The sequence below is a fragment of the Calliphora vicina genome, chromosome 4 (assembly GCF_958450345.1).
Source record: "Calliphora vicina chromosome 4, idCalVici1.1, whole genome shotgun sequence".
In the NCBI taxonomy this organism is placed as follows: Eukaryota; Metazoa; Arthropoda; class Insecta; order Diptera; family Calliphoridae; genus Calliphora; species Calliphora vicina.
In genome coordinates, this window is record NC_088783.1 from 107790348 (window position 1) to 107862436 (window position 72089).

Sequence of the window (72089 nt, forward strand, 5' to 3'; positions counted from 1 at the left end):
TTTTGTACAAAAAAAACTAGTTCAGTTAAAGTTCAGTTCTTATATCAGGTTCTAGTTCGGATTCCAGTTCAGGTTCTAGTTCAGTTCTAGTTCTGTTCTAGTTCTGTTCTAGTTCTGTTCTAGTTCTGTTCTAGTTCTGTTCTAGTTCTGTTCTAGTTCTGTTCTAGTTCTGTTCTAGTTCTGTTCTAGTTCTGTTCTAGTTCTGTTCTAGTTCTGTTCTAGTTCTGTTCTAGTTCTGTTCTAGTTCTGTTCTAGTTCTGTTCTAGTTCTGTTCTAGTTCTGTTCTAGTTCTGTTCTAGTTCTGTTCTAGTTCTGTTCTAGTTCTGTTCTAGTTCTGTTCTAGTTCTGTTCTAGTTCTGTTCTAGTTCTGTTCTAGTTCTGTTCTAGTTCTGTTCTAGTTCTGTTCTAGTTCTGTTCTAGTTCTGTTCTAGTTCTGTTCTAGTTCTGTTCTAGTTCTGTTCTAGTTCTGTTCTAGTTCTGTTCTAGTTCTGTTCTAGTTCTGTTCTAGTTCTGTTCTAGTTCTGTTCTAGTTCTGTTCTAGTTCTGTTCTAGTTCTGTTCTAGTTCTGTTCTAGTTCTGTTCTAGTTCTGTTCTAGTTCTGTTCTAGTTCTGTTCTAGTTCTGTTCTAGTTCTGTTCTAGTTCTGTTCTAGTTCTGTTCTAGTTCTGTTCTAGTTCTGTTCTAGTTCTGTTCTAGTTCTGTTCTAGTTCTGTTCTAGTTCTGTTCTAGTTCTGTTCTAGTTCTGTTCTAGTTCTGTTCTAGTTCTGTTCTAGTTCTGTTCTAGTTCTGTTCTAGTTCTGTTCTAGTTCTGTTCTAGTTCTGTTCTAGTTCTGTTCTAGTTCTGTTCTAGTTCTGTTCTAGTTCTGTTCTAGTTCTGTTCTAGTTCTGTTCTAGTTCTGTTCTAGTTCTGTTCTAGTTCTGTTCTAGTTCTGTTCTAGTTCTGTTCTAGTTCTGTTCTAGTTCTGTTCTAGTTCTGTTCTAGTTCTGTTCTAGTTCTGTTCTAGTTCTGTTCTAGTTCTGTTCTAGTTCTGTTCTAGTTCTGTTCTAGTTCTGTTCTAGTTCTGTTCTAGTTCTGTTCTAGTTCTGTTCTAGTTCTGTTCTAGTTCTGTTCTAGTTCTGTTCTAGTTCTGTTCTAGTTCTGTTCTAGTTCTGTTCTAGTTCTGTTCTAGTTCTGTTCTAGTTCTGTTCTAGTTCTGTTCTAGTTCTGTTCTAGTTCTGTTCTAGTTCTGTTCTAGTTCTGTTCTAGTTCTGTTCTAGTTCTGTTCTAGTTCTGTTCTAGTTCTGTTCTAGTTCTGTTCTAGTTCTGTTCTAGTTCAGTTCTAGTTCTATTCTAGTTCAGTTCTAGTTCAGTTCTAGTTCAGTTCTAGTTCAGTTCTAGTTCAGTTCTAGTTCAGTTCTAGTTCAGTTCTAGTTCAGTTCTAGTTCAGTTCTAGTTCAGTTCTAGTTCAGTTCTAGTTCAGTTCTAGTTCAGTTCTAGTTCAGTTCTAGTTCAGTTCTAGTTCAGTTCTAGTTCAGTTCTAGTTCAGTTCTAGTTCAGTTCTAGTTCAGTTCTAGTTCAGTTCTAGTTCAGTTCTAGTTCAGTTCTAGTTCAGTTCTAGTTCAGTTCTAGTTCAGTTCTAGTTCAGTTCTAGTTCAGTTCTAGTTCAGTTCTAGTTCAGTTCTAGTTCAGTTCTAGTTCAGTTCTAGTTCAGTTCTAGTTCAGTTCTAGTTCAGTTCTAGTTCAGTTCTAGTTCAGTTCTAGTTCAGTTCTAGTTCAGTTCTAGTTCAGTTCTAGTTCAGTTCTAGTTCAGTTCTAGTTCAGTTCTAGTTCAGTTCTAGTTCAGTTCTAGTTCAGTTCTAGTTCAGTTCTAGTTCAGTTCTAGTTCAGTTCTAGTTCAGTTCTAGTTCAGTTCTAGTTCAGTTCTAGTTCAGTTCTAGTTCAGTTCTAGTTCAGTTCTAGTTCAGTTCTAGTTCAGTTCTAGTTCAGTTCTAGTTCAGTTCTAGTTCAGTTCTAGTTCAGTTCTAGTTCAGTTCTAGTTCAGTTCTAGTTCAGTTCTAGTTCAGTTCTAGTTCAGTTCTAGTTCAGTTCTAGTTCAGTTCTAGTTCAGTTCTAGTTCAGTTCTAGTTCAGTTCTAGTTCAGTTCTAGTTCAGTTCTAGTTCAGTTCTAGTTCAGTTCTAGTTCAGTTCTAGTTCAGTTCTAGTTCAGTTCTAGTTCAGTTCTAGTTCAGTTCTAGTTCAGTTCTAGTTCAGTTCTAGTTCAGTTCTAGTTCAGTTCTAGTTCAGTTCTAGTTCAGTTCTAGTTCAGTTCTAGTTCAGTTCTAGTTCAGTTCTAGTTCAGTTCTAGTTCAGTTCTAGTTCAGTTCTAGTTCAGTTCTAGTTCAGTTCTAGTTCAGTTCTAGTTCAGTTCTAGTTCAGTTCTAGTTCAGTTCTAGTTCAGTTCTAGTTCAGTTCTAGTTCAGTTCTAGTTCAGTTCTAGTTCAGTTCTAGTTCAGTTCTAGTTCAGTTCTAGTTCAGTTCTAGTTCAGTTCTAGTTCAGTTCTAGTTCAGTTCTAGTTCAGTTCTAGTTCAGTTCTAGTTCAGTTCTAGTTCAGTTCTAGTTCAGTTCTAGTTCAGTTCTAGTTCAGTTCTAGTTCAGTTCTAGTTCAGTTCTAGTTCAGTTCTAGTTCAGTTCTAGTTCAGTTCTAGTTCAGTTCTAGTTCAGTTCTAGTTCAGTTCTAGTTCAGTTCTAGTTCAGTTCTAGTTCAGTTCTAGTTCAGTTCTAGTTCAGTTCTAGTTCAGTTCTAGTTCAGTTCTAGTTCAGTTCTAGTTCAGTTCTAGTTCAGTTCTAGTTCAGTTCTAGTTCAGTTCTAGTTCAGTTCTAGTTCAGTTCTAGTTCAGTTCTAGTTCAGTTCTAGTTCAGTTCTAGTTCAGTTCTAGTTCAGTTCTAGTTCAGTTCTAGTTCAGTTCTAGTTCAGTTCTAGTTCAGTTCTAGTTCAGTTCTAGTTCAGTTCTAGTTCAGTTCTAGTTCAGTTCTAGTTCAGTTCTAGTTCAGTTCTAGTTCAGTTCTAGTTCAGTTCTAGTTCAGTTCTAGTTCAGTTCTAGTTCAGTTCTAGTTCAGTTCTAGTTCAGTTCTAGTTCAGTTCTAGTTCAGTTCTAGTTCAGTTCTAGTTCAGTTCTAGTTCAGTTCTAGTTCAGTTCTAGTTCAGTTCTAGTTCAGTTCTAGTTCAGTTCTAGTTCAGTTCTAGTTCAGTTCTAGTTCAGTTCTAGTTCAGTTCTAGTTCAGTTCTAGTTCAGTTCTAGTTCAGTTCTAGTTCAGTTCTAGTTCAGTTCTAGTTCAGTTCTAGTTCAGTTCTAGTTCAGTTCTAGTTCAGTTCTAGTTCAGTTCTAGTTCAGTTCTAGTTCAGTTCTAGTTCAGTTCTAGTTCAGTTCTAGTTCAGTTCTAGTTCAGTTCTAGTTCAGTTCTAGTTCAGTTCTAGTTCAGTTCTAGTTCAGTTCTAGTTCAGTTCTAGTTCAGTTCTAGTTCAGTTCTAGTTCAGTTCTAGTTCAGTTCTAGTTCAGTTCTAGTTCAGTTCTAGTTCAGTTCTAGTTCAGTTCTAGTTCAGTTCTAGTTCAGTTCTAGTTCAGTTCTAGTTCAGTTCTAGTTCAGTTCTAGTTCAGTTCTAGTTCAGTTCTAGTTCAGTTCTAGTTCAGTTCTAGTTCAGTTCTAGTTCAGTTCTAGTTCAGTTCTAGTTCAGTTCTAGTTCAGTTCTAGTTCAGTTCTAGTTCAGTTCTAGTTCAGTTCTAGTTCAGTTCTAGTTCAGTTCTAGTTCAGTTCTAGTTCAGTTCTAGTTCAGTTCTAGTTCAGTTCTAGTTCAGTTCTAGTTCAGTTCTAGTTCAGTTCTAGTTCAGTTCTAGTTCAGTTCTAGTTCAGTTCTAGTTCAGTTCTAGTTCAGTTCTAGTTCAGTTCTAGTTCAGTTCTAGTTCAGTTCTAGTTCAGTTCTAGTTCAGTTCTAGTTCAGTTCTAGTTCAGTTCTAGTTCAGTTCTAGTTCAGTTCTAGTTCAGTTCTAGTTCAGTTCTAGTTCAGTTCTAGTTCAGTTCTAGTTCAGTTCTAGTTCAGTTCTAGTTCAGTTCTAGTTCAGTTCTAGTTCAGTTCTAGTTCAGTTCTAGTTCAGTTCTAGTTCAGTTCTAGTTCAGTTCTAGTTCAGTTCTAGTTCAGTTCTAGTTCAGTTCTAGTTCAGTTCTAGTTCAGTTCTAGTTCAGTTCTAGTTCAGTTCTAGTTCAGTTCTAGTTCAGTTCTAGTTCAGTTCTAGTTCAGTTCTAGTTCAGTTCTAGTTCAGTTCTAGTTCAGTTCTAGTTCAGTTCTAGTTCAGTTCTAGTTCAGTTCTAGTTCAGTTCTAGTTCAGTTCTAGTTCAGTTCTAGTTCAGTTCTAGTTCAGTTCTAGTTCAGTTCTAGTTCAGTTCTAGTTCAGTTCTAGTTCAGTTCTAGTTCAGTTCTAGTTCAGTTCTAGTTCAGTTCTAGTTCAGTTCTAGTTCAGTTCTAGTTCAGTTCTAGTTCAGTTCTAGTTCAGTTCTAGTTCAGTTCTAGTTCAGTTCTAGTTCAGTTCTAGTTCAGTTCTAGTTCAGTTCTAGTTCAGTTCTAGTTCAGTTCTAGTTCAGTTCTAGTTCAGTTCTAGTTCAGTTCTAGTTCAGTTCTAGTTCAGTTCTAGTTCAGTTCTAGTTCAGTTCTAGTTCAGTTCTAGTTCAGTTCTAGTTCAGTTCTAGTTCAGTTCTAGTTCAGTTCTAGTTCAGTTCTAGTTCAGTTCTAGTTCAGTTCTAGTTCAGTTCTAGTTCAGTTCTAGTTCAGTTCTAGTTCAGTTCTAGTTCAGTTCTAGTTCAGTTCTAGTTCAGTTCTAGTTCAGTTCTAGTTCAGTTCTAGTTCAGTTCTAGTTCAGTTCTAGTTCAGTTCTAGTTCAGTTCTAGTTCAGTTCTAGTTCAGTTCTAGTTCAGTTCTAGTTCAGTTCTAGTTCAGTTCTAGTTCAGTTCTAGTTCAGTTCTAGTTCAGTTCTAGTTCAGTTCTAGTTCAGTTCTAGTTCAGTTCTAGTTCAGTTCTAGTTCAGTTCTAGTTCAGTTCTAGTTCAGTTCTAGTTCAGTTCTAGTTCAGTTCTAGTTCAGTTCTAGTTCAGTTCTAGTTCAGTTCTAGTTCAGTTCTAGTTCAGTTCTAGTTCAGTTCTAGTTCAGTTCTAGTTCAGTTCTAGTTCAGTTCTAGTTCAGTTCTAGTTCAGTTCTAGTTCAGTTCTAGTTCAGTTCTAGTTCAGTTCTAGTTCAGTTCTAGTTCAGTTCTAGTTCAGTTCTAGTTCAGTTCTAGTTCAGTTCTAGTTCAGTTCTAGTTCAGTTCTAGTTCAGTTCTAGTTCAGTTCTAGTTCAGTTCTAGTTCAGTTCTAGTTCAGTTCTAGTTCAGTTCTAGTTCAGTTCTAGTTCAGTTCTAGTTCAGTTCTAGTTCAGTTCTAGTTCAGTTCTAGTTCAGTTCTAGTTCAGTTCTAGTTCAGTTCTAGTTCAGTTCTAGTTCAGTTCTAGTTCAGTTCTAGTTCAGTTCTAGTTCAGTTCTAGTTCAGTTCTAGTTCAGTTCTAGTTCAGTTCTAGTTCAGTTCTAGTTCAGTTCTAGTTCAGTTCTAGTTCAGTTCTAGTTCAGTTCTAGTTCAGTTCTAGTTCAGTTCTAGTTCAGTTCTAGTTCAGTTCTAGTTCAGTTCTAGTTCAGTTCTAGTTCAGTTCTAGTTCAGTTCTAGTTCAGTTCTAGTTCAGTTCTAGTTCAGTTCTAGTTCAGTTCTAGTTCAGTTCTAGTTCAGTTCTAGTTCAGTTCTAGTTCAGTTCTAGTTCAGTTCTAGTTCAGTTCTAGTTCAGTTCTAGTTCAGTTCTAGTTCAGTTCTAGTTCAGTTCTAGTTCAGTTCTAGTTCAGTTCTAGTTCAGTTCTAGTTCAGTTCTAGTTCAGTTCTAGTTCAGTTCTAGTTCAGTTCTAGTTCAGTTCTAGTTCAGTTCTAGTTCAGTTCTAGTTCAGTTCTAGTTCAGTTCTAGTTCAGTTCTAGTTCAGTTCTAGTTCAGTTCTAGTTCAGTTCTAGTTCAGTTCTAGTTCAGTTCTAGTTCAGTTCTAGTTCAGTTCTAGTTCAGTTCTAGTTCAGTTCTAGTTCAGTTCTAGTTCAGTTCTAGTTCAGTTCTAGTTCAGTTCTAGTTCAGTTCTAGTTCAGTTCTAGTTCAGTTCTAGTTCAGTTCTAGTTCAGTTCTAGTTCAGTTCTAGTTCAGTTCTAGTTCAGTTCTAGTTCAGTTCTAGTTCAGTTCTAGTTCAGTTCTAGTTCAGTTCTAGTTCAGTTCTAGTTCAGTTCTAGTTCAGTTCTAGTTCAGTTCTAGTTCAGTTCTAGTTCAGTTCTAGTTCAGTTCTAGTTCAGTTCTAGTTCAGTTCTAGTTCAGTTCTAGTTCAGTTCTAGTTCAGTTCTAGTTCAGTTCTAGTTCAGTTCTAGTTCAGTTCTAGTTCAGTTCTAGTTCAGTTCTAGTTCAGTTCTAGTTCAGTTCTAGTTCAGTTCTAGTTCAGTTCTAGTTCAGTTCTAGTTCAGTTCTAGTTCAAGTTCAGTTCTAGTTCAGTTCTAGTTCAGTTCTGTTCTAGTTCAATTCTAGTTCAGTTCTAGTTCAGTTCTAGTTCAATTCAGGTTCTAGCTCAGCTTCTGAAAAAGTTTTGCACTTGTAAATGGTGTATTACTATTAACAAAACAAACACCTACCAACACATTATTTTGTGCATATATACTGCAACATTAATACAAACATTCAGGAAAAAAAACTTTATTAATTATAATGTTAAACTAGTTACAGAGTTAATTTATTTAAGCATCATCTCTTTGTTCAACTTTTATAGAAAATACACGAAAACGATATGATTTAGTTAATATTCGGTCCCAATACGAGTAGTACAGGCTAATTAATTTCAAACAAAAGAATGTGAATTACACTAGCTATTCATTGCAAATAAGTTTTTATTCACAATTAATTTGAATAAAAATATTGCTAAAGGCTAATTTGCTGAAATAAAAAAATTAATTTGTTTAAAATAAAGTGATTGCATAATACAAATAACTAATTTATTATATTTAAATTGGGTATATTTTCTCAAAAATTATAGCATAGCTTTAGGGTTTTTTAAACTTGTAGAAACTACTGCATACTTTTAAGCGAAAACATATCTACTGCAGTGATTTTCTGTTGTGATTTAAACAAATGAAGGAAGATGAAAATGTCTGTTATATATTCCTTATTTACAGTACTTTATGTGCTATTTCCCAGAGTGTCAAGATATGTGAAAAAGCAATTAAGTTAAAATGTTTACTTATGAAATGTGCTCACATACGAATACGACTGTAACACAGTTTAGATTAGAAGATTGCGGGAAAAAGCAGCAGTAAAGAAAAATGTTTTTAAAATTACTTTTTAAAAATATTAACGAGGGATATTAGGTTGAAGGACATTATAATAATGCATTTTTTTATACATATTTTTTGAATTATAATCCGATAGATGTCTAGGTTGTATTCTCCACCCAAAATTTGCTTATTTCTAGGGTCTTGATAATTCGACCTATTATTATAATCCTCAGTGCATGTATCTTAAGTTGTAAATAAAATGTTGTTAAAGCTTTAGTTTTGTTCCTTATTTATTTAGTAAAAGTTGTGTTTTTGTTTTATGAAAAACTTTGCAATATTTCTGTTGTTGTTTTTACTTGGAGTCATAATAGAAAAGTTTGTTTTAGTTGTTATTGTTGGTGCTGCTGTGTTTATGCTTTACAAAACTAAGTAGTAGCAACTGCAACAATCAACTAAAAACTTAAATATTAAGTGCAAAAGTAACAACAACTATTTATGTGTTGTTGGTAGCTGTGGAACAACAGAGACAACAAAACAAAATTATTACACTACTAGCAACAAACATGGCAATTAGTTTATAGCTGCAGGACAAGAGGCCAAATAACAAAAGTAATAAAGTATAACAGCAGCAACAGAAAAAGGAAAAAATTGTATTTTCAACAGCAACAAAAAAAATTTGTATAAAACATTTATGTTGGGTTTTGTTTTTCTATTTCAACAAACAAACACATTATGGAAATAACTTAATAAAGGGTGAGTGTTAGAAGAAGGCCTGCGAAGAGTTATGGGAGGAGCTGTTTAAAGGAAATAAAGTTTGAGAACAAATTTCCAAAGTATAGTGATTTATATAAGCTTAGTTAAGATTCAATCGAAGGTGTTTATACCGACTTTGTTAAGTTCCAATTGCTGTCTTGGTTAAGCTTTAGTCGAAATCTTTATATTTTTACGAATTTGAATTAGCGATTTGAATTTAACGGTCTGTAACGCCGTTTTCAACATTCATCAGGTTTATAAACATTTCCATTGAAGCTGCTAAAAGCTCTAGAAGTAGAACATTCCAGTTTTGTCGCTAAGTTTTCTACAGAAAAGTCAAGTAATCGTTAACTTTTCCATAAAAAAGTCAGGGTTTCTATAGAAATTTCATGTTATCGATAAATTTTCTATAGAAATTTCATGTTATCGATAAATTTTCTATAGAAATTTCATGTTCTCGATAAATTTTCTATAGAAATTTCATGTTCTCGATAAATTTTCTATAGAAATTTCATGTTCTCGATAAATTTTCTATAGAAATTTCATGTTATCGATAAATTTTCTATAGAAAAATTTATGTTATCGATAAATTTTCTATAGAAAAATTTATGTTATCGATAAATTTTCTATAGAAAAATTTATGTTATCGATAAATTCTCTATAGCAAAATTTATGTTATCGATAAATTTTCTATAGATTTCTTCTAGAGCTTTTAGCAGCTTCAATGTTGGTGTTACCGTAATTTTCTACTAATGGAAATGTTTATATATACATTTCCATTAGTAGAAAATTACGGTAACACCAACATTGAAGCTGCTAAAAGCTCTAGAAGTAGATCATTCTAGTTTTGTCAGTTAAGATAATTCATGAAGCTACTGGAAGGAAGATGGCGCTGTATGTAAATAGTGGCAGGGGTTGTTAGAGTTAACATTATAAAGTGTAATTTAAGTGTGTGTATTATTGTGAATTGTATTTGTATAAAATCACAGAGTGACTTTTTAAACTGTTGTTGAGTAAATTTTAATAAAGAGTTGTTACCATTTTAAAACAACTAAACTGTTTTTATTTGCAATCAAAAGAATTCGGTTTATTTCGATGAAATAAACAACAGTTTTTAAAAGCTAATTTAAACTTAAATCGAAGTATCAGTTAATTTTAGTTAAGCTTCAATCGCTGTTTTAGTTTATCTTCAATCGAAGGCCTTTATACTGTCTCTATTAAACTTCAATTGAATGTCTTTATACAGACCTTCAATCAAAGTCTTAGTTACTATTTAATCAAATCCCTTTTATAGTCTTAGTTTTGCTTCAATCGCAGAGTATATAAAGTCTTAGTTAATATCCAATTGAATGTCTTTATTAAGACCACGTATAACTTCAGTTACAGGTTTAGTTATGCATTATCCGTTGGAGTTAAGTTAAGCTTTAAGCTCTTTATATAGTCATAGTTTAGCATAAATCGCAGTCTCAGTTAATCACGAACGTCATTATAGTCAATCGCTGCTTTATTTAATGTTTAATTGAAGGTCTTTATACAGTCTTAATTAAGCTTGAGTATCAGTCTAAATTCAGCTTTAATTGAAACTCTTCATATAGTCCTAGTTTAGCTTTAATTGCAGTCTTAGTTAATATTCAAACGACGGTCATTATATAGTCTTAGTTAAGCTTCAATCACTGTCTTTGTTAAGTCTCAAACAAAGGTCTTTACACATCCTTACTTAAGCCTCAATCGAAAGTCTTGTAAGACTTAGTTAAGCTTTAATCGCTTGCTTGTTTAAGTCTCAAACGAAGGTTAAATACTTAATTAAGCTTCAGCTGCAGTCCTAGTTAAGCCTCCATCTAAAGTCTTTAGATAGTCTTACGTAAGCCTCAGTCCAAGGTTTTTATATAATCTTAGCTAACCTTCAATTGCAATCTTGGTTAAGCTTCAACTGAACTTTAGTTAAGATTGAAACGCAGTTTTCGTCAGGCGTCAATCGAAGATCTTTAGATAGTTTTAAATAAGAAACTAAGTTTCATTCTAAATAAAAGTTCAATCTTAGAACTATATTAGGCGTCAATCGTCTTTATATTGTCTTTGTTAAGCTTGAAAAATTCATGTTAATGATAACTTTTTTATGAAATGATCTATATAACGATATGTTTTCTATAGGAAAGTCAAGTAATCGTTAACTTTTCTTTAGTAAAGTCAGAATTTCTATAGAAATTTCATGTTTTCGATACATTTTCTTTAGAAAAATTTATGTTATTGATAAGTTTTTTATAGAAAATAATGTTATCGATAAATTTTTATAGGATTGACACGTTATCGACTTTGCTGTGAAAAATTTAAGTTATCGATATATTTTCTATAAAAAATTCATGCTAATGAGAACTTTTCTATGAAAAAGGGAAAAACTGCAACTTGAAAACAAGAACGCGTCAAATTTATTCAATAATGTTCATTGTAATAGAAAACCCATGTAAAAATCATATTGAAATACGATAAATCAATCATTTTCAACTTTAAATGTTCAAAAATTCAATATTACTAGACTTTCGTTAATGTTTCTTATTGATTCAATATGGTTTTTATTGATTTAAGTTGTTTTTCTTTGGGTGAAGATATAGATATGTTTTATATAGGAAAGTCAAATAATCGCTTAATTTTCTATAGAAAAGTCAGGATTTCTATAGAGACTTCATGTTATCGATAAATTTTCTGTGGAAAAATGTATGTTATCGATAAATTTTTTATATGAAATCGATAAATTTTCTATAGAAAATGTATGTTATCGATAAATTTTTATAGAAATGACCAGTTGTCGATATTTTTTCTATGGAAAAGTAAAGTTATCGATATCTTTCTTGTGACAAATTTAAGTTGTCGATATATTTTTTATGAAAAATTCATGTTAATGATAACTTTTCTATGAAAGGACTACATATCGATAAGTTTTCTACAGAAAACTCAAGTAATCGATAACTTTTCCATAAAAAAGACATGATTTCTATAGAAATTTCATGTTATCGATAAATTTTCTATAGAAATTTCATGTTATCGATAAATTTTCTATAGAAAAATTTATGTTATCGATAAATTTTCTATAGAAAAATTTATGTTATCGATAAATTTTCTATAGAAAAATTTATGTTATCGATAAATTTTCTATAGAAAAATTTATGTTATCGATAAATTTTCTATAGAAAAATTTATGTTATCGATAAATTTTCTATAGAAAAATTTATGTTATCGATAAATTTTCTATAGAAAAATGTATGTTATCGATAAATTTTCTATAGAAAAATGTATGTTATCGATAAATTTTCTATAGAAAAATGTATGTTATCGATAAATTTTCTATAGAAAAATGTATGTTATCGATAAATTTTCTATAGAAAAATGTATGTTATCGATAAATTTTCTATAGAAAAATTTATGTTATCGATAAATTTTCTATAGAAAAATTTATGTTATCGATAAATTTTCTATAGAAAAATTTATGTTATCGATAAATTTTCTATAGAAAAATTTATGTTATCGATAAATTTTCTATAGAAAAATTTATGTTATCGATAAATTTTCTATAGAAAAATTTATGTTATCGATAAATTTTCTATAGAAAAATTTATGTTATCGATAAATTTTCTATAGAAAAATTTATGTTATCGATAAATTTTCTATAGAAAAATTTATGTTATCGATAAATTTTCTATAGAAATTTCATGTTATCCATAAATTTTCTATAGAAATTTCATGTTATCCATAAATTTTCTATAGAAAAATTTATGTTATCGATAAATTTTCTATAGAAAAATTTATGTTATCGATAAATTTTCTATAGAAAAATTTATGTTATCGATAAATTTTCTATAGAAAATGTATGTGATCGATAAGAATTTAATAGAAAATAATGTTAATGATAAATTTGTATAAGAATAACAATTTATCGATATCTTTCCTGTGAAAATTTTAAGTTATCGATATATTTTCTTTATATATATCGATAAAATTTCATAATATCGATAAATTTTCTGTAGAAAATTTAAGCTTTCTATAAATTAACTATTGAAAATTGAACATATCTTTATCATTATATAGAAAATTTAAGTTATCGATAGGGTTTCGTTAGAAAATTGAAGTATCCGATATGAATGTTATGTGAATTTAAACTTTTTTTTATACAAAAACTTCAAGTTATCGAAAACTTTTCTGTAGAGAAGTTAGTTATCGATAAGAGAATTGTGGAATCGATAAATTTTCTATATAAAATTATTGTTATCTTAAATTTTTATAGGAATGACAACCTATCGATATAGTTTCTGTAGAACATTAAAGTTATCGTTATATTTTCTATGGATAATTCTAGTTATTGATAACTTATCTTTGGCAAAGTAAAGTTATCTATAATATTTTTTTGAAAAACTCAAGTTATCGATAACTTATCTTTGGAAAAGCCAAGTTATCTATAATTTGTTTTTTGAAAATTTAAATGAGAGATTATTTTTCTATAGAAAATTTTCATATAAATTTGTTTAGTTCCAATTAGATTTCAAAGAAATTTCTTTTTTTATTTCATATTAAAATAAAAGATTTATTTCGATTGTGTTACAATTGAATTGTTTAGATTTATATTAATAGTTTTAGTCAAATTCTTATCATTTCTAGTGGTAAATTTAGGTGTGCTGAAAAGAGCCGATGCATACAGCAAATGATAAACTGTGTAATTTAATGTTTTTTATATGGTTTGAGATAAAACAAATACAAATAGATACAAGCAAGAGTGTTATATTCGGCTGTGCCGAATCCAGTAATACCCAACATTAATATGTGGGTGTTTTTTTTATAAAATATTTTGCTGATATAGGGGCTATATGGGACTGATTATGGACAGATTCTCACAAAAGTTGTTAGAAAGATTAAGATTCTTGTTTATGCCAAATTTCATTACGATATTAATTATGCATGTTGAAGTCATTTTCTGAGGGAGATCTTGTACAGTACTTCAGAGTACTTAGAAGTAACATAATCAACATATTTATGGCTATTCAAACAGTATTCCGGGGTGTCGGTGAAATCATGGACCGATATTGCCCATTTTCAATACCAAACAGGCCATATCATGTTCCTTTCATTTGATCCCTATCGTGTTTTCAACAGACAGAAGGACGGACGGACATAGCTAGAATGCCTTAAAATCTTATGAGGACCAATATTTCTATATGTTACTAACGGAATGACAAAATTAATATGCCCTTCATCTTTTTGGATGGTGGATACAAACATGATAAATATTTCAATGTTTTTAGTTATTGATAAAACTAATATGAATCGAGCTTTAATTCTATGTAGGTTTGTTATTAATAACATGAAGTTTAGTCTTATTTATTTAGGGTCCCACGATAGTCTTTGCGGTATTTGTTATGTTGAATAGTGTTAAATTTTTAAAAATAATTTTCGCTGTTGCAGTCATCCTAATTTTGGCATTTTTATATACATCAAGTCTTAGTGTTGTGCAAGTAAAACCAAAAGTTGAGCGCCACTTGAAATTGGATAGAAGGAAAGGTAAAATGGAAACAAAACATCTTTAACAAAACAAATGTTTTTAAGTCAATAAAAGTGAAAAGAAATTAAAACTGTAAAAAAAAATGTTGGCGTAGTACTAATCGTGCTACGGCCATTTTCCTTACATTGGATGTGGAATGTGTGAGGAAGTTATTATTTTGTTGCCAATTACTGCTAGCCCAATATTAAGGAGTTTTTAAATGATCGTGTTGGATAATATAGCGCGTTCACTTGAAGAGTTTGAGTAGTTACAGTTTTTTGAAGGAGGATCGTTTTGTCTTCTTGTTTAATTTGTTTAAGAAACTTCTTATAGTTTTGCAGTTATGATTGCAGTTTTATATAGAACGATCGTAGAACAAAATAAGAAGGTGATCTTATTCTTATTTAGTTTGTATTTGGAATATTTCAGCTGTTTAAAGTAAAGCTAATTTTTATATAGAAATTAGTAAAAAATAAACTCTTTGTCATCAAAAAATATTTTCAATCTTTATCTATGTATACTTTAATACTTTGGTGATGAATATATAAGAGTCGACACAGCCGAATATAGCTCTCTTACTTGTTTTCAAACAATTGTTTTCAAATCCAATATTTATATAGCTTTTTTTTGGATTGTTTCAATGTAAACAATAAACCTATTGAAAATTTGGAAATTTGGTTTAAGAACTGTTTAAATACTGGGAATTATATAAATTTTATTATATAACAAATTTGAATACATAATTATTAAATTATTTATAAAGCAAACAAAGTCTTCATATTAATTAATATTTACTTTTGTGATAAAAACTAGTGCACAGGAAACAAAAACATAAATAATCGACAAGAATTGTTTAACATGATTGTTGGAAAACAAATTATCTAATTACAAAATATCAATTAAATGTTTATGACAGTTATCATGACTAGACAGACACTTGTTGCTATCAGACACCAAAAAACACAAATTTTGTTCTAAATGTTGAACAAACCCCTGTAAACGGCTATTTCAAAAAAAGCAGACTTTACAAACAACTAAATTCCAAAGTTAGTAAATTATGGTTTGTTAAAATGTTTTTTTGTATCATCTAAAAAATCCTTTAACATTCCATTAACTTTTCCTTATCATTAGCTTTAGTATCTTTAAAAAGACCTCAGTGTAAATCAAAACAAAATGCATCAAGTAATACCATAATTTCTTTTAAAATGCTGATAAAATGACTACCTTTCCAAAATATTGGCTTGTTTCCTGAACTTCTTTTTCTGTAACATTAATCATCCTATTCAAAGCCATCACGACAGTCTTCAATATTAACGATGCGGAAAAGTGTAGCACATTTAAAAATCGTATTTCTTTTAATAATTGCATTAATTTTTGTGTTTCTGTATACTAGCACTAATTATGAAGTTATAAGTTTTAAAGAAAAAAGACAACGACAATTAAAGCTAGATAAAAGTGAAGGTAAATTGAACATTTTAATATCTAATAACGAAAAGGTAATCCCTACAATATCCATATTGAAAAATTTAATTTCTAGATCAGCTCTAGTTCTGTTCTAGCTATACCTTTCACCTTCGTGAGAAGGGTATATATACGTTTGTCATTCCGTTTGTAATTTCTACAATATAATTTTCCGACCCTATAAAGTAAATATATTCTGGATCCATAATCGATTAAGCCATGTCCGTCTGTCTGTCTGTCTGTTGAAATCAATTTTCTGCAGACCCCAGATATCTTCGGGATCCAAATCTTCAATAATTCTGTCTGACATGCTTCCGAGAAGTTTCCTATTTAAAATATTTTAAATCGGTCCACAAATGACTGAGATATGAGGAAAAAACCAGGACAACCTCGATTTTTCACCTATTTTTAACCTATATCTGGATTACTAAGACATTAATATAGATAATATGGATATCCAATGATAGATATTTGAAATACCTTTGCAACGACATATATAAGACCATAGTAAATTGGACATACAAATTTTTTAACCCAAATTGAAAAAACCAAAATTTTTTTTTAAAAATTTAAAAAAAAAAAAATTTTAAATTTAAAACAACAATCCAAAAAATTAAAAAAAAACTTTGGAAAAAAAAAATATTACCTAAAAATATTTAAAATTTGTATTTTGAAGTATAATTTGGCACAGCCGAATATTGCTATTTCACTTGTTTTGTTCTAGTTCTAGTTCTGTTCTAGTTCTGTTCTGTTCTAGTTCTGTTCTGTTCTAGTTCTAGTTCTGTTCTAGTTCTGTTCTAGTTCTGTTCTAGTTCTGTTCTAGTTCTGTTCTAGTTCTGTTCTAGTTCTGTTCTAGTTCTGTTCTAGTTCTGTTCTAGTTCTGTTCTAGTTCTGTTCTAGTTCTGTTCTAGTTCTGTTCTAGTTCTGTTCTAGTTCTGTTCTAGTTCTGTTCTAGTTCTGTTCTAGTTCTGTTCTAGTTCTGTTCTAGTTCTGTTCTAGTTCTGTTCTAGTTCTGTTCTAGTTCTGTTCTAGTTCTGTTCTAGTTCTGTTCTAGTTCTGTTCTAGTTCTGTTCTAGTTCTGTTCTAGTTCTGTTCTAGTTCTGTTCTAGTTCTGTTCTAGTTCTGTTCTAGTTCTGTTCTAGTTCTGTTCTAGTTCTGTTCTAGTTCTGTTCTAGTTCTGTTCTAGTTCTGTTCTAAATCTGTTCTAGTTATGTTCTCTTCCAATCCTTCTTCCAAACCTTTTTCCAAACACTTCCTTCAAAATATCCAAAAGCGCAACTCATGCTTTCAAATGGCGTCGGCTTCATGCACACCTTTAAAGTTCAAAGCCAAATGTACCACAGAATTGGATCATTGCTCCCACTTCCTAATGATGATGCGAAGTTCCTTCAAATTTATTTCACTGGAAATGAAGCTACAGAAGCCGAACGCTATCAACAAACATGCGTGTGCATTTGCTGCAATACCCTTCTGCCGAGACATTCTCAAAACAATTGTTGGACATCGGAAATGGTAAAATTCCAATTGATCCCGCCACAAATGAGTGTTCGTTCCCGGACTTCTTTCAAATGCAAATGAATATTCAAGCCGTTGTCGACAAGGTATTCCCAAGTCTTACAACCAACTACAAAAATTCTGATTGGCTATGGGAACATGCCAATTTGGCAACAAAAATTATAATGTTAATAAGCTTAATAAGCAAATACAATTGAAACTGCCTGGCGAAACAATAAAATACAAAACGATTGACACATTAATGAACGAAGAACAAGCCTTCGATTATCGTACTGAATTTTTGAATTAACATTGAAGGTTGGATCACCGACTTTGACCGACACTGTATATTAAAATCGAGATCGAAATGCAATATAAAACAGATGTTTACTAAGGGCCAGCAACGCGGACCGGTTTTTTTTATAAGGCTTTCAGTTTTCGTTTTTAAGTTAGGTCTCATAATGTTCTGATATTGGTATGTTATTTTAAAATCTATTGGAAAATGAATGTAGAAAGTCGTTTCTAATAATATATCCGATGTTATCAACTTGGAATAGATGAAATGTTATTCATTCGAATAAAACATATATTATTTCCTCTATTATTCGAATAATTTTTAATCGAATGACAAGCCAGAACATGCGTCAACAAAGCATTTTATTTTAAATAAACAATTTAACACTGTTTTTTAAGTAAACACGATTTAAAAAAATGTAGTACTTTAGTTTATGCAATATGTGCTTAGTTAATTTTAATTGTGGCAGTCTTCATTATGCTAATTAGTGTTAAACATTTAAAAATCGCAATTCTTATAGCTATTGTTATAATTTTGACTTGGATTTATGGCGGAAATTTAATTAGGTTTAGAGATAAGTCTAAACTTAAATTAGATGAAGCTAAAGGTAAATTGAAATATAACAGGATTTAACACGATTTTAAATTGCAGTTAGTTCTAGTTTCTTACTGAGGTTAAACTGAGTAAATTATTCCTTCAATTACAGCTCCCACTGAGGATAAATTAGTACAAAATATTAACCAGGAAATACCCTATCTTCCTATTGAAGATCTACTTAATACAAAGTATAAAAAACGTAACTTAAACAACACATGTGCCTGGTATCCCACATTGCGTGATGTCAAAATACATAATGATTATTGGCAAGAATTTAGAAATGAGAATATTTCCTATTACATATTTGGAGCTTATTTGGACAATAGAGCCACAGTGGTGGAAACTACTCCGCTAGTAAGAGTACTGACAATGATTAATTTCATATCTAAAACATATGAAGGTTATCCCTTGACCTATTGTCAGCTGTGGTATGATGAGCAACCGCAACCGTTTGTGCAGCCCATGAAAGAAATCCATAAAATATGGCACTATGGATGGGGTCATAGTTTAGATTTTAATTATCCCCATTTAATATCATGTGCAGTGCCCGAAGAACTTAAGGATAAGATACCACGTACTGTATCACTGGTGGCTAAGCCCTGCGACAAGGCTAGCAATAATGTGAGAGTAACATACCAACCTTTGGCTGCAAACGAGAATAGAAAACAATTTGCAGTTTGTGTCAAAGGTTTGGATTTTCCCCATGTTGATATGTCTCACCGCATGGTGGAATATATTGAAACTATGCGAGCTTTGGGGGCTGAAAAAATACTTATGTACCAGCTACAAGTACATGCCAATACTTCGAGAGTTTTAAAATATTATGAGGATACAGGATTTCTGGAATACAGACCTTTCAGTTTGTCCACAGCGGTTAGCAATTTGCCGGAGTATCGTCACTTGGAAATGTATAAGAATCACTTCTCCTATAACCTGCATGAACTTGTATCCTACAATGATTGTTTGTATCGCAACATGTATCGTTACAAATATGTGGCTGTAATGGATACCGATGAAGTTCCTCTGCCTCTGGGTAATATTACTAATTGGCATAACTTAATGGCTTTCGGCGAGACTGTGCTTACGAAAAACTGCAAAAAATTCGCCAGTTACTGTTTTCGCTGCATACCTTTTCCCTGCTATCCCGAAAAACTAAAATATACCGACGAAATTCCCGAATATTTCTTTATGCTGCAACATATACAACGTGTTCCCAAGCATATTCGACCCGATTGGGCTACCAAATGTCTGCATAGTACTGACTATGTTATTGCTACCCACAATCACTTCTCCATACAAAGAACCAAAAATGTATGCCAAAGTTATTCATTTGATGGTAATGTGGCTCAACTGCAGCATTATCGCGAGCCCCGCATTAAACAGCCTGCAGATGATCTGGTGGTGGATACAAGTTTGTGGCGTTTAAAAGATGAAATAATAGCGCGTTCAATGAAAGTGTTTGAAGAGCTGCAGTTTTTTTGAGAACGAATAAAGAGATGTGCATGGTTTTAAATAGATATCTTTACTAATTGAGATATTAGACTTAAATTTGAGAATATTTAATTAGTTTTTGGTTTCATTTAGCTTTAAGAATTAATGTCACTATTTGAAATCTATAAGACCAAATATTAGTTTTTGTGTTAAAAATATTTCAGCTGTTTAAATACTATGTATAAACTGAATTTAGCACAATTCTACAACAGTCTACATAAAATCAACTACGATTTCTTCAATTGTTTTCATTTGACATGTTGACAATCATGACATGACATGTTAAAATTTCACAAAATTCATGTTATTAATAAATTGTATATAGAAATGTTATGTTTTAGTTAATTGTTCTACAGAAAATTGATAACATTAAAGTAAATGCTCTATAGCTAATTAAAGTTATAATTAAGTTTTGTAAAAAAAAACTCATGTTGATAAAAAATTTATATAGAATTAATGTTATCTATAGGAAATTCAAGTTATCGATTACAAGTTAATGATAACTTTTGTCTGGAAAAGTAAAAATATCGACATCTTTTCTACAGGAAAGTCTAGTAATTGTTAATTTTTATATAGAAAAGTCAGGATTTCTATAGAAATTGTATGTTATCGATACGTTTTCTATAGAAAAGTCAAGTTATCAATATCTTTCTTGTGAAAAATTTAAGATATCTACATATTTTTTATGAAAAATTCATGAAAACGTCTAGATATCGACATGTTTCTTTAGGAAAATCGTTAATTTTTCTATAGAATAGTCAGGATTTCTATAGAAAATTAATTTTATCGATAAAATTTCTATAGAAATTTTGTGTTATCGATAAATTTTTATAGGAATGAAAAGTTATCTATATATTTTCTATAGAAAAGTCAAGTTATCGATATCTTTCTTGTGAAAAATTTAAGTTATCGATATATTTTCATTGAAAAATTCATATTAATGATAGATTTTATGTTATCTATACATTTTCTTTAGAAAATATATGTAAATTTTTATAGAAATGACAAGGTATCGTTAACTTTTCTATGAAAATGTCAAGATTTGGATATCTTATCTGTGAAAAATTTAACTTATCGATATATTTTCTATGGAAAATTCACGTTAGTGTAAACTTTTCTATGAAAAAGTCTTAATATCGATATGTTTTCTACTGGAAAGTAAAGTAATCGTTAACTTTTCTATAGAAATTTCAGGATTTCTTTATAAAATTCATGTTACCTATAAATTTTCTGTAGAAAAATTTATGTTATCGATAAATTTTCTATAGAAATTTCATGTCATCGATTAAGTTTTATAGGAATTACATGTTATCGATATCTTTTCTACGGAAAAGTCAAGTTATCGATATATTTTTTTGGAAAATTTGTAGTAATCGATATATTTTCTATGAAAAATTCATGTTAATGATAACTTTTCTATGAAAAGGTCTAGATATCGATAAGTTTTCTATAGGAAGATCGTTAATTTGTCTATAGAAATGTCAGGATTTCTATAGAAAATTCAATTAATGATAACTTTTCTATGGAAAGGTCTAGGTATCGATATGTTTTCTACAGGAAAGTCAAGTAATCGTTAACTTTTATATAGAAAAGTCAGAATTTCTATACAAAATTCATGTTATCGATAAATTTTTATGGGAATGAAAAGTTATCGATATATTTTCTATATAAAAGTCAAGTTATCGATATCTTTCTTGAGAAAAATTTAAGTTATCGATATATTTTCATTGAAAATTCATATTAATGATAGATTTTATGTTATCGATAAATTTTTTATATAAAATTAATGTTATCTATAAATTTTCTATAGAAAATGTATGTAAATTTGCATAGAAACCACAAGGTATCGTTAACTTTTCTATGAAAATTTCAAGATTTGGATATCTTTTCTGTGAAAAATTTAAGTTATTGATATACTTTCTATGGAAAATTCACGTTAGTGAAAACTTTTCTATGAAAAAGTCTTAATATTGATATGTTTTCTACTGAAAAGTAAAGTAATCGTTAACTTTTCCATAGAAAAGTCAGGATTTATATAGAAATTTCATGTTATTGATAAATTTTCTGTAGAAAAATTTATGTTATCGATAAATTTTTATAGGAATTACAAGTTATCGATATCTTTTCTATGGAAAAGTCAAGTTATCGATATCTTTCTTGTGAAAAATTTAAGTTATCGATATATTTTCTATGAAAAATTCATGTTAATGATAACTTTTCTATAGAAAGGTCTGGATATCGATATGTTTTCTACAGGAAAGTCAAGTAATCGTTAACTTTTAAGTAGAAAAGTCAGGATTTCTATACAAAATTCATGGTATTGATAAATTTTCAATAGAAATTTCATTTCTTTGATAAATTTTTATGGAAAAGTCAAGTTATCGATATATTTTTTTATGGAAAAGTCAAGTTATCGATATATTTTTTATGAAATAGTCAAGCTATCGATATCTTTTCTGTGAAAAATTCATGCTAATGATAACTTTTCTATGAAGAAGTCTGGATATTGATATGTTTTCTACAGGAAAGGCAAGTAGTCGTTAACTTTTGATGTTATTGATATATTTTCTATGAAAAATTCATGTTAATGATAACTTTTCTATGGAAAGGTCTACATATCGATATGTTTTCTGCAGAAAAGTCATGTAATCGTTAACTTTTCTATATAAAAGTCAGAATTTCTATAGAAAATTCATATTATCGATACATTTTCTATAAAAAATAATGCTAGCGTTAATTTTTTTATGAAAAGTCTAGCAAACGATAACTTTTGGATAGAAATGTCAGGATTTCTATAGAAAACTTATGTTATTGGTAAATTTCCTAAAAAAAATTATGTTATCGATACATTTTCTACAGAAAGTTCATGTTATCGATTAATTTTCTTTAGAAAAAGTATGTTATCGACAAAATATATATAGAAAATCCGTGTTATCATTAAATTTTTTATAGAAATTTTATGTTATCGAAAATTTTTTATAGGAATGATAAGTTATCGATATATTTTCTATGGAAAAGTCAAATTATCGATATCTTTTCTGTGAAAAATTTAAATTATCGATACATTCACGTTAGTGAAAACTTTTGTATGAAAAAGTCTAGTAGTCGTTAACTTTTCCATAGAAATGTCAGGATTTCTATAGAAATTTCATATTATTGTTACGAAATTGTACTTGAATTCAAATATAACGATTTTAAGGGCTGATTTAAAAGTAGCATAATGCTTTCAAATAACAGTGCTGTAATAGCAAACTGTAACATATCTGTGGGCATTATTAAATAAAAGATTTCAGTTGATTTGATCGTAGGTTGGCAACGCTGTATTCGAATTCGAATATTCAGTTAAAGAACATTGCAGAAAGTACACCACAGATGGCGTATGTATTAGTAAGATCTAGAATATTCGAATTTTGACAGTTAAAGAACAATCTAGAGTGCAGATGGCAGTGTTATAAATAGTGGCAGAGTTTGCAGTCGTGAGTCAGTTTATCAGAGACGCTTTTCGAATAAACATCAACTGAGTGCCTTAAAGTGTGTTGTGTTTTTCAAGTAAACTCGTATACATTATAAATTGTGTCTGTATTTCTGCGAATTTACAAACGTGTATAAAAAACATTGAGTGACTATTTAATTCTATTGTTGTTGTACATTTGAATAAATAAAGAGTTGTTACCATTTTCAAACTACTAAATGGCTTTTATTTGCAATTAAAAGTATCCGGTTTATTTAAAGGAAATAAACCAACGTTTTGAAAAGGTTAAAACGTAACATTATTGATAAATTTTCTGTAGAAAAGTTTATGTTATCGATAGATTTTCTGTAGAAAATTTATGTTATCGATAAGTTTTTTATAGAAATTTCATTTTATCGACATATTTTCTACGGAAAAGTCTAATTATCGATATCTTTTCTGTGAAAAATTAACTTTTCTATGGAAAGGTCTAGATATCGATATGTTTACTATGGTTAACTTTTCTATAGAAAAGTCATGATTTGTATAGAAAATTTATTTTATCGATAAATTTTCTATAGAAAATGTATGTTATACATAAATTTTTATAGGAGTGACAAGTTTTCGATATATTTTTTTACGGAAAAGCCAAGTTATCGATAACTTTCCTGTGAAAAATTTATGTTATCGATATATCTCCTATGGAAAATTCTTAATAATGATAATTTTTCTATGAAAAAGTCTAGATATCGATATGTTTTCTACAAGAAAGTAAAGTAATCGTTAACTTTTCCATAAAAAAGTCTGGATTTCTATAGAAATTTCATGTTATCGATAAATTTTCTATAGAAAAATTTATGTTATCGATAAATTTTCTATAGAAAAATTTATGTTATCGATAAATTTTCTATAGAAAAATTTATGTTATCGATAAATTTTCTATAGAAAAATTTATGTTACCGATAAATTTTCTATAGAAAAATTTATGTTACCGATAAATTTTCTATAGAAAAATTTATGTTATCGATAAATTTTCTATAGAAAAATTTATGTTATCGATAAATTTTCTATAGAAAAATTTACGTTATCGATAAATTTTCTATAGAAAAATTTACGTTATCGATAAATTTTCTATAGAAAAATTTACGTTATCGATAAATTTTCTATAGAAAAATTTACGTTATCGATAAATTTTCTATAGAAAAATTTACGTTATCGATAAATTTTCTATAGAAAAATTTATGTTACGATAAATTTTCTATAGAAGAATTTATGTTATCGATAAATTTTCTATAGAAAATGTATGTGATCAATAAGAATTTAATAGAAAATAATGTTAATGATAAATTTGTATAAGAATAACAATTTATCGATATCTTTCCTGTGAAAATTTTAAGTTATCGATATATTTTCTATGAAAAATTCACGTTAATGATAACTTTTCATAATATCGATAAATTTTCTGTAGAAAATTTAAGCTTTCGATAAATTAACTATTAACTATTTAACATTGAACATATCTTTATCGTTATATAGAAAATTTAAGTTATCGACAGGGTTTCGTTAGAAAATTCATTTTATCAATATGATTGTTATGTAAATTTAATTTTTATACCCTTCAGCTTCGTGAGAAGGGTATATATAAGTTTGTCATTCCGTTTGTAATTTCTACATTTTTCATTTCCGACCCTATAAAGTATATATATTCTGGATCCTTATAGATAGCGGAGTCGATTAAGCCATGTCCGTCTGTCTGTCTGTCTGTCTGTCCGTCTGTCTGTCTGTCTGTCTGTCTGTCTGTCTGTTGAAATCAGTTTTCTGAAGACCCCAGATATCTTCGGGATCCAAATCTTCAATAATTCTGTCAGACATGCTTTCGAGAATTTTGCTATTTAAAATCAGCAAAATCGGTCCACAAATGGCTGAGATATGAGGAAAAAACCAAGACAACCTCGATTTTTGACCAATTTTTGACCTATATCTGGATTACTAAGACATTAATATAGACAATATGGATATCTAATGATAGATATTTCAAAGACATTTGCAACGACGTATATAAGACCATATTAAGTTGGACCTACAATGGGTCAAAATCGGGAAAAAAAATTTTTAACCCGAATTTTTTTTTCAAAAAAAAAAATTTTAAAAACCAAAAAAAAATTTTTAAAATTTAAAAAAAAAAAAATTTAAATTTAAAAAAATTTAAATTTAAAAAAAAAAATTTAAAATACATTTTTTTTCCAAAAAATGAAAAAAAAACAACTAAAAAAAAATTTTTAACCCGAATTTTTTTTTCAAAAAAAAAAAATTTAAAAAACCAAAAAAAAAATTTTAAAATTTAAAAAAAAAAAAATTTTAAATTTAAAAAAAAAAAATTAAAATAAATTTTTTTCCAAAAAATGAAAAAAAAACAACTAAAAAAAAATTAAATTTTGTTTACCTAAAAATATTTAAAATTTTGAAGTATAATTTGGTGAAGGGTATATAAGATTCGGCACAGCCGAATATAGCACTCTTACTTGTTTTTATATAAAAACTTCATGTTATAGATAACTTTTCTGTAGAGAAGTTAGTTATCAATAAGAGAATTAATATTATCAAGTGGAAATTAGTGTAATGGATAAATTTTCTATATAAAATTATTGTTATCTTTAAATTTTTATAGGAATGACAACCTATCGATATCGTTTCTGTAGAACATTAATGTTATCGTTATATTTTCTATGGATAATACTAGTTATTGATAACTTATCCTTGGCAAAGTAAAGTTATCTATAATATTTTTTAGATAAACTCAGGTTATCGATAACTTATCTTTGGAAAAGCCAAGTTATCGATAATTTCTTTTTTGAAAATTAAAATGAGAGATTAGTTTTCTATAAATTTGTTTAGTTCCAATCAGATTTCAAAGAAATTTCTTTTTTTATTTCATATTAAAATAAAAGATTTATTTCGATTGAGTTACAGTTGAATTGTTTAGATTTATATTAATAGTTTTAGTCAATTTCTTATCATTTTTAGTGGTAAATTTAGGTGTGCTGAAAAGAGCCGATGCATACAGCAAATGATAAACTGTGTAATTTAATGTTTTTTATATGGTTTGAGATAAAACAAATACAAATAGATACAAGCAAGAGTATTAAATTCGGCTGTGCCGAATCCATTATACCCAACATCAATATGTGGGTGTTTTTTTTTATAAAATATTTTGCTGATATAGGGGTTATATGGGACTGATTATGGACATATTCTCACAAAAGTTGTTAGAAAGATTAAGATTCTTGTTTATGTCAAATTTCATTACGATATTAATTATGCATGTTCAAATCATTTTCTGAGGGAGATCTTGTACAGTACTTCAGAGTACTTAGAACTAACATAATCAACATATTTATGGCTATTCAAACAGTATTCCGGGGTGACATTTGCATTGGGGGCTCGGTGAAATTATGGACCGATATTGCCCATTTTCAATACCAAGCAGACCATATCATGTTACTTTCGTTTGATCCCTATCGTGTTTTTAACAGACAGACAAACGGACGGACATAGCTAGAATGTCTTAGAATCTTATGAGGACCAATATTTCTATATGTTACAAACGGAATGACAAAATTAATATGCCCTCCATCTTTTTGGATGGTGGATATAAACATGATAAATATTTCAATGTTTTTAGTTATTGATAAAACTAATATGAATCGAGCTTTAATTCTATGAAGTTTTGTTATTAATAACATGAAGTTTAGTCTTATTTAATTAGGGTCCCACGATAGTCTTTGCGGTATTTGTTATGTTGAGTAGTGTTAAATTTTTAAAAATAATTTTCGCTGTAGCTGTCATCCTAATTTTGGCATTTTTATATACGTCTAGTCTTAATGTTGTGCAAGTAAAACCAAAAGTTGAGCGCCACTTGAAATTGGATAGAAGGAAAGGTAAAATTGAAACCAAAAAATATAAATCTTGAAAAAAAACAGCTTTAACAAAACAAATTTAAGTCTACAAAAGCGAAAAATAAATAAAACTGTAAAAAAAAATGTTGGCATAGTACTGATCGTGCTACGGACATTTTCCTTACATTGCAATGGATGTGGTATGTGTGTGGAAGTTATTCTTTTGTTGCCAATTACTGCTAGCCCAATACTAAGGAGTTTTTAAATGATCGTGTTGGATAATATAGGGCGTTCACTTGAAGAGTTTGAGTAGTTACAGTTTTTTGAAGGAGGATCGTTTTGTCTTCTTGTTTAATTTGTTTAAGAAACTTCTTATAGTTTTGCAGTTATAATTGCAGTTTTATATAGAGCGATCTTAGTACAAAATATGAATGAGATCTTATTCTTATTTACTTTATATTTGGAATATTTCAGCTGTTTAAAGTTAAGCTAATTTTTATATAGAAATTAGTAAAAAAATAACTCTTTGTCATCAAAAAATATTTTCAATCTTTATCTATGTATACTTTAATATTTTGGTGATGAATATATAAGAGTCGACACAGCCGAATATAGCTCTCTTACTTGTTTTCAAACAATTGTTTTCAAATTCAATATTTGTATAGCTTTTTTTTGGATTGTTTCAATGTAAACAATAAACCTATTGAAAATTTGGAAGTTTGGTTTAAGATCTGTTTAAATACTGGGAATTATATAAATTTTATTATATAACAAATTTCAATACATAATTATTAAATTATTTATAAAGCAAACAAAGTCTTCATATTAATTAATATTTACATTTGTGATAAAAACTAGTGCACAGGAAACAAAAACATAAATAATCGACAAGAATTGTTTAACATGATTGTTGGAAAACAAATTATCTAATTACAAAATATCAATTGAATGTTTATAACAGTTATCATGACTAGACAGACACCAAGAAACACAAATTTTGTTCTAAAAGTTGAACAAACCCCTGTAAACGGCTATTCCAAAAAAGCAGACTTTACAAACAACTAAATTCCAAAGCTGGTAAATTATGGTTTGTTAAAATGTTTTTTCGTATCATCTAAAAAATCCTTTAACATTCCATTAACTTTTCCTTATCATTAGCTTTAGTATCTTTAAAAAAGACCTCAGTGTAAATCAAAACAAAATGCATCATGTAATACCATGACTTCTTTTAAAATGTTATTTTTAAAATGCTGATAAAATGACTACCTTTCCAAAATATTGGCTTGTTTCCTGAACTTCTTTTTCTGTAACATTAATCATCCTATTCAAAGCCATCACGACAGTCTTCAATATTAACGATGCGGAAAAGTGTAGCACATTTAAAAATCGTATTTCTTTTAATAATTTCATTCATTTTTGTGTTTCTGTATACTAGCTGTAATTATGAAGTTATAAGTTTTAAAGAAAAAAGAGAACGACAATTAAAGTTAGATAAAAGTGAAGGTAAATTGAATATTTTAATATCTAATAAAGAAAAGGTAATCCCTACAATATCCATATTGAAAAATTTAATTTCTAGATCAGCTCTAGTTCTGTTCTAGCTATACCCTTCACCTTCGTGAGAAGGGTATATATACGTTTGTCATTCCGTTTGTAATTTCCACAATATAATTTTCCGACCCTGTAAAGTATATATATTCTGGATCCATATTCGATTAAGCCATATCCGTCTGTCTGTTGAAATCAATTTTCTGTAGACCCCAGATATCTTCGGGATCCAAATCTTCAATAATTCTGTCTGGCATGCTTCCGAGAAGTTTCCTATTTAAAATAAGCAAAATCGGTTCACAAATGGCTGAGATATGAGGAAAAAACCAGGACAACCTCGATTTTTGAACTATTTTTGACCTATATCTGGATTACTAAGACATTAATATAGACAATATGGATATCCAATGATAGATATTTCAAAGACCTTTGCAACGACGTATATAAGACCATAGAAAATTGGTCCTACAAATTTTTTAACCCGAATAAATTTTAAAAAAAAATTGAAAAAACAAATTTTTTTTTTTTAAATTTAAAAAAAAAATAATTTTAAAATTTAAAACAACAATTCCAAAAAATGAAAAAAAACCTTGGAAAAAAAAAATATTTAAAATTTTTATTTTGAAGTATAATTTGGCACAGCTGAATATTGCTATTTCACTTGTTTTGTTCTAGTTCTGTTCTAGTTCTAGTTCTGTTCTGTTCTAGTTCTGTTCTAGTTCTGTTCTAGTTCTGTTCTAGTTCTGTTCTAGTTCTGTTCTAGTTCTGTTCTAGTTCTGTTCTAGTTCTGTTCTAGTTCTGTTCTAGTTCTGTTCTAGTTCTGTTCTAGTTCTGTTCTAGTTCTGTTCTAGTTCTGTTCTAGTTCTGTTCTAGTTCTGTTCTAGTTCTGTTCTAGTTCTGTTCTAGTTCTGTTCTAGTTCTGTTCTAGTTCTGTTCTAGTTCTGTTCTAGTTCTAGTTCTGTTCTAGTTCTGTTCTAGTTCTGTTCTAGTTCTGTTCTAGTTCTGTTCTAGTTCTGTTCTAGTTCTGTTCTAGTTCTGTTCTGTTCTAGTTCTGTTCTAGTTCTGTTCTAGTCCTGTTCTAGTTCTGTTCTAGTTCTGTTCTAGTTCTGTTCTAGTTCTGTTCTAGTTCTGTTCTAGTTCTGTTCTAGTTCTGTTCTAGTTCTGTTCTAGTTCTGTTCTAGTTCTGTTCTAGTTCTGCACTGTTCTGTTCTGTTCTGTTCTAGTTCTAGTTCTAGTTCTAGTTCTGTTCTAGTTCTGTTCTGTTCTAGTTCTGTTCTAGTTCTGTTCTAGTTCTGTTCTAGTTCTGTTCTAGTTCTGTTCTAGTTCTGTTCTAGTTCTGTTCTAGTTCTGTTCTAGTTCTGTTCTAGTTCTAGTTCTGTTCTAGTTCTGTTCTAGTTCTGTTCTAGTTCTGTTCTAGTTCTGTTCTAGTTCTGTTCTAGTTCTGTTCTAGTTCTGTTCTAGTTCTGTTCTAGTTCTGTTCTAGTTCTGTTCTAGTTCTGTTCTAGTTCTGTTCTAGTTCTGTTCTAGTTCTGTTCTAGTTCTGTTCTAGTTCTGTTCTAGTTCTGTTCTAGTTCTGTTCTAGTTCTGTTCTAGTTCTGTTCTAGTTCTGTTCTAGTTCTGTTCTAGTTCTGTTCTAGTTCTGTTCTAGTTCTGTTCTAGTTCTGTTCTAGTTCTGTTCTAGTTCTGTTCTAGTTCTGTTCTAGTTCTGTTCTAGTTCTGTTCTAGTTCTGTTCTAGTTCTGTTCTAGTTCTGTTCTAGTTCTGTTCTAGTTCTGTTCTAGTTCTGTTCTAGTTCTGTTCTAGTTCTGTTCTAGTTCTGTTCTAGTTCTGTTCTAGTTCTGTTCTAGTTCTGTTCTAGTTCTGTTCTAGTTCTGTTCTAGTTCTGTTCTAGTTCTGTTCTAGTTCTGTTCTAGTTCTGTTCTAGTTCTGTTCTAGTTCTGTTCTAGTTCTGTTCTAGTTCTGTTCTAGTTCTGTTCTAGTTCTGTTCTAGTTCTGTTCTAGTTCTGTTCTAGTTCTGTTCTAGTTCTGTTCTAGTTCTGTTCTAGTTCTGTTCTAGTTCTGTTCTAGTTCTGTTCTAGTTCTTTTCTAGTTCTGTTCTCTTCCAATCCTTCTTCCAATCCACTTTCCAAACACTTCCTTATAAATATCCAAAAGCGCAACTCATGCTTTCAAATGACGTCGGCTTCATGCACACCTTTAAAGTTCAAAGCCAAATGTACCACAGAATTGGATCATTGCTCCCACTTCCCAATGATGATGCGAAGTTCCTTCAAATTTATTTCACTGGAAATGAAGCTACAGAAGCCGAACGCTATCAACAAACATGCGTGTGCATTTGCTGCAATACCCTTCTGCCGAGACATTCTCAAAACAATTGTTGGACATCGGAAATGGTAAATTAACATTGAAGGTTGGATCACCGACTTTGACCGACACCGTATATTAAAATCGAGATCGAAATGCAATATAAAACATATGTTTTCTAGGGGCCAGCAACGCGGACCGGTTTTTTATAAGGCTTTCAGTTTTCGTTTTTAAGTTAGGTCTCATAATGTTCTGATATTGGTATGTTATTCCAAAATCTATTGGAAAATTAATGTAGAAAGTCGTTTCTAATAATATATCCGATGTTATCAACTTGGAATAGATGAAATGTTATTCATTCGAATAAAAGATATATTATTTCTCCTATTATTCGAATAATTTTTAATCGAATGACAACCCAGAAGATGCGTCAACAAAGCATTTTATTTTAAATAAACAATTTAACACTGTTTTTTAAGTAAACAAGATTTAAAAAATGTTGTACTTTAGTTTATGCAATTTAATTTTAATTGTGGCAGTCTTCATCATGCTAATTAGTGTTAAACATTTAAAAATCGCAATTCTTATAGCTATTGTTATAATTTTGACTTGGATTTATGGCGGAAATTTAATTAGGTTTAGAGATAAGTCTAAACTTAAATTAGATGAAGCTAAAGGTAAATTGAAACATAAAAGGATTTAACACGATTTTAAAATGCAGTTAGTTCTAGTTGGTTTCTTACTGAGGTTTAACTGAGTAAATTATTCCTTCAATTACAGCTCCCGCTGAGGATAAATTAGTACAAAATATTATCCAGGAACTACCCTATCTTCCTATTGAAGATCTACTTAATACAAAGTATAAAAAACGTAACTTAAACAACACATGTGCCTGGTATCCCACATTGCGTGATGTCAAAATACATAATGATTATTGGCAAGAATTTAGAAATGAGAATATTTCATATTACATATTTGGAGCATATTTGGACAATAGAGCCACAGTGGTGGCAACTACTCCAGTGGTAAGAGTACTGACAATGATTAATTTCATATCAAAAACATATGAAGGTTATCCCTTGACCTATTGTCAGCTGTGGTATGATGAGCAACCGCAACCGTTTGTGCAGCCCATGAAAGAAATCCATAAAATATGGCACTATGGATGGGGTCATAGTTTAGATTTTAATTATCCCCATTTAATATCATGTGCAGTGCCCGAAGAACTTAAGGATAAGATACCACGTACTGTATCACTGGTGGCTAAGCCCTGCGACAAGGCTAGCAATAATGTGAGAGTAACTTACCAACCTTTGGCTGCAGACGAGAATAGAAAACAATTTGCAGTTTGTGTCAAAGGTTTGGATTTTCCCCATGTTGATATGTCTCACCGCATGGTGGAATATATTGAAACTATGCGAGCTTTGGGGGCTGAAAAAATACTTATGTACCAGCTACAAGTACATGCCAATACTTCGAGAGTTTTAAAATATTATGAGGATACAGGATTTCTGGAATACAGACCTTTCAGTTTGTCCACAGCGGTTAGCAATTTGCCGGAGTACCGTCACTTGGAAATGTATAAGAATCACTTCTCCTATAACCTGCATGAAATTGTATCCTACAATGATTGTTTGTATCGCAACATGTATCGTTACAAATATGTGGCTGTAATGGATACCGATGAAGTTCCCTTGCCTCTGGGTAATATAACAAACTGGCATAATTTAATGGCTTTCGGCGAGACTGTGCTTACGAAAAAATGCAAAAAATTCGCCAGTTACTGTTTTCGCTGTATGCCTTTTCCCTGCTATCCCGAAAAACTAAAATATACCGACGAAATTCCCGAATATTTCTTTATGCTGCAACATATACAACGTGTTCCCAAGCATATTCGACCCGATTGGGCTACCAAATGTCTGCATAGCACTGACTATGTTATTGCTACCCACAATCACTTCTCCATACAAAGAACCAAAAATGTATGCCAAAGTTATTCATTTGATGGTAATGTGGCTCAACTGCAGCATTATCGCGAGCCCCGCATTAAACAGCCTGCAGATGATCTGGTGGTGGATACAAGTTTGTGGCGTTTAAAAGATGAAATAATAGCGCGTTCTATGAAAGTGTTTGAAGAGCTGGAGTTTTTTTGAGAACTAATAAAGAGATATGCATGGTTTTAAATAGATATCTTTACTAATTGAGATATTAGACTTAAATTTGAGAATATTTAATTAGTTTTTGGTTTCATTTAGCTTTAAGATTTAATGTCACTATTTGAAATCTATAAGACCAAATATTAGTTTTTGTGTTAAAAATATTTCAGCTGTTTAAATACTATGTATAAACTGAATTTAGCACAATTCTACAACAGTCTACATAAAATCAACTACGATTTCTTCAATTGTTTTCATTTAACATGTTGACAATGATGACATTGTTAAAATTTCACAAAATTCATGTTATTAATAAATTGTATATAGAAATGTTATGTTTTAGTTAATTGTTCTACAGAAAATTGATAACATTAAAGTAAATGCTCTATAGCTAATTAAAGTTATAATTAAGTTTTGTAAAAAAAAATTCATGTTGATAAAAAATTTGTATAGAATTAATGTTATCTATAGGAAATTCAAGTTATCGATTACAAGTTAATGATAACTTTTTAATGAAAAAGTAAAAAAATCGACATCTTTTCTACAGGAAAGTCTAGTAATCGTTAACTTCTCATAGAAAAGTCAGAATTTCTATAGAAATTTCATGTTATCGATAAATTTTTATAGAAATGACAAGTTATCGATATATTTTCTATGGAAAAGTGAAGTTATCGATTCTTTCCTGTTAAAAATTTATGTTATCGATATATTTTTTTATGAAAAATTCATGTTAATGATATCTTTTCTATGGAAAGGTCTAGATATCGATATGTATTCTACAGGAAAGTCAAGTTATCGTTAACTTTTCCATAGAAAAGTCAGGATTTCTATAGAAATTTCATATTATCGATAAATCCATGTATGCTTAATTTCATGTTTTTAAGTCCATTGCTATAGAAAATTAAAAAAAGTACCATTAGAATAAACAAAAAGTACCATGAGGTATCCGTTTGAATTTTCAATCACTTAGGACCATATACGCTTAATTTCATATTTCTAGGTGCATTATATTATAGTAAATTCAAAAAGTACCATTAGAATATAGAAAAAGTACCAAAACACCCACACTTGTGGTTTCCCACTCACTCGGTTTATATATAAGCTTTATTTCATCTTTCTAGGTTCATTGGTGAAGAAATAACAAAAAGTACCATTTCCAATAAAGAAAAAGTACCAAAAAGTCTCCCCCTAGAATTCTCACTCAGTTAGGACCATATATGTTTAATTTCATGTTTCTAAGTCCATTGTTATAGAAATTTCAAAAAAGTACCATTAAAAAAGTACCTATAGTTCAGTTCACACATTTTGGTACCTAAATATTATCCCCTATTCCTAACACTAACTTCACTCAGATACATATCAGCTAACTTTAATGTCGATAACTGAAATAATTTAAAATGTTAAAAAAGTACCATTATGAGAAAAGTACCAATTTCCCTTTTCTTCCTTGAACACCCCTCAGTTTGAAATTTAAAAATATTCCATTTTGCCAAAACTGTTTATGCTACAGGCTTGTCTCAAAATATTAAAATCTGTGTTAATGTGCCCAAGAATAAATATGTTTTTAAAAAAAGTACCAAACTGTTTACCCGGATTTGGCCCAAATACACCTTGGTACTCGAGTTCCAAATAACACCCTGTTAGTTAATTTTTGTATGAATCCAGGAACCAACGTTAAAAAATTATCAAAATTGGCTTAATAATTTCAAATATAATGTATTTTCCCGATTTTATCCCCTTTCTGGCACCTTTTTTATCCCCATTGAGGTGGTACAATTTTATTCAAATAAATTTCTGTAACGTGGTGGGAGCTCATAATAAAACATTCGATGTCTATGTCAAATTATAGAAAAACATATTTTATGAAAAAGTACCAAAAATAAACACAATTTTTATCCAAAAAGTACCAAACTTATATTTTTTATTTTTTGCTAAGTAAAGAATACGATTTAAAATTTGATTCTATGTTTATTGGTTTAAAAGATACATAGGGTGCCAAAAAAGTTCCAAAATACAGTTTTTACCCGTTTTCTCCCCTAAAAGTTTCGAATTTCGAAAAAGTACGAAACACCTGTCAGCTTATTTTTTGAATGGAGTAACATGCAATTTTAAGTTTTTTTGTATCTTTATTAGTTTTTAATATATAAGGTTACCGAATTTACCCATTTTTACCCTTTTTTACCCTCTAAACGTTCGAATTTCCAAAAATCCCTTCTTATCGGATCGTTTTGGGGAGGGAGGAACCCACAGTTAAAATTTCATGATTCTAGCTTCAGTCGTTTGGGCTGTGCGACGATGAATCAGTCAGTCAGTCAGCCAGTCAGTAAGTCAGTCAGTCAGTGAGTCAGTAACGTTACTCTTTTATATATATAGACAAGTAAGAAAGTATGGTCGGTCAAGCCCGACCATATAATACCCTACACCAAGTAAATGAGTAAAAATATTTTTCTTTTAAAATTTTAATAATTTTTATTTTTGAGTGATTTTCGGAAGTGGGCCTTATATGGGAGCTATGACCAATTATGGACCGATCACCATAAAATTAGGTCGTGTGATTTATGTCTATATTAAAGTTAACTATGTTGAATTTTGTGTGTATACCAACATTTTTAAGCGATTTATGCACGTTAAAGTGATTTTCGGAAGCGGGTCTATATGGGAGCTATGACTAATTATAGACCGATCGTAACAAAATTTGGTGACATGAATTTTGTATATATAAAACTTATTTGGAGCGAAATTTGTGTAGATACATAGATAAATTAAACATTTATGACCGATAAAGTCCAATTTCGAGGGGACATTTGTATGGGGGCTAGGTGAAATAATGGACCGATTTCAGCCAGTTTCAATAGGCTTGGTCCTTGTGCCGAAAAAGTAATATGTACCAAATTTGATCGAAATATCTTCAAAATTGCGACCTGTACTCTGCGCACAAGGTTTACATGGACAGCCAGCCAGCCAGCCAGCCAACCAGACGGACGGACGGACGGACGGACATCGTTTAATCGACTCAGAAAGTGATTCTAAGTCGATCGGTATACTTTAAGGTGGGTGTTAGACTAATATTTTTGGGCGTTACAAACATCTGCACAAACGCATAATACCCTCCCCACTATGGTGGTGTAGGGTATAATAATGTTATCAATAAATTTTTATAGGTATGACAAATTATCGATATCTTTTCTGTGAAAAATTTAAGTTATCGATACATTCAAGTTAGTGAAAACTTTTGTATGAAAAAGTCTAGTAGTCGTTAACTTTTCCATAGAAATGTCAGGATTTCTATAGAAATTTAATATTATTGTTACGAAATTGTACTTGAATTCAAATATAACGATTTTAAGGGCTGATTTAAAAGTAGCATAATGCTTTCAAATAACAGTGCTGTATTAGCAAACTGTAACATATCTGTGGGCATTATTAAATAAAAGCTTTCAGTTGATTTGATCGTAAGTTGGCAACGCTGTATTCGAATTCGGATATTCAGTTAAAGAACATTGTAGAAAGTACAGCACAGATGGCGTATGTATTAGTAAGATCTAGAATATTCGAATTTTGACAGTTAAAGAACAATCTAGAGTGCAGATGGCAGTGTTATAAATAGTGGCAGAGTTTGCAGTCGTGAGTCAGTTTATCAGAGACGCTTTTCGAATAAACATCAACTGAGTGCCATAAAGTGTGTTGTGTTTTTCAAGTAAACTCGTGTACATTATAAATTGTGTCTGTATTTCTGCGAATTTACAAACGTGTATAAAAAACATTGAGTGACTATTTAATTCTGTTGTTGTTGTACATTTGAATAAATAAAGAGGTGTTACCATTTTCAAACTACTAAATGGCTTTTATTTGCAATTAAAAGTATGCGGTTTATTTAAAGGAAATAAACCAACGTTTTGAAAAGGTTAAAACGTAACAATATCTTTATCTTTCTATAGAAAATTTAAGATATCGATTGGGTTTCGTTAGAAAATTCATATTATCAATATGATTGTTATGTAAATTTAAACTTTTTTATATAAAAACTTCAAGTTATCGATAACCTTTCTGTAGAGAAGTTAGTTATCAATAAGAGAATTAATATTATCAAGTGGAAATTCGTGTAGTCGATAAATTTTCTACATAAAATTATTGTTATCTTTAAATTTTTATAGGAATGACAACTAGGGTTTTTAATTTCCCGACCTCTACATTCCCGGGTACCCGGCTATTCCCGAAATATATAATAATACTATAAACTGTGAATATTATAGCAAAATTTCATATAAAAACTTAGTGTAATTAATAGAGCTTCGTATTAATTAATTCAACTTGAGCTTAATTCACTAAAATCTTAATCCGTAATTAAAAAATGTCAGCCTTTCATTTCATAAATCCATTCGCAATATCTAATTCTTTGGCTTCCTTCAAAAGCTTTATTTAAATTGAATTAATTTTGAAGTTAATTAATAACAAAATTTATTCAAACTTTGAATGTTATATTTTTGTTGATTAAAATCTGCTACAAATTGACTTAAATGTTTTTTCTTCATTCAGTTTTATTTAGCTTTTAATCATTTTCAAAATCAATTGGAAAAATTTCTTAAGCCTTTGAACTGTTAAGAGATAAAATTTATGTTGATCTAAAACAAAACACACTCATTATAAAGCTGTCATCGTTACCAAAATGGCCAAAATCAATTTTATACTTGAAAATACCAAGGCCCTTTATTCTACTAGTGTTTTCTGGAATAATTCGTACCGATCAATCTTGGCAATGAAGATTATTCGCCTTTACTTCTAGGTCGTGCAGTTTTCCATATGTTTTTTTTAACTGTTCATTCGAAAAACCCCAAATAAATAATAATAAGCGGTCTACTATTGCCGAGATATAAACGAAAAACTGTAAAAAAAAATATTTTCGGTTTCTTAAAAAAAAAAGAATTCTGACTTGTTTTCTTTGTAGTATCGTCAGTTTTTAATTCCCGGGAATCCTGACTAAAAATCCCGGGAATCGGGTAGTGAAAAACTGGCAAAATTCCCGGGAAATTTGTCCCGGGATAAAAACCCTAATGACAACCTTTCGATATCGTTTCTGTAGAACATTAAAGTTATCGATATATTTTTATCTTTGGCAAAGTAAAGTTATCTATAATATTTCTTTGAAAAACTCAAGTTATCGATAACTTATCTTTGGAAAAGTCAAGTTATCGATAATTTCTTTTTTGAAAATTTAAGTGAGAGATTATTTTTCTATAAATTTGTTTAGTTTCAATCAGATTTCAAAGAAATTTCTTTTTTTATTTCATATTAAAATAAAAGATTTATTTCGATTGTGTTACAGTTGAATTGTTTTGATTTATATTAATAGTTTTAGTCAATTTCTTATCATTTCTAGTGGTAAATTTAGGTGTGCTGAAGAGAGCCGATGCATACAGCAAATGATAAACTGTGTAATTTAATGTTTTTTATATGGTTTGAGATAAAACAAATACAAATAGATACAAGCAAGAGTGTTATATTCGGCTGTGCCGAATCCATTATACCTAACATCAATATGTGGGTGTTTTTTTTATAAAATATTTTGCTGATATAGGGGTTATATGGGACTGATTATGGACAGATTCTCACAAAAGTTGTTAGAAAGATTAAGATTCTTGTTTATGTCAAATTTCATTACGATATTAATTATGCATGTTCAAGTCATTTTCTGAGGGAGATCTTGTACAGTACTTCAGAGTACTTAGAACTAACATAATCAACATATTTATGGCTATTCAAACAGTATTCCGGGGTGACATTTGCATTGGGGGCTCGGTGAAATCATGGACCGATATTGCCCATTTTCAATACCAAACAGACCATATCATGTTCCTTTCTTTTGATCCCTATCGTGTTTTCAACAGACAGACAGACGGACGGACGGACATAGCTAGAATGTCTTAGAATCTTATGAGGACCAATATTTCTATATGTTACAAACGGAATGACAAAATTAATATGCCCTCCATTTTTTTGGATGGTGGATATAAACATGATAAATATTTCAATGTTTTTAGTTATTGATAAAACTAATATGAATCGAGCTTTAATTCTATGAAGTTTTGTTATTAATAACATGAAGTTTAGTCTTATTTAATTAGGGTGCCACGATAGTCTTTGCGGTATTTGTTATGTTGAGTAGTGTTAAATTTTTAAAAATAATTTTCGCTGTAGCTGTCATCCTAATTTTGGCATTTTTATATGCGTCTAGTCTTAATGTTGTGCAAGTAAAACCAAAAGTTGAGCGACACTTGAAATTGGATAGAAGGAAAGGTAAAATGGAAACAAAAAAATATAAATTTTGAAACAAAACAGCTTTAACAAAACAAATTTAAGGAAAAATAATTAAAACTGTAAAAAAAAATGTTGGCATAGTACTGATCGTGCTACGGCCATTTTCCTTACATTTGATGTGGTATGTGTGTGGAAGTTATTCTTTTATTGCCAATTACTGCTAGCACAATATTAAGGAGTCTTTAAATGATCGTGTTGGATAATATAGCGCGTTCACTGAAAGATTTTGAGTTGTTAGGGTTTTTTTGAAGGAGGATCGTTTTGTTTTCTTATTTAATTTGTTTAAGAAACTTCTTATAGTTTTGGAGTTATGATTGCAGTTTTATATAGAGCGATCGTAGTACAAAATAAGAATGTGATCTTATTCTTATTTACTTTGTATTTGGAATATTTCAGCTGTTTAAATATGTGAGCATTTAAAGTTAATCTAATATTTATACAGAAATTAGTAAAAAAAAACTCTTTTTCTACTTTGGTGAAGCCGAATAAAACTCTCTTACTTATTTTCAAACAATTGTTTTCAAATCCAATATTTGTATAGCTTTTTTTATTGTTTAAAGGTAAACAAATAAAACTATTCAAAATTTGGAAATTGTTCAAATACTGTTGAGCACTTGTAGAAAGCTAAAAAACATATCTATATATATAAAAATTAAATGGTCCATGTATGTAATGTCATCACGTGAGAACGGCTGGAGCGATTTGGCTGATTTTTTTTTATTACGGCTAAAACCAGCTTTTTTGAGTCCAGTCAACTGTAATAAAAAAGCCCCTAAAGTATGCAGTACAAATTTAGATATTTTACTTGCAAATAAATACGAACAGGCAGGGTTGGATAAACTTAAAGAACTAATATTAGTAAATAGCTACCGGGCGAAGCCGGGGCGGTCAACTAGTTGTATAAAAAATAAATTTAAAGTCTTCATATTAATTAATTTTTACTTTTATGGTAAAAACTAGTGAACAGGAAAGAAAAACATAAATTATCAATAAGAATTGTTTAACATTATTTTGTAATTTTTGGAAAACAAATTATCTAATTACATAAATGGGTTTGATTTTAACTTTTGTGATATTTGTGCTTTTATCAATTAAGTGTTTATGTACATAGATATACTAGTGGGTGCAGATGACAGTTATCAGAAGTAGACAGACACTTGTTGCTATCAGACACCAAAAAACACAAATTTTGTTCTAAATATTGAACAAGATTGAAATATGCATTTTAAGCTAAAAACTTACTAAAGCCCCTTTTAACGGCTATTTCAAACAAATCTACAGTTAAACAGCAAAAAGTTTAGAACAAAATTCCAAAGCAAGTAAATTAAGTGTTGTTAAAATATTTTTTTATAACATCTAAAAAATCCATTAACATTCTTAACTTTTCCTTATCATTACCTTTAATATCTTTAAAAAAGACCTCAGTGTAAATCGAAATTCTTGAAAACAAAATGCATCAAGTAATACCATAAATTCTTTTAAAATGTTACTTTTAAAGTGCTGATAAAATGACTACCTGTACCTCTAAAACAATTAAATATTTCCCAAAATATTGGCTTGTTTCCTGAACTTCTTTTTCTGTAACATTAATCATCCTATTCAAAGCCATCACGACAGTCTACAATACTAACGATGCGGAAAGGTGTAGCACATTTAAAAATCGTATTTCTTTTAATAATTGCATTAATTTTTGTGTTTCTGTATACTAGCTGTAATTATGAAGTTATAAGTTTTAAAGAAAAAAGAGAACGACAATTAAAGTTAGATAAAAGTGAAGGTAAATTGAAAATTTGAATATCTAATAAAGAAAAGGTAATCCCTACAATATCCATATTAGAGAATACTCAGTTTAAGTTCTGTTCTAGTTGAGTTGAAGTTCTGTTCTAGTTCTGTTCTAGTTCTGTTCTAGTTCTGTTCTAGTTCTGTTCTAGTTCTGTTCTAGTTCTGTTCTAGTTCTGTTCTAGTTCTGTTCTAGTTCTGTTCTAGTTCTGTTCTAGTTCTGTTCTAGTTCTGTTCTAGTTCTGTTCTAGTTCTGTTCTAGTTCTGTTCTAGTTCTGTTCTAGTTCTGTTCTAGTTCTGTTCTAGTTCTGTTCTAGTTCTGTTCTAGTTCTGTTCTAGTTCTGTTCTAGTTCTGTTCTAGTTCTGTTCTAGTTCTGTTCTAGTTCTGTTCTAGTTCTGTTCTAGTTCTGTTCTAGTTCTGTTCTAGTTCTGTTCTAGTTCTGTTCTAGTTCTGTTCTAGTTCTGTTCTAGTTCTGTTCTAGTTCTGTTCTAGTTCTTTTCTAGTTCTGTTCTAGTTCTGTTCTAGTTCTGTTCTAGTTCTGATCTAGTTCTGATCTAGTTCTGTTCTAGTTCTGTTCTAGTTCTGTTCTAGTTCTGTTCTAGTTCTGTTCTAGTTCTGTTCTAGTTCTGTTCTAGTTCTGTTCTAGTTCTGTTCTAGTTCTGTTCTAGTTCTGTTCTAGTTCTGTTCTAGTTCTGTTCTAGTTCTGTTCTAGTTCTGTTCTAGTTCTGTTCTAGTTCTGTTCTAGTTCTGTTCTAGTTCTGTTCTAGTTCTGTTCTAGTTCTGTTCTAGTTCTGTTCTAGTTCTGTTCTAGTTCTGTTCTAGTTCTGTTCTAGTTCTGTTCTAGTTCTGTTCTAGTTCTGTTCTAGTTCTGTTCTAGTTCTGTTCTAGTTCTGTTCTAGTTCTGTTCTAGTTCTGTTCTAGTTCTGTTCTAGTTCTGTTCTAGTTCTGTTCTAGTTCTGTTCTAGTTCTGTTCTAGTTCTGTTCTAGTTCTGTTCTAGTTCTGTTCTAGTTCTGTTCTAGTTCTGTTCTAGTTCTGTTCTAGTTCTGTTCTAGTTCTGTTCTAGTTCTGTTCTAGTTCTGTTCTAGTTCTGTTCTAGTTCTGTTCTAGTTCTGTTCTAGTTCTGTTCTAGTTCTGTTCTAGTTCTGTTCTAGTTCTGTTCTAGTTCTGTTCTAGTTCTGTTCTAGTTCTGTTCTAGTTCTGTTCTAGTTCTGTTCTAGTTCTGTTCTAGTTCTGTTCTAGTTCTGTTCTAGTTCTGTTCTAGTTCTGTTCTAGTTCTGTTCTAGTTCTGTTCTAGTTCTGTTCTAGTTCTGTTCTAGTTCTGTTCTAGTTCTGTTCTAGTTCTGTTCTAGTTCTGTTCTAGTTCTGTTCTAGTTCTGTTCTAGTTCTGTTCTAGTTCTGTTCTAGTTCTGTTCTAGTTCTGTTCTAGTTCTGTTCTAGTTCTGTTCTAGTTCTGTTCTAGTTCTGTTCTAGTTCTGTTCTAGTTCTGTTCTAGTTCTGTTCTAGTTCTGTTCTAGTTCTGTTCTAGTTCTGTTCTAGTTCTGTTCTAGTTCTGTTCTAGTTCTGTTCTAGTTCTGTTCTAGTTCTGTTCTAGTTCTGTTCTAGTTCTGTTCTAGTTCTGTTCTAGTTCTGTTCTAGTTCTGTTCTAGTTCTGTTCTAGTTCTGTTCTAGTTCTGTTCTAGTTCTGTTCTAGTTCTGTTCTAGTTCTGTTCTAGTTCTGTTCTAGTTCTGTTCTAGTTCTGTTCTAGTTCTGTTCTAGTTCTGTTCTAGTTCTGTTCTAGTTCTGTTCTAGTTCTGTTCTAGTTCTGTTCTAGTTCTGTTCTAGTTCTGTTCTAGTTCTGTTCTAGTTCTGTTCTAGTTCTGTTCTAGTTCTGTTCTAGTTCTGTTCTAGTTCTGTTCTAGTTCTGTTCTAGTTCTGTTCTAGTTCTGTTCTAGTTCTGTTCTAGTTCTGTTCTAGTTCTGTTCTAGTTCTGTTCTAGTTCTGTTCTAGTTCTGTTCTAGTTCTGTTCTAGTTCTGTTCTAGTTCTGTTCTAGTTCTGTTCTAGTTCTGTTCTAGTTCTGTTCTAGTTCTGTTCTAGTTCTGTTCTAGTTCTGTTCTAGTTCTGTTCTAGTTCTGTTCTAGTTCTGTTCTAGTTCTGTTCTAGTTCTGTTCTAGTTCTGTTCTAGTTCTGTTCTAGTTCTGTTCTAGTTCTGTTCTAGTTCTGTTCTAGTTCTGTTCTAGTTCTGTTCTAGTTCTGTTCTAGTTCTGTTCTAGTTCTGTTCTAGTTCTGTTCTAGTTCTGTTCTAGTTCTGTTCTAGTTCTGTTCTAGTTCTGTTCTAGTTCTGTTCTAGTTCTGTTCTAGTTCTGTTCTAGTTCTGTTCTAGTTCTGTTCTAGTTCTGTTCTAGTTCTGTTCTAGTTCTGTTCTAGTTCTGTTCTAGTTCTGTTCTAGTTCTGTTCTAGTTCTGTTCTAGTTCTGTTCTAGTTCTGTTCTAGTTCTGTTCTAGTTCTGTTCTAGTTCTGTTCTAGTTCTGTTCTAGTTCTGTTCTAGTTCTGTTCTAGTTCTGTTCTAGTTCTGTTCTAGTTCTGTTCTAGTTCTGTTCTAGTTCTGTTCTAGTTCTGTTCTAGTTCTGTTCTAGTTCTGTTCTAGTTCTGTTCTAGTTCTGTTCTAGTTCTGTTCTAGTTCTGTTCTAGTTCTGTTCTAGTTCTGTTCTAGTTCTGTTCTAGTTCTGTTCTAGTTCTGTTCTAGTTCTGTTCTAGTTCTGTTCTAGTTCTGTTCTAGTTCTGTTCTAGTTCTGTTCTAGTTCTGTTCTGTTCAGTTCTGTTCTAGTTCTGTTCTAGTTCTGTTCTAGTTCTGTTCTAGTTCTGTTCTAGTTCTGTTCTAGTTCTGTTCTAGTTCTGTTGAGAATCCAAAATTGTGTTACAAGTCTTAATTAACCTAATGAAATTCTTTACTTATTTCATTTTATTTCGCTCTCCTTTATTTACAGCTCCCGATGAAGATGCATTTGTGGAAAAAGTTATACAGGACATTCCTTATTTACCCATTGAAAGACTCAACAGTGCAGACTATACAAGTCGCAACCTTAACAGCTCATGTGCTTGGTATCCTCGTTTGCGCGATGTCAAAATACACAATGATTATTGGCAAGAGTATGAAAACCGCAATATTTCCTATTACATCTTTGGAGCCTATTTGGATAATAGACCCGCTGTGGTGCAGAATGAACCTGTGGTGCGCGTACTAACAATGATTAATTTATTGGGAAAAACAGACGAAGAGTATCCGTTAACATATTGCCAGCTGTGGTATGATGAGCAACGTCAACCAATTGTGGCACCCGTGAAGGAAATGCATAAAATCTGGTACTATGAATGGGGCCATAGTTCGGAATACCATTATGCCCATTTATTAGCATGTCCTTTGCCAGCAGAACATAAGGATAGAGTACCACGCACTGTATCACTGGTAGCCAATCCCTGTGACAAGGCCACCAATAATGTGAGAGTTACATATAATCCCTTGTTTCCAGACGAGCCCAGAAAAGAATTTGCTGTTTGTGTGAAAGGCTTAGATTATCCTCATGTAGATATATCGCATCGTATTGTGGAATACGTTGAAACTATGCGTTCTTTGGGGGCACAGAAAATACTCATGTACCAGCTACAAGTACATCCCAATACCACAAAAGTTTTGAAATATTATGAGGATACAGGATTTCTTGAATATAGACCGATGAGTTTGTCAACAGCGGGTAGCAACTTGCATGACTTCCGACACTTGGAAATTGATAAGAATGGCTGGTCTTATATTCTACACGAAGTGATAGCCTACAATGATTGTTTGTATCGCAATATGTATCGCTATAAATATGTGGCTGTGGTGGATACCGATGAGATTCTGATGCCTCTGGGTAATACCACAAACTGGCACGATTTAATGGCCTTTGGTGAAACTGTCTCAACCGAGAATTGTAAAACATATGCCAGTTATTGTTTTCGCTGCATCTATTTTCCCCGGTATCCGGAAAAACCCCGTTATACCAAAGACATACCCGAATATTTCTATATGCTTCAGCATGTGGAGCGTGTAAGAGAGCATATAAGACCCGATTGGGCTACCAAATGTTTGCATAGTACGGACAGTGTTATAGCCACACACAATCATTTCTCTATGCGGTATGCAGAGAATGTGTGTGGCAGTTATTCATTTGATGCCGATGTAGCTCAACTGCAACATTATCGCGAGCCCGATATTAAGGAAACCTTAAATGATTCTGTGGTGGATTTAAGTTTGTGGCGTATGAAAGATGAAATTATAGAACGTTCAGAGAAAGTGTTTGAGAAGCTGGAGTTTCTGGAGGATGATTAGAAGGCTGAGGCTGATTAAATATTAAGTATAGATATTGTTGGTTAATTAAACAGTTAAAGAAACATTTTAGCTGCATTTAAATTTTCTCATTTTTTTCATTTAGTTTTTAGTTTATGTAACTCGAAATATATTTCGATTAAAAAGTATACTGACAAATTGACTGAGATATAGTTCATCCTGCGAAGCCATTTGGCTTGTATCCAGGATATATTAAAATAAAGTTTAAATATAAAGAGTTTTATTTTAAGAGTTTCTGTTGTGTGGATTGCTAATATTTAGTAAATAGCGGTTGTGGTTGTACCTTCCCTAACTAGTGATTTTACCTATAATTTTGGGTGACTATTAGATACATAAATAGATATGAGGAGCCGCACAAAAGGTACTTTTTTGAAAATTAAAACATTTTGGGAAATTGATTTTTTTTTGAAGATTTCAACCCAAATATTAAAAAAATACCAAAAAATCAATTTGTAAAATAAATTCGAAAAAGTACTTTTTGTTCTGCGACTCCACATATTATGTGACTAGTAAAAAGACATATTCTAGACACTCCAATAACAAGTTGTTTGTAAACAAATCTTCTTCCAACTACTATCCAATAGATAGCTTCTATTGGGTTGCCTTTCATAGTTTTTTTACTTTAAGTTTGTCATTCCGTTTGTAATTTCCACAATATAATTTTCCGACCCTATAAAGTATATATTCTGGATCCTTATACATAGATACCGGAGTCGATTAAGCCTTGTCTGTCTGTTGAAATCAACTTTCCGAAGACCCCAAATAACATACATACACGATGCATACATCAAGATCTCCGGAATTCTTTTGGCTATTTAAAATCGAGAAAATCGGCCCACAATTGGCTAAGATATAAGGAAAAAACCAGGACAAACTCGGTTTTTGACCTATATCTGCATTACTAAGTCACAATAAATAGGTTTTCATAAAAAAAATTAAAATAACTATTGTTGAATTTGTAAAATAACGAAGAAAATAAAAAATGTAGAAATTACAAACGGAATAACAAACTTATATAAGTATACCCTTGCCACTCTTGGTGAAGGTTATTATACCCTTCAAATGGATGGAATCAGAACAGTGGAATTTTATCTCTCATGCAATATATATAGTAATTTTCGAGTATCAAGTGAACTGTAATTGTGTATTTCTATATAAAGTGTTTTGAATTTATATCTTTATATCTTTGTTATTACAAATCTTTCTCATAAAATACAATTGTTTCTAAAGCATTATTCTAATACATTAGTGAAATTTATTATCAAAGTTTTCAGTTAAAACTCTGCATTCTCTTTTATTTAAGACATTTTTTGTTTAACCAGTTTCAGAGGATTTTCCTTTTTATATATTTTCGTGATTATTTCTTTTTGTTGCTGCAAATAAAGAAAATTATTTTAGCAATTCATCATAGAATTTTTTTTTATCTTTTGCGGAAGTCTTGTTGTATTCTTACTACTTATTCTAAAAATGTTTAAGGTATTGTGCTTATTTATGTTAAGAAACTCAGATTTTTGGGTGAGGAGGGAGTATTTTTTTGGGGCATTGGATTTTAAAAAAATTTAGCTACATGGAAATAGAGGTAGTGTTGAAAAGTAAGCAGCAGTTGGAGTATTTTAACTTATGAATTTATTCAAGTTGGAACAAAAACCTTTGAGAGCTTGTAATGATATTAGCTTACTGTTGGCATTACATGGTAACTAGCTATTTTCTTATGTATATTTGAGTTGCTTACAACAAGTTGCCAAAATTATTCCCTGTAACGTCCACCCCATTCGTTGTTTATCTGTCTGTTTTTAGATGTATTTTTAAGGTAAGTTGAAGTATAAGTTTGTGTAACCAACTTGGTTTAGGTCTTTAAGTAATTCTTTTTATATTTCTCCTTGTTTTTTTTTACTTTTCTTATACTTGTGTGGAGATAATGCGTTTCATTTTTCTTATCGTATTTTTTTTTTGGGGAACTAGAAAGATAGTACGACAAGCGTTCAGCGTTAAGCTGCTAAACAAAATGTTATAAATTCTTTAACAACTGCTAGTCAGTGTTATTTTTTTGCTTTTCCAAATTTTCGTGATTCGTTTCCTTTTGCTCTTCTTATATCAAATGCAGTTTTAAATCATAAAATATTTAATATGACATTTTGCTGTGTTAAGCATAAAGAAATTAAAAAATTGTAGTTACGAAATTAAAGTATATTTAGCTTAAACTTTAAGCGCATTAAAAGTGGTAAGAGGCAAGTGCGAAAAAAAGTCATTAGTTTAAGAGGAAGTTGAAGAAAAGAATAGAGAACTTAAATAAATTGTTAATTTTTTGAAGAAATTAAGGATTTCGTTATTAAAGTACATTTTCCCAACACTTGCTTATAAGTGCTGATAGATAGAGACAGTATAGCTTTCTTTACAAGTTCAGTTCTATTTCAGGTTCTAGTTCAGTTCTAGTTCAGTTCTAGTTCAGTTCTAGTTCAGTTCTAGTTCAGTTCTAGTTCAGTTCTAGTTCAGTTCTAGTTCAGTTCTAGTTCAGTTCTAGTTCAGTTCTAGTTCAGTTCTAGTTCAGTTCTAGTTCAGTTCTAGTTCAGTTCTAGTTCAGTTCTAGTTCAGTTCTAGTTCAGTTCTAGTTCAGTTCTAGTTCAGTTCTAGTTCAGTTCTATTTCAGGTTCTAGTTCAGTTCTAGTTCAGTTCTAGTTCAGTTCTAGTTCAGTTCTAGTTCAGTTCTAGTTCAGTTCTAGTTCAGTTCTAGTTCAGTTCTAGTTCAGTTCTAGTTCAGTTCTAGTTCAGTTCTAGTTCAGTTCTAGTTCAGTTCTAGTTCAGTTCTAGTTCAGTTCTAGTTCAGTTCAGTTCAGTTCTAGTTCAGTTCTAGTTCAGTTCTAGTTCAGTTCTAGTTCAGTTCTAGTTCAGTTCTAGTTCAGTTCTAGTTCAGTTCTAGATAAGCGATTCCCAGATACAGCCCAGACCATGTGATGGCCTGGTAAATTTCAGCAGCTCATAATAGATAAGATCCTTCTGCTCCCATTAAATACAGAACATTACCTTAGCGCCATGGATATTTGGCTTTGCTGTCGATTCGGCTGGTTGGCCGGACTTCACATACGATTGCTGCATGAAAACGTTATGAAATTGCTCACTGAGTAGCTCTCAGTGATTTTGGAAGATGTTGTTGAGTTTTACAACAATTTTTATAGACTAATTCTTGGTCTTCATACTTTTTTGGCTAACTTGGGAGATATTTGTCTTCTGTGCCAAAACGACCACTTCTCAACCGCACAAACCAACTCTCGTACATTGAAACCGATGGATCACATTCACCATAAGCTTTGGTGAGCAATCTCTCTGGGATACACGCTATTATATTTACAACAACCATGTTATTTCTCTGAGTGTAATAGCCCCTAAAACCATCCTTTTATTTTCAGGCCAAGGCCTTATGCGCTTCACTATTCCTCCCCTCCTTTGTTTAACAACCTTGTAACTCTTTTATATTATCATAAAATCATTTTCCTTATATTGTTGCCTAAGTTTACATTTATTTTTTCTTCATTCATTTCTTTCGATTATTACAATCTTCATTAAATATTCATATGCAATCATCATAAAACGTTCAAATCTAGATTTAGTCCAACATAAAGACAAAAAAAATGATTTATGACTTTTATGGCTCATGAAAATAAAATATAAAAAGAAACTGCTCTGCTTTCTGTTAATGCCACTGTGAAAAAGCCACAGACAATTTTTTTTTTTACAACCTCAAAAGGAAAAGCTAAATTTATTTCACTTTGCTGGTTGTGATGCTGATGATAATACGAGTAATGATGACGAAGATGATTTAAGGAGTTGAAATCATAAATAAAATGATAATAAAGTAAGTGTTTTAAGGTGGTATTTTGCTTCAAATGAGAAGGAGATTTTTTCTAAGTAAAAGATACTAAATGTAAGAGGATGATAAAATATTTTTTTAGTGGATTTTAAGATTTAATTTCTTTTCGAAAGATTTTGTGAAAATTGAATTGTAAAACTTGCTTATGGATTTTTGAGCAAATTTTCACTATATCCCACAACTGGGTAGTTGATATACTTGACGTCGTCCCATATTTAAGGGTATATTTTTAGGCGGACAATTAATTCATGTTGAGCTTCTAACAGGCAGGAGGAGTATTTGGATCCATCAAATAAACAATGTCAGTTATGGCCTCGCAACATTTTTAGGGCTTAAACAAATTCTACTAGACAATGTAATGGCTTTCCAATAAGAACTTCAACTACAATTTGGCTAATACTCGCTTCAAACGGATCAGTTTGGTACAGGTTGCCTGTGATGGTTTAGCCAGATTTCAGCAGCTCATAATAGATTGAACCCTTTTGCTTCCACCAAATACAGAGCATTACCTTAGCGGCATCGATATTTGGCATTAGTGTCGATTCGTCTGGTTGGACGGGCTTCAAATGCGATCTCTTACGCTTCGGATTATCGTAACGGATTCAGATATACAAAATCGACTTTCAAGGTCTTTCAGCTTCAATTCCTATGGTACCCAATTTCACTGCATTTTGATGAAACCAGCTGCTAACGATTTGAAATTGCTGACTGAGCAGCTTAAATGATTTTGGAAGCTCTTGTTGAGTTTGACAACAATGTTCATGGACTAATTCATGGTTTTCAAACTTGTTTGGCTGACATGAGCGATATTTGTATTCCGTGCAAAAAGAAAGAGTAGAAGAGTTAAAGAAAAGATGATAAAGGCGATGGAAAAATTTTAAATTTAAGGTGTTTAAGCTAATGGCGCAATTTAAAGCTTTCAATCCATGAACCAGTCACTGATATTAATATAAGCGTGACTGCAGTTTAATCCTGTATTCCATAATTTAGAAGGACTGCTGCAGCAGTTATGTTCCAGAAACTTTAAATCCTAATATATAGAACTTCTAATGCATTCAATTAGATGTTCTTTTTATAGTTAATGACCACTACATCTATGTGGGACCCCTTAAGCGACGCTTACTCCTAATTCCTAGGTGAAGAAACCTTCACTAAATCACTTTCCCTATTTACAACCGTCTGTATAAAGGCTCAGTGTATCACACAAAAAGTCATTAATCCCATGTCTTTTGAGATTTAGAAACCAAAGTTTCTCGATAATGAATCATGGAAATATAACCTTGATAAAAGACCAAAAAAAAAAGACCCGTGTCTTCCAGTTTTGCCCAAAGTTATGCACATTTTATGGGCCCCCAAAAATATGAGGCCTCGGTGTAATTTTTGCAAAAAAGTGATCATATTCTCATGCTCATATCTTGAAAACAGTTTGGAATTTTGATTTACTCTCTGAGGCAAAGTTGTATCCCTTTTCATAAGGAACAAAAATCGTAAACATGTAAAATCAAAAACTTCATCTTCAAGATAAAAATCGCAAAAATCTTAAAAAATTAGATTTTTTTACATTTTTTCCTTTGTTTAGGTCCATAGGTAGCAAGCAAACCGTTCAAAATTCAAGGAAACAATCAACCACACAAATGTACCTAAGATCTCAATAAACAACTTTCTAGAAAATATGAAGTTCCTTGGTCAAGCCCGACCATATAACACCCTACACTAATTAAAAGAGCAAACAAATTTTACTTTTAAAATTTCAATAATTTATATTTTTGAGTGATTTTCGGAAGTGGGCCTTATATGGGAGCTATGACCAATTATGGACCGATCACCATGAAATTAGATCGTGTGATTTATGTCTATATTAAAGTTAAGTATGTTGAATTTTGTGTGTATACCAACATTTTTAAGCAATTTATGCATGTTAAAGTGATTTTCGGAAGCGGGTCTATATGGGAGCTATGACTAATTATGGACGGATTGTAACAAAATTTGGTGACATGAATTTTGTATATATAAAACTTATTTGGAGCGGAATTTGTGGAGATACATATATAAATTAAACATTTATGACCGATAAAGTCCAATTACGGAAGGACATTTGTATGGGGGCTAGGTGAAATAATGTTCCGATTTCAGCCAGTTTCAAAACGCTTGGTCCTTGGGCCGAGAAAATAATATGTATCAAATATGATCGAAATATCTTGAAAATTGCGACCTGTACTCAGCGCACAAAATTTACATGGACAGACAGCCAGACGGACGGACGGACGGACATCGTTTAATCGACTCAGGAAGTGATCAGTATACTTTAAGGTGGGTGTTAGATTAATATTTTTGGGCGTTACAAACATCTGCACAAACGCATTATACCCTCCCCACTATGGTGATGTAGGGTATAAAAACTAAAGGAACTATTAAATTATTATAAACTAAAGCATACTTTTAGGCAGCTTTAAAAAATTTATGTTGATTTTTTTCAAGTTTTTTTTTTTGCGAATTTCATCTTGAAGATGAAGTTTTTTTGATTTTATATGTTCACAATTTATGTTTTTTATGACAAGGGCTACAACTTTGCCTCAGAGAGTAATGCAAAAATGACACAGAGTAAAAACTAAAATACCTCTGACACGGTGATGCCCTGTACTATTCCTGTGTCATTATTGATTGAGAAATCGAAGTTTTTCGAAAAGAATGGTTTCGAAATGAAATGTCATCTGGAAGATTTTGTTGTATCTAAGCCTGTTAGCTATCCCTTTTATAGTCAGAAGAATCAACAGCCATCTACATTAGGGTGGCCCTTAATAAACGAAATGGTTTTAGAAGTTTGGGGTCATTTTAAACCCAAGTGCTATATAAGGTTAATTTTAATTTTTCTGCTGTTTTTGTAAAAACTAGGCTTTGTGTTATATTTTTGTTAAATTTCATCAAAATCGGCCCAAAAATATACAACATTTCGATATCTTTCCAAGACAAATTCCAAATATTGAAAAATTTGACTTTGACCTTCACGATTTAAGGTTTAAGGGCTTCCAATTTTAGTAAAACTTTCAGAGTTTATATAGAATTATCTGGACTATAATATTCTGTACAGATTTTACTTAAAATTAATAACAGTAAGGAAAATTGGTTCATTCGGCAAAATATGGCCAACAAATTAGTTTTTCTCGAAAATCGCAAAATTTATATCGCAGGTACGGAAAAACTATAGGAGGTATTGACATACTTTTTTCACATTTTTATTCCCTATTATGTTGTCAATAAATCCCAATGAGATGATCAAAAAATTCTGAAATTTGTTTAACAAAATTTTTAAAAATTTGAAATTAGATTTTTGAAACTGCTGTTAAAAAAATTATATTTTTTTGGTCATACCTGCGAATAGGTTAGCGGTATCCTACGAAAACAAAAACTCATATACAAGTAAATATGAATATATTTTAAGTAAAAATTAGCTTTTATTTTAATTTTTATCAAAATATGTTAATTTTGTTCCTACATTTCTTGTTCTAGTTGCCTGAGACACGTTAATGGCCTGGCAAATTTTTAATAACTTTAACATTTTATGACCAATTTCTGTTTTTTATGTCTCATTAGAACGACAATTGCGTACACATTTCTTTTCTTTTAAATTTAATTGCGAAAGTAATTTTTTAATGGCAACATTTTTACAAAAATTGAAAAAATGCATCTCAAAACTTCAGAGGTTTTGCGGCACGTCTTAACCCCAACCGATTTACCTAAAATTTTTTCAGGATGATTTTTTTACTAATGTTCACCAAACTGGAGGGTGAGAATGGCCAAAATCCAACTTTCATTTATTAAGGGCCACCCTAATCTACATACACAAAATTCGTCCATACAGAACCACCAACAACTTGATCTTCCGCTTTAGAGCAAAGCCCTCAATTAGTCCCGAAATGTAATATCCAATGCCCTCTAGAATATTTTCTTATTTTTAACCCAGTTCGAATACAAAATTCCTCCACATTTAGACCAGACCATATAAACAGAAAAGCTTAGTGAGTCAAAGGAGATGTCATCCCCTGCCATTGGAGGCAGTTTCTTTTATTTCGTTCATATAAGGATCTAATGGTTTAAGAACCAACTAACTGCATTTTTTTGGTTGTTAAAAATAAATCATTTTCACAATTTCTGTCTGTGTATTTAGCATTTAAACTTATAAGTAATATATGCATACTCACATTCAAATGTTTGTTTGTATATAAGTATTTAAATCTATAAATTTTCCATTTCCTATCCATGATGAAATACATATTTATTGTTTACATATAAAAAAGCAATTTATATCTAGAATAGAATTTGTTTTTCACATCTGCATAAATATTTCTTCATGCTACATCAGCATGTATTTACAAAGTAATATTTATTTCAACAAAATAGTTTTGTCTACAGTTTTAGATTTTTTTTTTTATATTTCTGTTATATATATTATTTATTCATCGTTTTTGTATTCCTACTTTCAACTTACAACTCTATTTGTTTCACAAGTTTCAAATATATAAAAATATCTAGATACCACTAGCAAAATACTGTTACAGCTACCTACTTCAGCTGGATACTGCAAGCCTTTTAAAATGCTAACATTTCAGGATGCAAAGAAACAAAATGAATGAACGTACTGATGTTGCAGCAGGTGTTCGTTTCAACAAAACACTTAAATAGTTCTTTTTTTTGTCTTAAAATGCAGTCTTGAGTTTTGTTAAAAAAAAGGATTTTTTGTAGTTTTTTTTTTAAGATAAAATTTAGTTTTGTCACCTCAGTGGAAGAAAAGAGTTTGTTTTTTATGTCTGAATCTACTTAGAAAAATTGCAGTTGCAGCTGATGCTTTTTGTATGAAAATTGATAAAAAGATATATGTATTTTGGTTGAGATTTTAAATTTTGTTGAAAGCTTAGTATAAATTAAAGAGTAAATAAAAAGCCTAGAGATATGCAACATGTTTTTAATGGAAATAATAACAAATTGCTAAAGTACAAGGATTTGTTAATCAAAGATAAGGATTTGTTTAGAAAATGAAAACATTATTATAATTATTATTTTTAACTGAAAATATTTACATGCTAAAAATTATATACAAAAATAGAATATAAATTGTTTGAACAAACTGCAATTTTCATTTTGAAAAATACTGAAATCGTAGAACAATTGTGGATTAATTTCATATTGAAATCTTAGATCGAACGTGGATTCATTTCATACTAAAAACTTGCATCAATCGTGGATTCATTTCATACTAAAATCTTAGATCGATCGTGGATTCATTTCATACTGAAATCTTAGATCGATCGTGGATTCATTTCATATTGAAATCTTAGATCGAACGTGGATGCATTTCATACTGAAATCTTAGATCGAACGTGGATTCATTTCATATTGAAATCTTAGATCGATCGTGGATTCATTTCATATTGAAATCTTAGATCGAACGTGGATTCATTTCATACTGAAATCTAGGATCAATCGTGGATTCATTTCATACTGAAATCTTAGATCGATCATGGATTCTTTCATACTGAAATCTAGGATCAATCGTGGATTCATTTCATACTGAAATCTTAGATCGATCGTGGATTCATTTCATACTGAAATCTAGGATCAATCGTGGATTCATTTCATACTAAAATCTAGGATCAATCGTGGATTAATTTCATAATGAAATCTAGGATCACTCGTGGATTCATTTCATATTGAAATCTTAGATCGATCGTGGATTCATTTCATACTGAAATCTAGGATCAATCGTGGATTCATTTCATACTGAAATCTAGGATCAATCGTGGATTCATTTCATACTGAAATCTAGGATCAATCGTGGATTCATTTCATACTGAAATCTAGGATCAATCTATGGATTCATTTCATACTGAAATCTAGGATCAATCGTGGATTCATTTCATACTGAAATCTAGGATCAATCGTGGATTCATTTCATACTGAAATCTAGCATCAATCGTGGATTCATTTCATACTGAAATCTAGGATCAATCGTGGATTCATTTCATATTGAAATCTTAGATCGATCGTGGATTCATTTCATACTGAAATCTAGGATCAATCGTGGATTCATTTCATACTGAAATCTAGGATCAATCGTGGATTCATTTCATATTGAAATCTTAGATCGATCGTGGATTCATTTCATACTGAAATCTAGGATCAATCGTGGATTCATTTCATACTGAAATCTAGGATCAATCGTGGATTCATTTCATACCTGAAAACATCGCTTCCTTTGACAGATTTAAAGATTTTTAACATTTGCAATTATACTTCCTAAATTACTCCTACAATTTAAGTATTTAAATTGTCCCCTTTCCCAAGTAAATCTGTAAAATGTAAATAAAATCTCAAATTAAATTGAGTTTAAAACCAATTTGTAAAAAAGTTAGAAACTTTCTATATGGTCACCATTAAATGTTGGCAATTAGCAAAGTTTATTTAAGTTTTAAATATACATTTCTAGTTAGTAGTTTTGTGTAGATTTAAAAACCTCTACTTAAAAATAAAACAAAACTAAACAAAAAAAACTAAATAAGGGAAGAAAAAACTTTTTAATTGTAAAATAAAATGTAACTAAAGAACTCATATGAAGCATGTTAAACAGTCGTGTATTGAAAAAAAGGACACTAGAATTAAATTTGCCCACAAATGTAAATTTAGTTAATTATTAAACAAAATCCAGGGGTAAAAAGGGACTGTATTAGCACTCCTTTTTTCTATTAAATGAATACAAAAATGGCTCCCTTTTTTCTAGTAGAATTATTTCTCCATTTTATTTCCATCTGTCAGAATTCTTCGAACAATTCGTTGTTGTTGATTAGTTCATTTGTACAAACTGTGTGTGATTCTTTCTATGTCCTGTTGCTTGTGAAACTTTAACTTTAAAATATTTTCTCAATACACTTGTGGGTATCAAAGGTTATTTAAGTTTTTGGTATTGTTTGTGCTTTTTAGTAATTGCAGAAAGAATGTGCACACTTTATAAAGCATAGTTCTTGAATAAGGGATCTAAATATAAACCAGCTCAAATTAAAGACTTTTTGCGATTTCCCACAAACCTATTCCGAAGAGACTTCCATATGAAATTGGAAATTGAGGTAGTCACTTGTATATACATACTCTAACTGATGGACCAGCTAATTGGTAATAGCACAAAAAAGAACTAGAAAGTCTAATTTCCCTTTCTCATTGTTAAATGATAGGAGCTTCTAATACAATCCGTAACCGCATTCGGTATGTCTGAGAGAAAATTTCACAGTAATGATCGAAATACTTCTTCAGTTTTTGAAGGCAAAGGGCAGCTTATCTATATCAATCAGAGAGTGTCGGTAATCATATTCCATCATGACAACAATTGGCGTCATATTGGAATACCTGTTAAAAAGTATTTAGAATGAAGTGGTTGGGAACGTTCGCCTCAACCGCCTTATAATCTAGATCGATGCAGAACATTCTCTGTGGGATACAAAGCTAAAAATTTGAAAATATCCAGCATTATGAAGTCATACACCTAATATAAATAGCTAGAACCCGGAAAAATTTAAGCCAGTTAGAGTTGAAATTGTTTCAATTTGATATCTGCAATTAAGTATTATTTTGGAAGCGTACTACTCCTCCAGCAATGTTGCTAGACTTGTACAGATCTAGAAAAGATGTACATCCGACACAACCTCCTACAATTGGAAAAGGTCTTTCATATTCGCTATTGCCAATTCGTATGGTTTTTTGAAATTTTTATTTCTTTTTTTTATTTTTGATGACAAGCAATAAGTTTTCAGTGGTAAATGTAATTTTTAGTTAGAATTGTTCATACTTCTTGGAAAAAGTTCTTGATTACCAGTGTGTGACCATCAATGACACAATCATTTATGATGTTGAATAGAAAAAAAACCAACAAACAAAAAAAACGAATCAACTTTAAGACAAGCAGAAACAAAAATACAAATCTAGAAAGAAACTGTCATGATAAGAATTTGAAAATGCAATTAGCTAGTAAACCAAGCGTTAAATTGAAAAGTTTACCCTAAAAAAAGTGTAGAAGAAAACTTAAAAATTTTACAAGCTAAAACTAACTAACTAAGAACAAGCTAAATAAATTGTAGAAAATATAAGTAGCTTTAAGGATTCGAATGAAATCAAAAGATTTGAGGGTAGAGATAACGACAACATTCAGGCTACTGAAACTGATTTTATTTAGCTTTAAAATAATCTACAAGAAATCATTTCAAACACCACTTAATGTCAGTTCTTTTTCAAAAACTAATAAATTCTCTATTATCAATTATACTCAACAATTACAAAACTTAAAAAATTATCATTATTAAAACTCCCCTTACAGCCCTAATCAATATCTCTTAAATTTCTTATTACTGCTCTTTCGTTTGCTTTTGCAGGACCCTACAATAAATGTTCAATGAAAGCTAAAACTTTTTCAACTACACTCCCCCCTCAATAAATAAACTTTTAGCCAATTAGCAAAGTTTATGGCATTTGTTACAAGTGGATTTAAAGTAGATCAATTTTTATGCGAAAACAAGACGAAAAAGAACTTAAAAACACACAAAAGCGAAAACAAAGAATCGAGTTTCTTGCTTTGTTTTATGTGGCATAAAAAATGCAAAAAGTATTTGAAAAAATCCAAAAGACACAAACTTTCAATGACTACAACTAAATCTACTTCGAGTACCATTGGTTGGATAATAAATAAAACTTTTTGATTGCATTCTATAATTGTCAATGTTAAGAACTTGTGGGTGATTCTAGGAAAAACAAAATGAACTGAGAGAATAAACATGTTAAGGGCCAAATAATGTAATATTTTTTATATTTTTGTTTGACACTTAAATTAAAATGTTTAACACTGAAAGTTAAGCAATGTAAATGGATGAATTTGACGTAAAATAGATAAATACTATTTATAATAATTATTACTTAAACTAAAGGAATCATACTAAAGACCACAGTCTTATACTAAAGACTAAAGTACGATCTAAGATTACAGTATGAAATAAATACACGATCGATCTAAGATTTCAATATGAAATGAATCCACGTTCGATCTAAGATTACAGCTTGAAATGAATCCAAGTTCGATCTAAGATTACAGCATGAAATGAATCCACGTTCGATCTAAGATTACAGCATGAAATGAATCCACGTTCGATCTAAGATTACAGCATGAAATGAATCCACGTTCGATCTAAGATTACAGCATGAAATGCATTCACTTTCGATCTAAGATTACAGCATGAAATGAATCCACGTTCGATCTAAGATAAGACTATAGTCTTATACTAAAGACTATAGTCTTATACTAAAGACTATAGTCTTATACTAAAGACTATAGTCTTATACTAAAGACTATAGTCTTATACTAAAGACTATAGTCTTATACTAAAGACTATAGTCTTATACTAAAGACTATAGTCTTATATTAAAGACTATAGTCTTATACTAAAGACTATAGTCTTATACTAAAGACTATAGTCTTATACTAAAGACTATAGTCTTATACTAAAGACTATAGTCTTATACTAAAGACTATAGTCTTATACTAAAGACTATAGTCTTATACTAAAGACTATAGTCTTATACTAAAGACTATAGTCTTATACTAAAGACTATAGTCTTATACTAAAGACTATAGTCTTATACTAAAGACTATAGTCTTATACTAAAGACTATAGTATTATACTAAAGACTATAGTATTATACTAAAGACTATAGTCTTATACTAAAGACTATAGTCTTATACTAAAGACTATAGTCTTATACTAAAGACTATAGTCTTATACTAAAGACTATAGTCTTATACTAAAGACTATAGTCTTATACTAAAGACTATAGTCTTATACTAAAGACTATAGTCTTATACTAAAGACTATAGTCTTATACTAAAGACTATAGTCTTATACTAAAGACTATAGTCTTATACTAAAGACTATAGTCTTATACTAAAGACTATAGTCTTATACTAAAGACTATAGTCTTATACTAAAGACTATAGTCTTATACTAAAGACTATAGTCTTATACTAAAGACTATAGTCTTATACTAAAGACTATAGTCTTATACTAAAGACTATAGTCTTATACTAAAGACTATAGTCTTATACTAAAGACTATAGTCTTATACTAAAGACTATAGTCTTATACTAAAGACTATAGTCTTATACTAAAATAAAGACTATAGTCTTATACTAAAATAAAGACTATAGTCTTATACTAAAATAAAGACTATAGTCTTATACTAAAAACTATAGTCTTATACTAAAATAAAGACTATAGTCTTATACTAAAATAAAGACTATAGTCTTATACTAAAGACTATAGTCTTATACTAAAGACTATATTCTTATACTAAAGACTATAGTCTTATACTAAAGACTATAGTCTTATACTAAAGACTATAGTCTTATACTAAAGACTATAGTCTTATACTAAAGACTATAGTCTTATACTAAAGACTATAGTCGTATACTAAAGACTATAGTCTTATACTAAAGACTATAGTCTTATACTAAAGACTATAGTCTTATACTAAAGACTATAGTCTTATACTAAAGACTATAGTCTTATACTAAAGACTATAGTCTTATACTAAAGACTATAGTCTTATACTAAAGACTATAGTCTTATACTAAAGACTATAGTCTTATACTAAAGACTATAGTCTTATACTAAAGACTATAGTATTATACTAAAGACTATAGTCTTATAATAAAGACTATAGTCTTATACTAAAGACTATAGTCTTATACTAAAGACTATAGTCTTATACTAAAGACTATAGTCTTATACTAAAGACTATAGTCTTATACTAAAGACTATAGTCTTATACTAAAGACTATAGTCTTATACTAAAGACTATAGTCTTATACTAAAGACTATAGTCTTATACTAAAGACTATAGTCTTATACTAAAGACTATAGTCTTATACTAAAGACTATAGTCTTATACTAAAGACTATAGTCTTATACTAAAGACTATAGTCTTATACTAAAGACTATAGTCTTATACTAAAGACTATAGTCTTATACTAAAGACTATAGTCTTATACTAAAGACTATAGTCTTATACTAAAGACTATAGTCTTATACTAAAGACTATAGTCTTATACTAAAGACTATAGTCTTATACTAAAGACTATAGTCTTATACTAAAGACTATAGTCTTATACTAAAGACTATAGTCTTATACTAAAGACTATAGTCTTATACTAAAGACTATAGTCTTATACTAAAGACTATAGTCTTATACTAAAGACTATAGTCTTATACTAAAATAAAGACTATAGTCTTATACTAAAGACTATAGTCTTATACTAAAATAAAGACTATAGTCTTATACTAAAGACTATAGTCTTATACTAAAATAAAGACTATAGTCTTATACTAAAGACTATAGTCTTATACTAAAATAAAGACTATAGTCTTATACTAAAATAAAGACTATAGTCTTATACTAAAATAAAGACTATAGTCTTATACTAAAATAAAGACTATAGTCTTATACTAAAGACTATAGTCTTATACTAAAGACTATAGTCTTATACTAAAGACTATAGTCTTATACTAAAGACTATATTCTTATACTAAAGACTATAGTCTTATACTAAAGACTATAGTCTTATACTAAAGACTATAGTGTTATACTAAAGACTATAGTCTTATACTAAATACTATACATATGTTAGATTTTTTATTCTTAAGCTTTAGAATTGTTGTCCTTCTACCAGTTGCCTTTAGTTGTGAATTAAAAAAGCTATAAAATTTGCACTACATCAAGTTGATGTAGTTTATTTTTGTATTTATATTGTTGTTAAAATCATTTCATGCGTTTTATTAAAACTTTCATGAAAATCATATCTAAATTTATTAACATTTTTAATTGTATTAACATAAACCATTTACAATTTTTTTTGTTGTTGTTGTTTGCAAAAAACTATATGCTAATAAAATGCTTAATTGTGTTGTTGTTTACTTATTAAATAGACCATCCTTTCTGCTGTTTTTCTATTTATTTACTTTAACAAAAAAAAACTTTTGCTACGTTTTATTTGTTTAACTAACAAACACAGTGTCATAATGTAAATATGAAATGCTTTAACCCTAAGAAGAGAAAAATGTACTTAAGCTGGGTGTAAAATGTAAAGAGAAGGCAACTATTTAGCTTTGCTATTTAAAGTAAATTAGATATTTTATAAATTTAGTTTACATGATGTAAATAATTGATTGAAATATTAATGAAAACTATATTTTTTATAGTCCAGAGTTTGCCCCTTCCGAATACTATTTGATTTGACCGTTGCAGATCGCTCTCTCTGGGATACGATTCACTTCAGAACAGAGTATCCGATATTGGCTGGATTCGTTCTTGGCCTCATTTTTAAGTCATTCACCCAATAAGCTGTGTAATTTTCTTTAATTTTCATATTATTTACGTGATGTCAAATATTAAAATTTTATATTTTTCATTTTGTTAAGAAATTCATAATATTTTTTAATATTTTTTACATTGTTTACATAATGTAAAGAATGTGTAATATAACATATATGACTAAAATTTGAAAAACATTTTATAATTTTTGTTTTTTCTTATTGTTTACATAATTTTTTACATTGTTTACATGAAGTCAAATATTGAATCTATATTTATTTTTAGTAAATTTAACTCAGCATAAATATTTTCTAAAAATTAAGGATTTTCTTATATTTTTACATTGTTTACATAATGTAAAGAATATGTAATTTGGCATATATGACTAAATTTTATAAACGTTTTGTAATTTTGATTTTTCTTATTGTTTACATAATTCTTTGCATTATTTACATAATGTAAAATATTTGTAAAATTTGTAGTATGAAAGATATTTTATTAAAAACTTTTATTTTGGTAGTTAATATATGTTTTCTCATAGTATTATTATTATTTACATTGTTTAGATGATGTAAAGAATTGAGTTTTATCATGGTTTACGTGGTAGTTCACTACGTGCGAACAATCAAGTAGAGTCGAAGGGACCCCGTTTTGATGGAGTTTTATCATGAAATATGAAAGTTATTTAAACAAAATTGATGTGCTTTTGTAAATTAAACATTTCTCTTATTGTTTACATTGTTTTTTTTTTAAAAAAATATCCAAATTTTTGTTTACATGATATCAAATATTCAAAATTTATATTTTTCATTTTGTTAATAAATTCATAATTTTTTGATATATTTTACATTGTTTACATAATGTAAAGAAGGTGTAATCTGGCATATTTGAATAAAATTTTTGAAACATTTTGTTGTTTTTGTTTTTACTTATTGTCTACATAATTTTTTACATTGTTTACATGATGTCAAATATTGAATCTATATTTATTTTTAGTAAATTTAACTCAGCATAAATATTTTCTAAGAATTAAGAATTTTCTGATATTTTTACATTGTTTACATAATGTAAAATATTTGTAGACTTTATAGCATGAACGATATTTTATTAAAAATTATTATTTTGGTAGTTAATAGATGTTTTTATTAGTATTGTTATTATTTACATTGTTTACATGATGTAAAGAATTGAGTTTTATCATGAAATATGAAAGTTATTTAAACAAAATTGTTTTGATTTTGTAAATTAAACATTTCTCTTATTGTTTACATTGTTTTTTACAAAAAAAATTTTTGATTTTTTTAAACCCTTCTACCCATTTAAGGTTTAATTATGTTTCAACAAAAATATGCTTTTTATTTGCTGCTCATCAACATAATAAAAATGTTTCGCCAAACAACTTTTTAATGAGTAACTCTAGTCATCCTGTTTTTTCTACACTTGTTTCCCTAGTTTTGTTAATATCTTTTAGCATCCCTTTTTGAACAGTTGTTGTGACAAACTGAGCAACACTACGAGTATTTGAAGTGAACATGAAAAAAAATACTTTTTTTGTTAAAAAACTACTCATATAAAATAAAAACTATAATAAACACAGATTGTAAAAAATGTACTTTAATGTAATTTTGCTTTTATTTCGCTTCCTACTAAAGGCTGCTATGCTGGGAAGTAGTGTTTTCATTTTATTTTTTTCAGAATTTTTATTTGCCATTTACCACCTAGAATTTTTCAACAACACACTAAAATTAAGTTTAAATTAGTTTGGAAAACTGTTTTTATGATTAAACTTAATTGTTTGTAAAACTTTGTACATTGTTTGTATGTATTTTTTTTTAACGTCTGGCTATCTCTCTTTTTGTATATATTTTTTTTTGGTAGGGGTATAAAATTACCAAAGTTGTTTTGTTAAGTAAATAAAATTAAAAATTCAATTTAAATGTTATGGCCACCATTAACAATTTGTATAGAGTACAACAGATAATTGGCAAGGAAATGATGAAAAGTTTATTTTACATTAAATTGTTTGTACAGCGAAATTAATGAACAATGCACAGTGGGGCAGAATCAAAATTTTTTTTGAAAATATTTTTATTTACGTTTCAGGTCCATAGGTAGCAAACCGCTCAAAATTCAAGAAAACAATCAACTACAAAAATGTACCTAAGATCTTAATAAACAACTTTCTAGAACATATGAACTTCCTACAAATGATTCTTAACACCGTTTGGGTAGGCCAATATAAGTTAGTAAGAAAACTATTAAATTATTATAAACTAAAGCATACTTTTAGGCAGCTTTAAAAAAATGTATTTCTAAATTTATTTCGAATTTTTTAAAGTTTTTTTGCGATTTTGATCTTGAATATGAAGTTTTTTTGATTTTATATGTTCACAATTTTTGTTCTTTATGACAAGGGCTACAACTTTGCCTCAGAGAGTTAATCAAAATTCTGAACTGTTTGCAAGATATGAGTCTAAGAAAATTATCACTTTTCTGCAAAATGACACCGAGGTCCCAAATCTTTGGGGCCCATGAAAAAAAGTGCATGACTTTGGGGAAAACTGGGAGACACGGGTCTGGTGTCCGTATATGGTTATATTTCCATTAATTAAAAAATTACACAAAGTGTAATTGATGTTGCTTTGAAATCTTTTGTATATTATTGGTAATTTAGTTGTTCAAAACTACAAAGGCCTAGCCGAGTGCTTGCCAAAAATCGGATGGGAAACCAAAAAATGGCACATGTTTAGCGCCACCCCTGAAGCATTTGTAGTGTCCACTTTAATAAATTAAACTCGAATACTCCTTGCCTATGACCATGTCAAATTTTATCACGATCAGACCTGCCGTTTAAAAATGCCATATTTATTTCCAAAAATTTTTTATTCTGCCCCACTTTGTAATGTACTAAGAGAAGTTGGACAAAAATTAAGAACAATTTTTGACAGACATAGAAAATCTGCTTTAAAATATTTGAAGCAGCTATATAAATACTTAAGAGCTAAATATTTTTAAACAATTCTATATTTTTTTAGTTTTCAAAATTTTGGAAATTTTGGGAATTTTTTAAAAATTTTCTAGGAATTTAGTTTTTTATATAAATTATTCAAAAAATATGCGAAAATTTTAAAAATAGTTCTCTGGTCAATTGTTAAGTATTAGTTTGTTATAAATATTTGTTTGGGAATTTCCGGGGAAGTTTGAAAAAGTTATTTTTGGGTAATTTTGCTAGTTACATGGGAACATTAGCCATTTTTTAGCCGAAAAGTATTTAATTCTTTTATTAAATTTTGCGGAAAATTAAATGCAATGTATTGTTACGAAATTGTACTTGAATTCAAATGTAACGTAACGGCTGATTTAAAAGTAGCAGAATGCTTTCAAATAACAGTGCTGTTATAGTAAACTGTAACATATCTGTCGGCATTATTAACATTGAATAAAAGCTTTCAGTTGACCATTGATCGTAAGTTGGCAACGCTGTTTGCTGCGACCGTGTATTCGAATTCGAATGTTCAGTTAAAGAACATTGCAGAAAGTATACCACAGATGGCGTATGTATTAGAAAGCTCTAGACAGTTAAAGAGCAATCTAGAGAGCAGATGGCAGAGACGCTTTTCGAATAAACATCAACTGAGTGCCTTAAAGTGTGCTCTGTTTTTTCAAATGAATTCGTGTACATTATAAAGTGTGTGTATTTCTGCGAATTTATAAACGTGTATAAAAAACATTTTGTGACTATTTATTTCTGTTGTACATTTAAATAAAGAGTTGTTACAATTTTCAAACTACTAAACGGCTTTTATTTGCAATCAAAAGTATCCGGTTTATTTAAAGGAAATAAACCAGCGTTTTGAAAAGGTTTAAACGTAACAATATTTAAAAGTTTTGGGGATTTTTTTTGAAAAATGTTTAGGAATTTGCGGGACTTTAGTTTTTACTTTTAAAATAGCTTTCAATTAACATTTTTATATTTACCTAAAGACTTTATTAATTTATGAGTATTAACACATATATTTAAATAACTCCAGAGTTGAAGGCCTAGTTGCTCATACTCGTACTCTGTATTATATAATTTCATTTATTGTATTATATAATCATTAATACAATAAAATAAAAAAAAAAAAAATTTATGAGTAAATTTTGGAATTTTTTTTAAAGAAATTTTTATATTTTTTCTTAATTTTTACTGATTTTAGGAATTTTTGCAAAATTTTCTAGGAATATTTTTTTTTATTCAAAAAATATGTTAAAATTCTAAAAATATTTCTCTGATCTATTTTTAAGAATTATTTTGTTATAAATATTATTTGGGAATTTCCGGGGAAGTTAGAAAAGGTAATTTTTAGTAATTTTCATAAACACAATGGAACAGTAGCCATTTTTTAGCATAAAAATACATAATTCTATTACTAAAAGTTTTGGAAATTTTGGGGATTTTTTAAAAATTTTAGGAATTTGCGGGATTTAGTTTTTACTTTTAAAATAGCTTTTAATTAACATTTTTATATTTACCTAAAGTCTTTATTAATTTAAGAGTAAATTTTGAAATTTTTTTTTAAAGAAATTTCTTTAATGTTTTTTCTTCATTTTTACTGATTTTAGGAATTTTTGCAAAATTTTCTAGGAATATTTGTTTAACAACTAAATTAAGTTTTTTATTATTAAAAAAATATGTTAAAATTCTAAAAATTTTTCTCTGATCTATTTTTAAGAATTATTTTGTTATAGATATTATTTGGGAATTTCCGGGGAAGTTTGAAAAGGTTATTTTTTAGTATTTTTCTTAAACACAAGGGAACAGTAGCCATTTTTTTAGCATAAAAGTACTTAATTCTATTACTATAAAACGCATTGCATTTAAAAGTTTTGGAAATTTTGGGGATTTTTGTAAAAAATTTAGGAATTTGCGGGATTTCAGTTTTTTACTTTTAAAATAGCTTTTAATTAACATTTTTATATTTACCTAAAGGCTTAAGCAATTTAAGAATAATTTTTGGAATTTTTTTAAAGAAATTTCTTTAATAATTTTTCTTTTCATTTATATTGATTTATTATTAAATCCTAAAGTTATGCTTTGTTTTCTGTTCATTTAAAAATCCGTTTTACCAATCAAATATTTATTTATTCTTTTATTTATAAACATTTCAAATCCATTGGAGATTACAAATCATTTATGATTTCTTACTCATTAATCAATGTCGAAATTCAGGATTTATGCATAAATTCAATGAATTGTTTTTTTCAAATCACTTTTACTAGTGGCAAAACTAAATACATAACTAAAACAGAAAATCGTATAATTTTCGTTTAGTTATACTTATTTCTTTTTTTTTACCTTTTCTTAAGAGTCACTGGCACGCAGAAAAGAAAATCATAAATACTTAATCATTATCATGTGATTATGAGTTGCCTGCCAACGTCCAGCCAACGATGATGTTGCAGCAGTCAGTGGCAGAGTATAAAAGATAAAGATTCTCACTCAAGTTGTAAAAATTTTCATTAGATATTCATATGCAATGATGATGTTAAAACGCTAAAAATCTAGAAACTTTGGGTAGGAGCAGGAAAACAAAATTGTATGGCTGGTCTAAACATTGAAAAGCCCTACAATATATGTAAACTAATAAATTTTACAGCTGAATGCTTAGGGTCAAGAACATGCACAATCAAGTTTGTTATAATTACTTTAAAACCCTTTGTTACTTGAACCTCCTGTAGGGTACTTGGCAACATTATTACCATCTTTCCTCTACAGCTATACAACGAACAATGAAAATATTCATTTGATACATTCATATTATGCTGTAAAAAAGAGAAAAAAAATATGATTTATGGTTGAATTATTTTGATAACTTGCGCTAAAAGTAAGAAAAAACTAAGATAGCACGAGTAAAAATGAAATGAGTATGATAAAATATATAAAAAGGAAGTGTAATATAAATAATAACAAGAAGCGATGAAATATATGCGTATTAAACAATGAATTTGTTATAAAGTTGAGAAAAAAAACTGTAGAAATTCTTAAACAAAACTTAGCAAAGGACAACTAAAGGCATGAAGCAGCAATCCAAAAGCAGTTTTATATACAAAGACTGGAAATTATATGGAAATGGAAACTTATAATAATGATCTTAATAAAAAAAACTTTTAATACAACCCTACTAGTTTGTAAAGAACTGTTAAACAATCATTTACTTGCTTGAATACTGCAAGTAAATACATTTTCCTTCCTACTTAATGTCTATTCATTATATAGATAAAGACAAATTGCAAACATTCTTATAGTTTGTTACTAATATTAGACATTTGCTTACAAATGCACAACTAAACTAACCAACTAATTTACCTCAAAAATCCAAAATGTCTGAAAGTATTTTAAGACACAAAAGCAACTATTTAAAGATAATTATTTTAAATAATATGTAACATAACATGTAAGAGAGCTTTATTCGGCTGTACCTAATCTTATATACCCTTCTCCAAATTATACTTTAAAATACAAATTTTAAATATTTTAAGGTAAACAAAATTTATTTTTTTCCCAAGTTGTTTTTTTTTAATTTTTGTGGAAATTTTTTTTTTTCGAATTGTTAATTTAAATATTTTAAATTTCCAAAATTTTTTTTTCTGAATTTTTAAAATAAAAAATTTTTTTTGGTGAAAAAAAATTCGGGTTAAAAAATATTTTTTCCGATTTTGACCCGTTGTAGGTCAAACATACTACGCGTTATTACGGCGTAGCTAAGGTCTTTAAAATATCTTTCATTAGATATCCATATTGTCTTTATTAATGACTTACTATCCAGATATAGGTCAAAAATAGGTAAAAAATCGAGGTTGTCCTGGTTTTTTCCTCATATCTCAGCCATTTGTGGACCGATTTTGCTGATTTTAAATAGCAAACTTCTCGAAAGTATGTTTGACGGAATTATTGAAGATTTAAATCCCGAAGATATGTGGGGTCTGCAGAAAATTGATTTCAACAGACAGACGGACATGGCTGAATCGACCCGGCTATATATAAGGATCCAGAATATTCTTTTTCACTTAAATAACTTTAAACTATTATTAGTTCTAGTTCTGTTCTGTTCTAGTTCTAGTTCTAGTTCTAGTTCTAGTTCTAGTTCTGTTCTGTTCTAGTTCTGTTCTAGTTCTGTTCTAGTTCTGTTCTAGTTCTGTTCTAGTTCTGTTCTAGTTCTGTTCTAGTTCTGTTCTAGTTCTGTTCTAGTTCTGTTCTAGTTCTGTTCTAGTTCTGTTCTAGTTCTGTTCTAGTTCTGTTCTAGTTCTGTTCTAGTTCTGTTCTAGTTCTGTTCTAGTTCTGTTCTAGTTCTGTTCTAGTTCTGTTCTAGTTCTGTTCTAGTTCTGTTCTAGTTCTGTTCTAGTTCTGTTCTAGTTCTGTTCTAGTTCTGTTCTAGTTCTGTTCTAGTTCTGTTCTAGTTCTGTTCTAGTTCTGTTCTAGTTCTGTTCTAGTTCTGTTCTAGTTCTGTTCTAGTTCTGTTCTAGTTCTGTTCTAGTTCTGTTCTAGTTCTGTTCTAGTTCTGTTCTAGTTCTGTTCTAGTTCTGTTCTAGTTCTGTTCTAGTTCTGTTCTAGTTCTGTTCTAGTTCTGTTCTAGTTCTGTTCTAGTTCTGTTCTAGTTCTGTTCTAGTTCTGTTCTAGTTCTGTTCTAGTTCTGTTCTAGTTCTGTTCTAGTTCTGTTCTAGTTCTGTTCTAGTTCTGTTCTAGTTCTGTTCTAGTTCTGTTCTAGTTCTGTTCTAGTTCTGTTCTAGTTCTGTTCTAGTTCTGTTCTAGTTCTGTTCTAGTTCTGTTCTAGTTCTGTTCTAGTTCTGTTCTAGTTCTGTTCTAGTTCTGTTCTAGTTCTGTTCTAGTTCTGTTCTAGTTCTGTTCTAGTTCTGTTCTAGTTCTGTTCTAGTTCTGTTCTAGTTCTGTTCTAGTTCTGTTCTAGTTCTAGTTCTGTTCTAGTTCTGTTCTAGTTCTGTTCTAGTTCTGTTCTAGTTCTGTTCTAGTTCTGTTCTAGTTCTGTTCTAGTTCTGTTCTAGTTCTGTTCTAGTTCTGTTCTAGTTCTGTTCTAGTTCTGTTCTAGTTCTGTTCTAGTTCTGTTCTAGTTCTGTTCTAGTTCTGTTCTAGTTCTGTTCTAGTTCTGTTCTAGTTCTGTTCTAGTTCTGTTCTAGTTCTGTTCTAGTTCTGTTCTAGTTCTGTTCTAGTTCTGTTCTAGTTCTGTTCTAGTTCTGTTCTAGTTCTGTTCTAGTTCTGTTCTAGTTCTGTTCTAGTTCTGTTCTAGTTCTGTTCTAGTTCTGTTCTAGTTCTGTTCTAGTTCTGTTCTAGTTCTGTTCTAGTTCTGTTCTAGTTCTGTTCTAGTTCTGTTCTAGTTCTGTTCTAGTTCTGTTCTAGTTCTGTTCTAGTTCTGTTCTAGTTCTGTTCTAGTTCTGTTCTAGTTCTGTTCTAGTTCTGTTCTAGTTCTGTTCTAGTTCTGTTCTAGTTCTGTTCTAGTTCTGTTCTAGTTCTGTTCTAGTTCTGTTCTAGTTCTGTTCTAGTTCTGTTCTAGTTCTGTTCTAGTTCTGTTCTAGTTCTGTTCTAGTTCTGTTCTAGTTCTGTTCTAGTTCTGTTCTAGTTCTGTTCTAGTTCTGTTCTAGTTCTGTTCTAGTTCTGTTCTAGTTCTGTTCTAGTTCTGTTCTAGTTCTAGTTCTGTTCTAGTTCTAGTTCTGTTCTAGTTCTGTTCTAGTTCTGTTCTAGTTCTGTTCTAGTTCTGTTCTAGTTCTGTTCTAGTTCTGTTCTAGTTCTGTTCTAGTTCTGTTCTAGTTCTGTTCTAGTTCTGTTCTAGTTCTAGTTCTGTTCTAGTTCTGTTCTAGTTCTAGTTCTGTTCTAGTTCTGTTCTAGTTCTGTTCTAGTTCTGTTCTAGTTCTGTTCTAGTTCTGTTCTAGTTCTGTTCTAGTTCTGTTCTAGTTCTGTTCTAGTTCTGTTCTAGTTCTGTTCTAGTTCTGTTCTAGTTCTGTTCTAGTTCTGTTCTAGTTCTGTTCTAGTTCTGTTCTAGTTCTGTTCTAGTTCTGTTCTAGTTCTGTTCTAGTTCTGTTCTAGTTCTGTTCTAGTTCTGTTCTAGTTCTGTTCTAGTTCTGTTCTAGTTCTGTTCTAGTTCTGTTCTAGTTCTGTTCTAGTTCTGTTCTAGTTCTGTTCTAGTTCTGTTCTAGTTCTGTTCTAGTTCTGTTCTAGTTCTGTTCTGTTCTAGTTCTGTTCTAGTTCTGTTCTAGTTCTGTTCTAGTTCTGTTCTGTTCTAGTTCTAGTTCTAGTTCTAGTTCTAGTTCTGTTCTAGTTCTGTTCTGTTCTAGTTCTGTTCTAGTTCTGTTCTAGTTCTGTTCTAGTTCTGTTCTGTTCTAGTTCTGTTCTGTTCTAGTTCTAGTTCTAGTTCTAGTTCTAGTTCTAGTTCTAGTTCTGTTCTAGTTCTGTTCTAGTTCTGTTCTAGTTCTGTTCTAGTTCTGTTCTAGTTCTGTTCTAGTTCTGTTCTAGTTCTGTTCTGTTCTAGTTCTGTTCTAGTTCTGTTCTAGTTCTGTTCTAGTTCTGTTCTGTTCTAGTTCTAGTTCTGTTCTAGTTCTGTTCTGTTCTAGTTCTGTTCTAGTTCTGTTCTAGTTCTGTTCTAGTTCTGTTCTGTTCTAGTTCTGTTCTGTTCTAGTTCTAGTTCTAGTTCTGTTCTAGTTCTGTTCTAGTTCTGTTCTAGTTCTGTTCTAGTTCTGTTCTAGTTCTGTTCTAGTTCTGTTCTAGTTCTGTTCTAGTTCTGTTCTAGTTCTGTTCTAGTTCTGTTCTAGTTCTGTTCTAGTTCTGTTCTAGTTCTGTTCTAGTTCTGTTCTAGTTCTGTTCTAGTTCTGTTCTAGTTCTGTTCTAGTTCTGTTCTAGTTCTGTTCTAGTTCTGTTCTAGTTCTGTTCTAGTTCTGTTCTAGTTCTGTTCTAGTTCTGTTCTAGTTCTGTTCTAGTTCTGTTCTAGTTCTGTTCTAGTTCTGTTCTAGTTCTGTTCTAGTTCTGTTCTAGTTCTGTTCTAGTTCTGTTCTAGTTCTGTTCTAGTTCTGTTCTAGTTCTGTTCTAGTTCTGTTCTAGTTCTGTTCTAGTTCTGTTCTAGTTCTGTTCTAGTTCTGTTCTAGTTCTGTTCTAGTTCTGTTCTAGTTCTGTTCTAGTTCTGTTCTAGTTCTGTTCTAGTTCTGTTCTAGTTCTGTTCTAGTTCTGTTCTAGTTCTGTTCTAGTTCTGTTCTAGTTCTGTTCTAGTTCTGTTCTAGTTCTGTTCTAGTTCTGTTCTAGTTCTGTTCTAGTTCTGTTCTAGTTCTGTTCTAGTTCTGTTCTAGTTCTGTTCTAGTTCTGTTCTAGTTCTGTTCTAGTTCTGTTCTAGTTCTGTTCTAGTTCTGTTCTAGTTCTGTTCTAGTTCTGTTCTAGTTCTGTTCTAGTTCTGTTCTAGTTCTGTTCTAGTTCTGTTCTAGTTCTGTTCTAGTTCTGTTCTAGTTCTGTTCTAGTTCTGTTCTAGTTCTGTTCTAGTTCTGTTCTAGTTCTGTTCTAGTTCTGTTCTAGTTCTGTTCTAGTTCTGTTCTAGTTCTGTTCTAGTTCTGTTCTAGTTCTGTTCTAGTTCTGTTCTAGTTCTGTTCTAGTTCTGTTCTAGTTCTGTTCTAGTTCTGTTCTAGTTCTGTTCTAGTTCTGTTCTAGTTCTGTTCTAGTTCTGTTCTAGTTCTGTTCTAGTTCTGTTCTAGTTCTGTTCTAGTTCTGTTCTAGTTCTGTTCTAGTTCTGTTCTAGTTCTGTTCTAGTTCTGTTCTAGTTCTGTTCTAGTTCTGTTCTAGTTCTGTTCTAGTTCTGTTCTAGTTCTGTTCTAGTTCTGTTCTAGTTCTGTTCTAGTTCTGTTCTAGTTCTGTTCTAGTTCTGTTCTGTTCTAGTTCTGTTCTAGTTCTGTTCTAGTTCTGTTCTAGTTCTGTTCTAGTTCTGTTCTAGTTCTGTTCTAGTTCTGTTCTAGTTCTGTTCTAGTTCTGTTCTAGTTCTGTTCTAGTTCTGTTCTAGTTCTGTTCTGTTCTAGTTATAGTTCTAGTTCAGTTATAGTTCAGCCACCCAGAA

General features: G+C 30.2%; 3 protein-coding genes across 3 annotated transcripts; all 3 read left to right on the forward strand.

Moving 5' to 3' along the window:
- The first annotated feature begins 17324 nt into the window (after positions 1-17324).
- Positions 17325-18926, forward strand: LOC135958659 (uncharacterized). Its single transcript, XM_065509552.1, has 2 exons — positions 17325-17454; positions 17554-18926. Exons 1-2 carry the CDS (start codon positions 17325-17327, stop codon positions 18924-18926), a joined length of 1503 nt encoding a protein of 500 aa, XP_065365624.1.
- An 11754-nt stretch (positions 18927-30680) lies between these two features.
- On the forward strand, positions 30681-32286 carry LOC135958660 (uncharacterized). The gene is made up of 2 exons (XM_065509553.1): positions 30681-30810; positions 30914-32286. Exons 1-2 carry the CDS (start codon positions 30681-30683, stop codon positions 32284-32286), a joined length of 1503 nt encoding a protein of 500 aa, XP_065365625.1.
- Positions 32287-43301: 11015 nt separating this feature from the next.
- On the forward strand, positions 43302-44754 carry LOC135958661 (uncharacterized). Its single transcript, XM_065509554.1, has one exon. It carries the CDS (start codon positions 43302-43304, stop codon positions 44730-44732), a length of 1431 nt encoding a protein of 476 aa, XP_065365626.1. The 3' UTR covers positions 44733-44754.
- The last annotated feature ends 27335 nt before the right edge of the window (positions 44755-72089 follow it).

Coding starts and splice junctions, on each gene's coding strand:
- LOC135958659 (XM_065509552.1), top strand. CDS start 17,325: ATGCTAATTAGTGTTAAACATTTAAAAATCGCAATTCTTATAGCTATT. Junction 17,455..17,553: donor TAAATTAGATGAAGCTAAAG/GTAAATTGAAAT, acceptor CTTCAATTACAG/CTCCCACTGAGGATAAATTA.
- LOC135958660 (XM_065509553.1), top strand. CDS start 30,681: ATGCTAATTAGTGTTAAACATTTAAAAATCGCAATTCTTATAGCTATT. Junction 30,811..30,913: donor TAAATTAGATGAAGCTAAAG/GTAAATTGAAAC, acceptor CTTCAATTACAG/CTCCCGCTGAGGATAAATTA.
- LOC135958661 (XM_065509554.1), top strand. CDS start 43,302: ATGAAATTCTTTACTTATTTCATTTTATTTCGCTCTCCTTTATTTACA.